This window comes from Trichomycterus rosablanca, chromosome 18 (genome assembly GCF_030014385.1).
Source record: "Trichomycterus rosablanca isolate fTriRos1 chromosome 18, fTriRos1.hap1, whole genome shotgun sequence".
NCBI classification, from domain to species: Eukaryota; Metazoa; Chordata; class Actinopteri; order Siluriformes; family Trichomycteridae; genus Trichomycterus; species Trichomycterus rosablanca.
In genome coordinates, this window is record NC_086005.1 from 12162861 (window position 1) to 12234949 (window position 72089).

Sequence of the window (72089 nt, forward strand, 5' to 3'; positions counted from 1 at the left end):
GTTCATGTCTGATGACTGGGCTGGCCAGTCCTGGAGCACCTTGATCTTCTTCGCCTTGAGGAACTTTGATGTAGAGATGGATGTATGAGATGGAGCACCATCCTGCTGCAAAATTTGACCCCTTTTATGATTGGGAATGTAAGAGGTAGCTAATACTTCTTGATATTTTAGGCTATTGATATTGCCTTCCACCTTGAAAATGTTTCGCACACCCCCATACTGAATGTAACCCCAGACCATGATCTTTCCACCACCAAACTTAACAGTTTTCTGGGTGAATCTTGGATCCATACGGGCTCCAGTAGGTCTCCTGCAGTATTTGCGGCGGCTGTGGTGTAATTCAACTGAAGATTCATCTGAGAAATCCACCTTCTGCCACTTTTCCAGCGTCCATCCGTTTAGCAGGCTGTGGGCCTTGGCAAATGCCACATGGTTTTTTAATTGCCTTTTGTTTAGTGCTGGCTTCTGGGCACTGATTCGACCATGGAGGCCATTTCGAGACAGAATCCTACAAACTGTTCTAGTTGACACAGGGACTTGAGGTGACCAGGCCTGGTGGAGCTCTGCTGCAGTGGAAGAGGGGATGGCTTTGGATTTTCTAACCAACAAACATTCCTCCTTAGCAGTTGTCTTGCGGGGTCTGCCGGACCTGGGCTTGTCAAAAACATCTCCAGTCTCTTCAAATCTTTTTTTAATTCTTTGTACTTGACGCTGAGACACATTAAAGGTGCCAGCCACCTCTGCAGTGGATCTGGTCTTCAGCCTCTTGATAATCAAGGCTTTGGTCGCAGGGTGGATTTTTGGCATGTTGTCAGAGGTGAAGTTGCAGTTCAAGTGAAGGTCTGGGGTGCTGGGGTTTTTTTTATACACACCCACTAATTAACCGATCAATTAGTGAGCACAGGTGAGGCTGTAAACTAGGATTGGGTGCATTATATGACAAGGCGACAAAACTTTTGTCTTGCCAAAATCTGACCTTTCTGTGTTCATTAAATGATCAATATTTCTGCAGTGAAGCAAATTTATTTTCGTAAATTAAACCTCATTTGGGAGGGTTTCACCTTTCATATGAGTCATTTCCAAAACCAATGGATGAATTTAAAGTCAGGTTATAAGCTTTTGTTTCCACAACATGGATAAGCGACAGAACTTCTGTCAGGGACTGTATAAGTATACTGCTAAGGTATTCTGAACCTTTAAAAAAAGAACTTGAGTACTCTGATCTGTTTGTGTGGTTATTTACTCCAGTGTTGTTGTGTTCAGGCTGCTTACTGTTTAATGTCAGTATTTATAGCAGGCATTAAGAAGCCAAATGGGAAAAGAAACTACTTGTAGATCTGGTCTTTCTACCAAGCTCATTTACCAAAAGTTGTAATGTTGCCAGAAGCACAAAAAAACAACAACTTGAGACTGGTGTGTTAATGCTAACCGTAGTGAACAATATGCCATTCAAATTTACTGTTTAGCACTGATGAAACACAGAGCCTGACCAGTGACTCCAAAATGGATCGGTTGGCTGCAGAGAGACCATGCAAGCAAGGTGTAGTCATTATTTGATCAAAGAAAATGTTTTGAATTCGACACTCAGTAAAACACTGCCAGGTTTGGTTTGACAGTGTGGCACAATCTCAGCTATGCAGTTTCTTGCTCAGACACATCTACTGACTGATACTTCCTGTTATTTTTATGCAGTCAGTTCTCTGTCACTTGTTTCCCCTCACTGAACATAACTTTAAAATAGATTGACCTAAATTTTCTGAATGAGTTATGAAATGTGTCAAGCTGACAGTAAGTGTGCATGTGCCTCATTTACAGGCCTTATCAGTTCATTCGGATCACAGCCCATCCATTTTCCAATGCCAAGTAATTGCCTATAATGTGCTAAGATGTAGCCAACAGGTGTAGGTAGAAACTGGGCATACAAGTAAATACAAATGCTCAGATATCCATGTGTATACACTATTGGCCAAGATGGACACAGAAGCTTCTTACCCAGTAAGTCAGGGGAAAAGAAGAGAGGGTTGCCGGCTGCAGGCTGCTGTGACGGTTGCTCAGATCCAGATCTTTAAACTTTTTCCTGATCATTGCCAGTGCGTTTTCTACCTGCACCTCAGACCCTAAAAGCAACAACCCAGCATTTAAGGCGAGATACTGCCACTCAGTGGATAACAAATGCAATGACTAGCTTTCTCTACAGGCTACTATAATTGGGAGGCAAAAAAAGATAAATTATTGGAATAGAAATTTGATTCAGAATTTAGGCACATCCTTATCTGGCTGTATGAATGTGTGTGATAAAAGGAAGCCAGACAGAAAAAATTACCTTCCTTATATATAATTTTATATCAAAATGCTTGAAAACTTCTACACTTTATCCCAGACTGTACTTTGAGGTTAAAATTTAACAATTTAACAACCCCAAATCAGAAAAAGTTGGGACAACACGGAAAATGCAAAAAAACACCTGGAATGCTGATTTATCTGACCATGATACACGTTTCCACTGTGTGATGGTCCATCCTAGATGCCTCCCAGCCCAGAGAAGTCGACGCCACTTCTGGACATGGTAGTAAAGTTTTAAGTGGCATTTGTGCATGTAACTCTGTATTGTAGTGCTTGACAAAGGTTTGCCAAAGTAATCCCTCACCCATGTGGTTATATCAGCTATTGTTGAGTGGAGGTTCTTGATGCAGTGCAGTCTGAGGGATCAAAGATCACGGGTGTTCAGCTTAAACTTGCGCCCTTGGCCTTTACGCACTGAAATTCCTCCCAATTCCTTGAATCGTTTAATGATATTATGCACTGTTTTTAAACATTTCAATAATTTCCTCACGCATTTGTTGACAAACTGGAGATCCTCTGACCATCTTTGCTCATCAAAGACTCAGCCTTTCCTGGATGCTACTTTTTCACCAAACCATGATTACAATCACCTGTTGACATCACCTGGTTGGAATCACATCATTATTTAGTTTCTTCATCTCATTACTAGCCCCAAATTGACCCCATGCCAACTTTTTTTTGGAATGTGTTGTAGGCCTGAAATGCAGGAATGGAGGTATATTAACAAATGAAATGAAGTTGACCAGACAAAACATGAAATATCTCAGGTTCGTCCTGTCTGCAATCAAATAAAAGTCAAAGTAAATGTAATGAACACTGCATTTTTATTTTATATGCATTTTCCATACTGTCCCAACTTTTTCTGATTTGGGGTTGTAGATACCTGTAATTATAATTGGGCACAACACAAGCACATCTGTACTTGCAAAGGCAGTGCTTTGGTTGCCGTGATATGGTAAGATGTAATTTGATCAAGTAATCTGTATGTGCAAATGAAACTGACTCATTACTGAACTTAAAAAGAGAACATGATTTTGTTTCTGTTCTATTAAATACACATATTTTACAGCAATGTATTTAAACCACAACACAACCCCACTTCCTGCATACTGGGCTTAATGTTCTTTCTAACAGAAATCAAAATATCTTAATATGTAAGCAGCAAAATTATAAAATAAAAAATAAAATAAAGCTCTGAAAAAAAAATCTCACATCTTCCAATAATTTCACAAAATGTGTGAAAGTCCATCTTTTAAAACCGATAAATTAAACAATATGTAAACACAAATACAAACTCACCCTCTATATGGCAGATCTGAAAGTCATGGGTGTAAGGCAGAGTAGACACATAGATCTTCGCACCAGAATTTTGCTTCAGGAAGCCAATATGTTTTCCTTGCTTTCCAATTAATCTCCCAACAAGGTGCTGCCAAAACAAGGTTTCCACACCATTAATACAACAGTAACTGAAATGTACACCATACTGAATGTCAGCTCAATTAAAGAGTCTGGCAATGCTACATCTACACTTACAAATTCAAAGACTTCTGTTTCATTTAAAACATCTGTTTTATGTTTATCCTAACACTTCAGCAGGCACTACACAATGCATAAACAAATCACCCTAACCGAAGCTCGTTTGCGGCTAAAATTGTAGGTAAAATGCACAAAGACCACTCATTAATCAAATGTTCAAGGTCTTCTGTTCTGCTCCAGGGTTCTTTCAGTGTCTGCATGGGTTTCCTTCCACCCCAGTTTGTGGATTTGCTAGTGGTGCCATAATGAACTGGTGCTCTGTTGAGGCTGTATTACTGCATTACTCATTAGGATGACGTGGATTCTAAAAAACACTGCTATAAGGCACTGCCAGTTAAGTACATAAGCTGAGCTTAAAAATTTCAGACCTATATCTAAACTCCTGTTTTTATCAAAAAAATTTGAGAAAGTGGTAGCTTACCAGCTCTCTGCTGTTCTGGAGAAATATAATATTTATGATAAGTATCAGTCAGGATTTCGAAAGGGGCACTCAACGGAGACCGCTCTTTTGAGGGTTTCCAATGATTTGTTAATGTCCTCTGATGTAGGTGAATGTTCTGTTTTGGTTTTGCTTGACCTCAGCTCTGCGTTTGATACTGTAGATCATCAAATTTTAATTTTAATATTGCTTATCACTTATTTGCTGATCTATAGTTTCAAATGCTGACCTAGAGATGATTATACATGCTTTTATGTCATCTCGGATTGATTATTGCAATGCCCTGTTTTCTGCTCTTAGTGTGTCTGCTTGTGATCGGTTGCAGGCAGTAAAGAATGCTGCTGCTAGATTACTTACTAGCTCAAATAGACGATGTCACATAACCCCTCTGTTAAGATCTCTACACTGGCTTCCTGTGTAGTAAAGGATCCAGTTTAAATTTTTGACTTTTACTTATAGAGCATTGCATGATCAGGCTCCGATGTACAGTATATATTAGAGCTACTCCACCCATATATATCGGGGCGCTCTCTTAGGTCTAACAAGCTGAACTTGCTGGGAATCGCACGTTTGAGGTCAACGCTCCAAAATTATGGAACGCACTACCCTACTTTTTAAGATCCGCAGATTCTGTGGATTCTTTTAAAAAACAACTAAAGACTTATCTTTTCAAACAGGCATTTGAATGATGTACCTGGCACTGGGTTTGTTTTATTAGGTGTTTTTATTATATTTTATGTTGTGTGATATTATGTAGATGTGTGCATATTTTAAGTTATGTAATGTTTTTGGATAGCACTTTGTGATTCTTATCTGTGAAAAGTGCTATATAAATAAATGTTACTTACTTACGTATGTATATCATGGCATTTGGTAGATTTCTGGCTTACCGCTGGCACCTCTATGTCCCAAAGAGTGAGTGACGAATTCTCAGCCTGAGTGGCATGACTGCTGATAACTCTGCTCTCACTATTAGCATGACGTATGCCATTAGCACCTGTTTGAGATAACAAGGTGAGAAGATGTTCACCTTCGACATCTCACCCACAGACAGCAAAAGCTATTCGTAGTGTTATTTACAGGCTTGTGAAATACACTGATTTAAACCAAATAAACACGTTTCTCTAACATTTGCTTATAGAAAACCACAAAAAGGTGTTGCGTCCATGTGAAACTGACCCAAAAAGGCACTTTATTTATTATTTTTATACAAACCTAAATGAAATTTTACAAAGGTGAGCAAATACTAACCTTCTGAGGAGTCTGACTTTTGTGTCAAGGGTTCTCCATTTTCCCAATGCTTTAACTCATGAGTATCAGAAACTGCAGAAGTGTAAAAAGCTACCTCGGTTTCTGTGCCATCCTCAGAATGGCTCATGCTATAGCCAGAGTCCTCTCCTGTTTGACATATTGAAGGACTTTCGTCTACTGTTTTGGTAAGTATGCTAAGTGATAAACTTTTATTCTTCCTGATATCTTTCTGAAATTCAATTTGGCTATGCAGAGTTTCTTTTGGCTCCTCTTGATCTTTTACTTTTAAAATAACACCAGTTACTGTAGTCTCTTCTGTGGCATTACAGATCACATCAGTTGCTGCTGGTTTTTGTGCAGAAGGTTCTATCTCGTTGGTTTTTATTTCTGAACGACCTTTAAAAGTTGTGGTATTGTCTTCCGTCTCCATTTCTGGCTTCTCAACCACTGATGAAGACTCTTCAGCTTGTGAAACTTCCCCCTCTGGTTCTGGGCGAAGTCGTACAATTGGAGTGGAGGTGGTAATGTTGCCTTGTGAGTGTTCATGCACGACAGACAGCTCGCCCACAGAACTAACATTAGAGCAGCCGAGGTCTAGATTTTGGTCACTGTACGGACTAGAACTTGAAGAGCTATCATGTTCTTGCTTTTCTTGAAATTCCAAAGTGAAATCCATCTTAATATCTTTTTCCATTAGCAAATTATTGGCAGCAACTTCCTGATCTGCAAAGATCTCCTTCAGATTGTGCATTTTGACACCTGAGGCTTTCAACCGCTCCTCCTTCACTCTGTTACCTCTTCTCCTCTTCCTAAGGGTGTACCAGCACCAGCCAAGCAAAGCCAGTGCAGATACAGGCACCAGGGGCCTGAGAGGCGACGGCAGCATTTTTTTTACCCACTGGCACCAATTTCACCTGTCAGAGCCAGAATAAACAAAGAGAAAACAATCATGTAAATTTGATTAAGTAATGCACCAACATGCACAAACTGAAGGGTACGACAAATGGTAACTCAAATGGATGTAAACTTGCAAAAAAAGTGAGGCAAAAGCAATGCCACATTAACATAATAGTTAGTAGCACTAGTCAGAGAATTATAATGAAAAAAAATGATGTCTGCTGATGTTTAGAGGACCTGGCACCAAGGGTTTTTCAACTCGAAAGTCAAATAAGCTGTGTGGAAACCTAGAAACAAAGATTATGAATGAGAGTAGCCATAACATTAAAACCACCTCCTTGTTTCTACACTCACTGTCCATTTTATCAGCTCCACCTAAAATAAAGAAGCACTTTGTAGTTCTACAATTACTTACTGTAGTCCATCTGTTTCTCTGCATGCTTTGCTAGCCCCCTTTTATGCTGTTCTTCAATGGTCAGTACTCTCCAAGGACCACTACAGAGCAGGTATTATTTGGGTGGTGAGTCATACTCAGCACTGCAGTGACACTGACATGGTGGTGGTGTGTTGTGCTGGTATGAGTGGATAAGACACAGCAGCGCTGCTGGAGTTTTTAAACACCTCACTGTCACTGCTGGACTGAGAATAGTCCACCAACCAAATATATCCAGCTAACAGCGCCCCATGGGCAGCGTCCTGTGACCACTGATGAAGGTCTAGAAGATGACCAACTCAAATAGCAGCAATAAATGAGCAATCATCTCTGACTTTACATCTACAAGGTGGACCATCTAGGTAGAAGTGTCTAATAGAGTGGACAGTGATTGGACACGGTATTTAAAAACTCCAGCAGCGCTGCTGTATTTGATCCACTCATACCAGCACAACACACACTAGCACACCACCACCATGTCATTGTCACTGCAGTGCTGAGAATCATCCACCACCTAAATAATACCTGCTCTGTGGTGGTCCTGACCATTGAGGCTAAAAAGGTATGTAGAAAAATAGATGGACTACAGTCAGTAATTGTAGAACTACAAAGATTTTCTATATGGTAAGTGGAGCTGATAAAATGGACATTCTCTATATATCCATCTAATCTTTCTATAAGAAGGCCTGGCTTGCAATGGACATTACAGTTAATCTCAAAGCTTTGTACATAGTGGCACGGTCATGCTGGAACATTTTGTCTGTGACCAAATCAATACCTGTGGCTAAAACACTTGGACTGAGTAATCTGGATCTGTGTCCACAGATGTTTGGCCATAAAACTTACACACTAGATGATTGTCTTCTATTAAAATGCAATTGTAAGAAAATGCTTGAAATAAATATCACATTTAGCAGTTTTTTTGGACAAAAAAACTATAACATGAAAAATGAAGACCACCACAAACAAGCATGTCTATTGATATTGACTACTGATAGTAGAAAACTTGATAGTTGATAGTTTGACCACCCTGATATAAAAAAAATATAGTCAATCAAACATTAAAATCAAAGACAGTTACAAAATGTAAAGGCATTACATGCAAACTATAAATAATATAAGAAAACTACATTTACACACTCTAGTGTTTACTCTAAACAATATCTGCACTTTAAAAGCCCAAACTTGAAAAGAACAAACTTAATTTTGCATAAAAACAGGACTTTTTTTCGAATAATTTACCTTTTTTATTGAAAATCAAACGTAAGGGAGGAGAGCTTGAAAAGCCGGCACTCAGGAATGGCGTTTAAAGTTTAAAGTCGCACCACGTGTTGCCAACATAGGTCATTAACGAGGACTGAGGCCGAATCCCAAATCAATCCTTCCTCCCTTACATAGATAACTACCTAGCGAGTAAACTAACATCTATGACACTGTGTATAGTGCACTATGTATTGAAATTGGAGCCGTTTGACATTTAGCCTTAAATCTTAAAGAAACATGTAGTAATAATATAACAAAACTGCAGATACAGATACTAATTAGTTATTTACTTTATTTATGTATTTCTTTCCACTTCGTCCCAGTGGTGTAACTAGGAGCTCATGGGCCCCAGTGCAAAAAAAATTGGGCCCCCTCAACAAATGTCACACACACACACACACACACACACACACACACAGACACACACACACACACACACACACACACACACACACACAGACACACACACACACACACACACACACACACACACACATACACACACATATATATATATATATATATATACAGTGTATCACAAAAGTGAGTACACCCCTCACATTTCTGCAGATATTTAAGTATATCTTTTCATGGGACAACACTGACAAAATGACACTTTGACACAATGAAAAGTAGTTTGTGTGCAGCTTGTATAACAGTGTAAATTTATTCTTCCCTCAAAATAACTCAATATACAGCCATTAATGTCTAAACCACCGGCAACAAAAGTGAGTACACCCCTTAGTGTAAGTTCCTGAAGTGTCAATATTTTGAGTGGCCACCATTATTTCCCAGAACTGCCTTAACTCTCCTGGGCATGGAGTTTACCAGAGCTTCACAGGTTGCCACTGGAATGCTTTTCTACTCCTACATGACGACATCACGGAGCTGGCGGATATTCGAGACTTTGCGCTCCTGTACCTTCCGCTTGAGGATGCCCCAAAGATGTTCTATTGGGTTTAGGTCTGGAGACATGCTTGGCCAGTCCATCACCTTTACCCTCAGCCTCTTCAATAAAGCAGTGGTCGTCTTAGAGGTGTGTTTGGGGTCATTATCATGCTGGAACACTGCCCTGCGACCCAGTATCCGGAGGGAGGGGATCATGCTCTGCTTCAGTATTTCACAGTACATATTAGAGTTCATGTGTCCCTCAATGAAATGTAACTCCCCAACACCTGCTGCACTCATGCAGCCCCAGACCATGGCATTCCCACCACCATGCTTGACTGTAGGCATGACACACTTATCTTTGTACTCCTCACCTGATTGCCGCCACACACGCTTAAGACCATCTGAACCAAACAAATTAATCTTGGTCTCATCAGACCATAGGACATGGTTCCAGTAATCCATGTCCTTTGTTGACATGTCTTCAGCAAACTGTTTGCGGGCTTTCTTGTGTAGAGACTTCAGAAGAGGCTTCCTTCTGGGATGACAGCCATGCAGACCAATTTGATGTAGTGTGCGGCGTATGGTCTGAGCACTGACAGGCTGACCCCCCACCTTTTCAATCTCTGCAGCAATGCTGACAGCACTCCTGCGCCTATCTTTCAAAGACAGCAGTTGGATGTGACGCTGAGCACGTGCACTCAGCTTCTTTGGACGACCAACACGAGGTCTGTTCTGAGTGGACCCTGCTCTTTTAAAACGCTGGATGATCTTGGCCACTGTGCTGCAGCTCAGTTTCAGGGTGTTGGCAATCTTCCTGTAGCCTTGGCCATCTTCATGTAGTGCAACAATTCGTCTTTTAAGATCCTCAGAGAGTTCTTTGCCATGAGGTGCCATGTTGAAACTTTCAGTGACCAGTATAAGAGAGTGTGAGAGCTGTACTACTAAATTGAACACACCTGCTCCCTATGCACACCTGAGACCTAGTAACACTAACAAATCACATGACATTTTTGAGGGAAAATGACAAGCAGTGCTCAATTTGGACATTTAGGGGTGTAGTCTCTTAGGGGTGTACTCACTTTTGTTGCCGGTGGTTTAGACATTAATGGCTGTATATTGAGTTATTTTGAGGGAAGAATAAATTTACACTGTTATATAAGCTGCACACAGACTACTTTTCATTGTGTCAAAGTGTCATTTTGTCAGTGTTGTCCCATGAAAAGATATACTTAAATATCTGCAGAAATGTGAGGGGTGTACTCACTTTTGTGATACACTGTATATATATACAGGGGTTGGACAAAATAACTGAAACACCTGGTTTTAGACCACAATAATTTATTAGTATGGTGTAGGGCCTCCTTTTGCGGCCAATACAGCGTCAATTCGTCTTGGAAATGACATATACAAGTCCTGCACAGTGGTCAGAGGGATTTTAAGCCATTCTTCTTGCAGGATAGTGGCCAGGTCACTAAGTGATGCTGGTGGAGGAAAACGTTTCCTGACTCGCTTCTCCAAAACACCCCAAAGTGGCTCAATAATATTTAGATCTGGTGACTGTGCAGGCCATGGGAGATGTTCAACTTCACTTTCATGTTCATCAAACCAATCTTTCACCACTCTTGCTGTGTGTATTGGTGCATTGTCATCCTGATACACGGCACCGCCATTGGATGCACATGGTCCTCCAGAATGGTTCGGTAGTCCTTGGCAGTGACGCGCCCATCTAGCACAAGTATTGGGCCAAGGGAATGCCATGATATGGCAGCCCAAACCATCACTGATCCACCCCCATGCTTCACTCTGGGCATGCAACAGTCTGGGTGGTACGCTTCTTTGGGGCTTCTCCACACCGTAACTCTCCCGGATGTGGGGAAAACAGTAAAGGTGGACTCATCAGAGAACAATACATGTTTCACATTGTCCACAGCCCAAGATTTGCGCTCCTTGCACCATTGAAACCGACGTTTGGCATTGGCACGAGTGACCAAAGGTTTGGCTATAGCAGCCCGGCCGTGTATATTGACCCTGTGGAGCTCCCGACGGACAGTTCTGGTGGAAACAGGAGAATTGAGGTGCACATTTAATTCTGCCGTGATTTGGGCAGCCGTGGTTTTATATTTTTTGGATACAATCCGGGTTAGCACCCGAACATCCCTTTCAGACAGCTTCCTCTTGCGTCCACAGTTAATCCTGTTGGATGTGGTTTGTCCTTCTTGGTGGTATGCTGACATTACCCTGGATACCGTGGCTCTTGATACATCACAAAGACTTGCTGTCTTGGTCACAGATGCGCCAGCAAGACGTGCACCAACAATTTGTCCTCTTTTGAACTCTGGTATGTCACCCATAATGTTGTGTGCATTGCAATATTTTGAGCAAAACTGTGCTCTTACCCTGATAATTGAACCTTCACACTCTGCTCTTACTGGTGCAATGTGCAATTAATGAAGATTGGCCACCAGACTGGTCCAATTTAGCCATGAAACCTACCACACTAAAATGACAGGTGTTTCAGTTATTTTGTCCAACCCCTGTATATATATATATATATATATATATATATATATATACACATATTACCAGATGGGTATACAGTGAGTTGGTGGTTGAGTTCATGTCGTGGAAACATATGTGAACTATGATTTTCAGGTTTCTTTACAGATGTTTGGTAGAGTTTAAGTCTGGGCTTTGGTTGAACCACTCAAGGACATTCAAAGACTTGCTTTATCTCAATGCTTTGGTTCAGTGTCATGTTGAAAGGTGAAAGGTCACCCCAGTCTGACTTTGCATGTGCTCTAAAAAGTGTTCTTTAAAGATGTTCCTGTATTTGGATCCTGTAAATAAGAGATCAGTTATTTATTTATTTTTTTTAATTAATCACATGTGCCACAATTTTCATTTTCGACCCTACATTGTACAATTTGTATGACCACTCTTTACTTATACAAAAGCGCTTCGTCTTGTTGAGGCTTAGTCGAGGCCGTAAAACTACCTTGCCAGCATGAGGAAATGAGGAACTGTTTTTAGAGCTAAAAATATGAGCATAATTTCCCCTGCAATGCAAGCTGAACATCCTGTAAGCCGGTCACAGCACCGTGAAGCATGCAATACACTAATTATTTACTTACCAACATAACGTTTCATTATTGCATTAATGCCACAATCATATTTACAACATAAAACAATACTTCAACAATACTTACTTTTGAACGTGGTTTGCTTTTTATTATTATTAAATTATATATTTACATATATATAGGGCATACATTTACTTTTAATGTGCACAAAATTTTTCTTTATGTTTATGCTTATGACAAAATTATTAAACACCAATTAAAGCATTGGTACAGTGGTAGCCTAGTGTGTAGAGCTTTGGGCGGTCAATCCAAATGTTTGGAGTTTGAATCTCACCTCTAACATGCAGCCCTTGAGTAAGGCCCTTAACCCTCTAGGCCCCAGCTCTGACCCTGACCCTGCACTTTGTTCCCAGCTTTCAGGAATATGCAAAAAAAAAAAAAAAAAATGTAATTGTACTGTACACCTGCATATGTATAAATGACAAATAAAGGCATTCATTCATTAAATAGAAAAAGCTACGATGCCACAGCAAACACTTTAAATATTTCTGTCAGGTTGCATGATCCACAAATTAATGGGACCATTAATTGTCAGGTCGTTTATTATAGTAATCACATGAAACATGAATAGAGCAGTATATCAGGACACTTGATAGGAATGGCTGCCAAACATTCAAAATGTATTTATTAGATGAGAAATTACCTTTATCAGTCAGGAAACTATATCTGGTTGTTTCATCATGACAGTGACATAAAGCATACATACTTTCTTTCCATAAGTTTGGTTTTCTTTTCATTTTGGTGTTTACGGTTTTAAATCTATACACTTCTGAAACAGTTTTACTGGAACTGGAACTTTAGAAAATTGGCCTGAGCCAGGGAAACCAGAGAAAACAGAGGAGGATGTTATTGTTAGTAACCACATCACAACCATTTAAAAATTCAGATCAAGCACTTGAGACTTAAGACGTCTCAAAAAGCCATCTTGGGGATGTAGAAGAAGATAGAGGATAGAAAATATACTTTATTTGTCACGTATACATAAACAGTTGTACAATACAATGAAATTCTTTCTTCACATATTCCAGCTTGTTTGGAAGCAACAAAGAGCACAGGGTCAGAGCACAGGGTCAGCCATTGTATGGTGTACCTGGAGCCGATAGGGTTAAGGACTTTGCTCAAGGACCCAACAGTGGCTGCATAGCAGAGTCTGGATTTGAACCGCCAATCTGCAGGTTGATAGCCCAAAGCTCTACCCACTAGGCTACCACTGTCCCCCTGTAGGATGCAGACAAATGTGGTGAATTGAGTAAAGTTTTAGACCACCACAACCTTCCAAAACATCAAAGCATCATTCTTTACAACTTATCATACTTCATTACTGTCATACTTCAAAAACTATCCAAAGACCCATGTCCCTTTAAGGCGGCAAGCAGACCTAATCCATGCCAGAAGGAGCCCCATGCAACATAACAGAGCCACCAGACCCCCTTGCTGTATCCATTAAGCATCCAAGTCTGTTCTCTTGGTGTGCACAACACATCTTTGTGACTAAAGTTCCTGCCATCTGTTATTTTTCTATATTAAAAAAGTAAATCAGATCTTAAATCAAAATTAACCAAAACAAAAGCTTCACATACTTAAGTATACATGCCAGTATTTGATTTTATGCATTGTTCTGGTGTTACGTGTCAGACTTGGCCGATGAGTGTATCCAAAAATTATTGTCACCCTCAATATCTTTTTGTGAAAAAGGTCATAAAGAAAATGTCTTAATGAACTTACTGAAGTTCATTAACTCATTGAATAAGTACACTAAAATATGGCTTAGAGAGACAGTGCACTTATTATAAAACAGTTTGTAATCACAAAAAAAACCTTGCATGTTTAAAAGTCATTGTGATAGACACTTTAGTGATAGACAACAGTTTTTAGGCCAGATGTGGTCTGAATAGCAAAGCAAGCTGTAACCACACGCGGTTTATTATAGATTTCACATTAAACCACAGCAGAAGTGAAAAAGAAGCAGGAAATAATGTCAATTGGGGTATGAATTTGAGCAGCTGTAGTCATTATCTTCTCTGCCCCATTATTTTTTATTCAGATTTCATACACTGCTTTAGAGTGGCACATCCCCCTGATCTCTGAAGATAAAAAAGGTCTCTTCAACATCACTCAAGGACTCATAGGTGAGTGACATCTTGTTAACCGAGATAAAGTCAGTATGATTCTAATTATATGGTATGAATCTAATAATTAGGTTTAACTGTGTACTCAGTTTTAAATGAGGCTGAATTAAAGCTTAGTATATTTTTGATTGACTGAAGAACTAAAAAAATGTTTTAAAAAATGAGAATCCTGCTCAGAATAATATGCTGGTATCATTCATATGAGTAGAAAACTTAATTTTTCTTTATGTAGTCATATTAAATTTAGAATACATTATAGGTAGAGTGGGTCCTGTACAGTACCAGTGACTTAAGCTTCACCTCCAGGTACTGTATGTAAAGAGTCACGTAGTCCTGTACTCATACTGTATAGGTTTCATCTGTTTTCCTTTCACCTCCCAAAAACCAGTTCAGGTTGTAACAAGTGTTTCTGTGGTGACCATGGACCAACTACAATGCTAATGAGTCAATTTAGTCATTTATTCTGATTATTTGCTTTATCCTGTTCTGGTTTGTGAAGGGTCCACCACCACCCTGAAACACTAGGCATAGTGAAGGGCTGCCTTCCGGACAAGGCACCAGATACTATATACAGTATAATTACAATTACATACCTACCTAAGGGGAAATTCAGAATAGCCAAACAATCCTTTTTCATATTTTAACGGCTATACACAACTTATTTTGATTATCAGTTTCTTTTTAATGCGTATTTGCTTTGAGTTTACTGTCCTGTATTGTTCTCCATTCTGGTTGGTCCATCCATTCACATGTTTTAATTGTTATTCTTTGTTATTGAAAAGCACCTATTAATACCAAGATTAGGTTCCCTTTTTTCTATTTAATCTGAGTAGATGAGGGGTAGAAACAGCACAGACCAGCATACTGTGACTTGACTACATTTTTGTCCTCTAACACAAACTGCATTTAAAAAAAAGGATCTAAGAAAACTTCTTAATTCTGAATCTTTCCAGATCATCCAAACTCCAGGCTCATTGAGTTCAGATCAGGAATCGAAGCTGGTATTGTGATTCTGTGAGTAAGTGATTCTGTATGTCAAACATTTTTTTTCTGTTGATGTGAGCATAAAGTGCAAAAAAAAGAATGATAAAGTAAAAATGCTGTTCAGCACCTTTAAGCCCTATGTGAAATAGTACATGCTTACATTCTAGAAAGCTATTCTTTAATTGACAGTTGGGTTCAATTTCTAATTTTTTTCTTTTTACTAGTTATAATTTTTGTTTAAAATTATTTTAGTGTATGTATAGCTTGTTCAAATACAGTGTATCACAAAAGTGAGTACACCCCTCACATTTCTGCAAATATTTCATTATATCTTTTCATGGGACAACACTATAGAAATAAAACTTGGATATAACTTAGAGTAGTCAGTGTACAACTTGTATAGAAGTGTAGATTTACTGTCTTCTGAAAATAACTCAACACACAGCCATTAATGTGTAAATGGCTGGCAACATAAGTGAGTACACCCCACAGTGAACATGTCCAAATTGTGCCCAAAGTGTCAATATTTTGTGTGACCACCATTATTATCCAGCACTGCCTTAACCCTCCTGGGCATGGAATTCACCAGAGCTGCACAGGTTGCTACTGGAATCCTCTTCCACTCCTCCATGATGACATCACGGAGCTGGTGGTTGTTAGACACTTTGAACTCCTCCACCTTCCACTTGAGGATGCGCCACAGGTGCTCAATTGGGTTTAGTCCATCACCTTTACCTTCAGCTTCCTCAGCAAGGCAGTTGTCATCTTGGAGGTTGTGTTTGGGGTCGTTATCCTGTTGGAAAACTGCCATGAGGCCCAGTTTTCGAAGGGAGGGGATCATGCTCTGTTTCAGAATGTCACAGTACATGTTGAAATTCATGTTTCCCTCAATGAACTGCAGCTCCCCAGTGCCAGCAACACTCATGCAGCCCAAGACCATGATGCTACCACCACCATGCTTGACTGTAGGCAAGATACAGTTGTCTTGGTACTTCTCACCAGGGTGCCGCCACACATGCTGGACACCATCTGAGCCAAACAAGTTTATCTTGGTCTCGTCAGACCACAGGGCATTCCAGTAATCCATGTTCTTGGACTGCTTGTCTTCAGCAAACTGTTTGCGGGCTTTCTTGTGCGTCAGCTTCCTTCTGGGATGACGACCATGCAGACCGAGTTGATGCAGTGTACGGTGTATGGTCTGAGCACTGATAGGCTGACCTCCCACGTCTTCAACCTCTGCAGCAATGCTGGCAGCACTCATGTGTCTATTTTTTAAAGCCAACCTCTGGATATGACGCCGAACACGTGGACTCAACTTCTTTGGTCGACCCTGGCGAAGCCTGTTCCGAGTGGAACCTGTCCTGGAAAACCGCTGTATGACCTTGGCCACCATGCTGTAGCTCAGTTTCAGGGTGTTAGCAATCTTCTTATAGCCCAGGCCATCTTTGTGGAGAGCAACAATTCTATTTCTCACATCCTCAGAGAGTTCTTTGCCATGAGGTGCCATGTTGAATATCCAGTGGCCAGTATGAGAGAATTGTACCCAAAACACCAAATTTAACAGCCCTGCTCCCCATTTACACCTGGGACCTTGACACATGACACCAGGGAGGGACAACGACACATTTGGGCACAATTTGGACATGTTCACTGTGGGGTGTACTCACTTATGTTGCCAGCTATTTAGACATTAATGGCTGTGTGTTGAGTTATTTTCAGAAGACAGTAAATCTACACTGCTATACAAGCTGTACACTGACTACTCTAAGTTATATCCAAGTTTCATGTCTATAGTGTTGTCCCATGAAAAGATATAATGAAATATTTGCAGAAATGTGAGGGGTGTACTCACTTTTGTGATACACTGTATAACTTATTTAAATTATCCTACAGGCCGCTCAGGGAGGATGGAGGTCCCTACTGAGTGTGGTTCCTCTCAATGTTTCTTCCTGTAATGCCTTTAAGGGAGTTTTTTTCTTGCCACTGTCACTCTCGGCTTGCACAACAGGGTTTTTTTTTTTTTGTATGACGGCTCCGGATGCTGTAACTACAAATAAATTTGACATAACTTGAATTTCACTAGCCACACCCAGACATGATTACTACCAGAACTGTTGAATCAAAACGTCACTTAAATAGAATTTGTCTATCAAGCAGGCTAGAAAGTCTCAAAAAGCAACACATGATGCCAAGTAAAAAAAATGTAAATACACATGCAAAACTAAGTCATAGAAATCGCCAAATCTGGAAAGGCACAAACCACTGCTGATGTAAAAGACCCCCCAAGACTTTTGAGAAAATATTCAGTGGATTGATTAGTCAAAAGTGGAACTTTTTGGAAGACATGGGTCACATCACATAGGCCATAAAGCTGGCACTGCATTCCACAATAAGCTAGAGAATTGACTCACACTGTCAGGTGTAGGGTGTGAATATATGATCCATATCACAGACATCCCAAGTTGCAAAAACTAATTTCTGGGTATCCCTGGACCCAGACCTCGACCCCGAGCACCCCCCCCAAAAAAAAAAAAAAAAAAACACACACCAAAGCATATGGTGATAACAGACCTTTCAGGAGCTGCTAACTGAGCTACTAAGCTAACTGTCCGCGTCACAAACACATTAATGTGTACTACATAGTGCACTAGATAGTGTGAAAGAGAATAGATTTTTGTTCCCTACATAGTGCACTAGATTGTATATTAGAAAAGAATTTATGTTCCTTACTTAGTGCACTAGATAGTATACTAGATAATAGACTTTTGCTTCTTACATAATGCTTTAGGTAGCGTATTAGTTAACAGATTTAGGTTCCCTACATAGTATGCTAAATTGTATATCAGATAACGGATTTATGTTCCCTACATAGTGCACTAGATAGTATTTTAGATATCAATTTATGTTCCCTACATAGTGCACTAGATAGTGAATTAGACAATTGGTTTATGTTCCCTACACAGTGCACTAGATTGTATGTCAGATGACAGATTTATGTTCACTACATAGTGCACTAGAAAGTATAACTAGATGTTGATTTGTGTTCCTTACACAGTGTACTAGATAGTGTATTACATAATTAATTATGTTCCCTACATAGTGCACTAAATTGTATATCAGATAACGAATTTATGTTCCCTACATAGTGCACTAGACAGTATATTAGACAATTGATTTATGTTCCCTACATAGTGCACTAAATTGTATATCAGATAATGGATTTATGTTCCCTACATAGTGCAGTAGACAGTATATTAGACAATTGATTTATGTTCCCTACACAGTGCGCTAGATTGTATATCAGATAACGGATTTAATACGCGATCAAGGAATAAAGTCTGTAGTCGCCTGCGTGCGCGTGTGTGTCGCTCTTGTCAGAAGCAGACAAATTTTAATTGAGAACCTCCTGGCACTTAGAATCAACAATACCATGTATTTGTATGTGTACTTACATGGTTCCCACGGTCAAAACAGCCTAACAACCCCCAAACCAATTTGACTGTTGACATTGACTCAATTCTCCTTCTTTTGGCACTTTCTTTTGACATAATGCACAATCTCAATTTCAGTTTGCTCATTACAGTTTCTAGGGGTGCCAAAAATTGTGTTGCCAATTATTATTGCAGGTTTTGTCTGAAATATTATCTAGTTTACTGCTTAAACGTTTCATGGCTGCTGCTGCTAGACAAATGGAGCACAATAGGAATGTAAATGGTGACATCTGGCGGTAATGCTATGGAAATGCATGTTCCAAATCTGTCTAATTCTGAGCCAAAACATGACATTTCATGATAATGTTCTCAGTTGTAGAATAATAAAAACTAAATGTTTAGCTTATTTCATAGACATTAGTATCAAATGACCATAAGTAGCCACTTGATATTCAGATCTCAAAAGTTGAATGTTAAATGTCTTTACATTTTCAGCATTTAGCAGACGCTTTTATCCAAAGCGACTTACACAATGAGCAATTGAGGGTTAAGGGCCTTGCTCAGGGACCCAACAGTGGCAACTTGGTGGTGGCGGGGCTTGAACCGGCAACCTTCTGTTTACTAGTCCAGTACCTTAACCACTGAGCTATCACTGGCACTGGTCTTGTCATATTAGTGATATCCGTAGCTCTACATTTTACATGACTGAATTATCCCCAGGTGGGGCATTCCGGGTCCTTTCTGTGTGGAGTTTGCATGTTCTCCCCGTGTCCGCGTGGGTTTCCTCCGGGAGCTCCGGCTTCCTCCCACAGTCCAAAAACATGCAAGTGGGGTGAATTGGAGATACAAAATTGTCCATGACTGTGTATAACCTTGTAAACTAATGAACCTGGTGTAATGAGTAACTATCCTGTCATGGATGTAACCAAAGTGTAAAACATGACGTTAAAATCCTAATAAACAAACAAACATGACTGAATTACTGTGACAAACACACATGGTGGTTTAGAAAGTTCTGTAGTGTCTTTTAACTTGGCCTTTATATTTAAGTAATTATGTTTCACTACAGGTAATGTCTTATGTGTGCACTTATAAATAGGACTAGTCTGACTGCACAAACATGCTAGCACACCACTGCAGTGTTCACACTCTCAAGTTCAAATCTTAGAAAAGCCACTGACATTGCCAGGCATCCACATGAACACTACTAGGCATGTTTCAGGGAGGAGAGGTTGAACAGGGTCTCTTCCCGCTGTGATATTGCACCAGAAGCTTGACGATGGCTATAAAAAGTGACAGATCAAGAGACATACACTGAAACCACCTCCTTGTTTCTACACTCACTGTCCATTTGATTAGCTCCACTTACCATATAGAAGCACTTTGTAGTTCTACAATTACTGACTGTAGTCCATCTGTTTCTCTACATACTTTTTTAGACTGTTTCACTTTTCATCAATGGTCAGAACCCCCACAGGACCACCACAGAGCAGGCATTATTTAGGTGGTGGATCATTCTCAGCACTGCAGTGACACTGACATGGTGGTGGTGTGTTAGTGTGTGTTGTGCTGGTATGAGTGGATCAGACACAGCAGTGCTGCTGGAGTTTTTATATAGTGTCCACTCACTGTCCACTCTATTAGACACTCCTACCTAGTTGGTTTACCTTGTAGATGTAAAGTCAGAGACGATCGCTCATCTATTGCTGCTGTTGGAGTTGGTCATCTTCTAGACCATCATCAGTGGTCACAGGACGCTGCCCACGGGGAGCTGTTGGCTGGATATTTTAGGTTGGTGAACTATTCTCAGTCCAGCAGTGACAGTGATGTGCTTAAAAACTCCATCAGCGCTGCTGTGTCTTAACCACTCATACTAGCACAACACACACTAACACACCACCACCATGTCAGGGTCACTGCAGTGCTGAGAATGATCCACCACCTAAATAATACCTGCTCTGTGGTGGTCTTGGGAGAGTCCTGACCATTGAAGAACAGCATGAAAGGGAGCTAACAAAGTATGCAGAGAAACAGATGGACTACAGTCAGTAATTGTAGAACTTCAAAGTGCTCCTATATGGTAAGTGGAGCTGATAAAATGGACAGTAAGTGTACAAACAAGGAGGTGGTTATGGCTGATCTGTGTAAGACCATATGTTATATCACAATTTATTTAAAATGCTTAAAAAAATAAAAAATTGCCCGAGAACTAATACAAAAAAAAAAAAAAAAAACACACACAACAACAACAACAATAATACCAATACATTCAGTAAAAGAAAAAGAACAGTTGCAGAAATCATAGAAATTCCAAAACTGCCATGAAATACATGTCCCTTAAATGTTTTTTCTTTTTTACTTTTGGCATCATTTGAAAAAAAAAAAAAATAGAAGAATGAGATTGTCTTATTTCTTGAAACTTTTCTGAAAATTCTTTCAATTGTTTTACAGATTTCTGATTGTTGCCATCATCATGTTCTGCTTACTGTGCTTCATGTTGCTTCCGAGTGTGGCGGCTAGTTTAACACAAGTGTCAACTCAACCTAGTGTGACCAATTCAGCTATTACAACATCTAAACCAAATGTATCAACTATTTATTCTACAATTAAATCCACAACTAGCCGCCCCACCACCATCACCACCACAGCCACCACCACAGCCACCACAGCCACTACCAAATCTTCAGGAACTTCAAATAAAGATTCTACAATTCAATTAATAACCAGTGAAATCATGTATTTGATGGTGATTGGAATCCTCCTCTTTTTCGTCCTACTCCTGGCGATCATCTCTCTGACTTTAGCCTGTAGGAGTCGTAGTGGTGGTGGCAACATCGGCAATAATGTCCTGCTCACTTCTCAGCCGTCTAATTTTACCAAAAGAAACAGTGTGGATGGTGAGCTGTCTGAAACTGTTTTAATGATCGCCTGCAATTCCGACAATGCTAAATCTGAGCCTGAGCCGGAGAATCCAGAGAAAGAGGATCCAGTGGAAGATGCTGCTAATGTTACCAACCACGTCCCAAATGAAGAAAATAAAAATCCAGCACCTGAGACTGTGCTGGTCCAAGGAATTAATATGTCTGAGGAGACAGAGGATTCAGTTAAAGCTGAGTAGAGATTGGCCATCGCTCTGAAATTAAAAGCCAACTTCAGTGTTTTAGTGTTTATAGTTAAAGTTAATTGTCTTTGCTTTAGATTAGCTGCAACTATTGTGCCATTTAGGTAACCAATATATCATGTGTGTGAGAATTTTGTAATAATTTCCTTTAATAAATAAAACAATGTAACGAATAACGTTTATTGTTTCTCCATGTTCTTGTTTTATTACATATAACATTTCACATTGTATAAATATATTTAATTAAACTATGTCTCAGTCTTTATTAGAATACAACCAGAAAATACTGCAAATTTGTATGCCATTAAAAAAAAAAAACAACAACAACAACTTCTATTAGGTACAGTGTATTTAGTGTAGGGGAGCTACATTTGAGCAATAGCAGGAACATGGCTCTCTTAAACCTAAATGAAATAGAACCCTAATTAATTTTATGCTAACACCCATATTTGCAATACTATTTCATGTCAAAATGACTACTGTAAAAAGGTCTGTTACACCAAGTTTGTGTATGATATACTAAAGCAATAAGCCACGAGAGACCGTGCGTCACTGTGATTTTATCCGCTTTGCATCGTGCCAAAACAACCTTCCCTGTGATAAAATCATAGCAATAATGCACAGTCTCGAGTGGCTTATTGCTTTTATAAAACAGTGGTCAACATAAAATATAATAAAATACAATGCTCAATTTATAAATGTTTTAATTTACAAAAACACTTACAAAAAGAATTCTTCCACGACCCCAAGTAGTTCGTTAACAGTGTTGCTAGGCAACATGAGGGCGAACATAACATTCACTTTTTCTTTTCAGTGGCGTATTAATATGGAATGATGTGAGGTGGTCATAGGTGTGCGTTTATCTGGGATTTTACAACGGCTTCGAACGCGGCTCAGCTAATCAGATTTTAGGACCGGAACTATCCGTTTTATAATTGAGCATTACATACACATGTTGTATTCAATAATTCATTGCAAGCTTGAATAAGACCAACTTTTAGTCACATCATTCCATTTAAAATGCCAAAGATCACAGAATTTCACAGAGATAAAATCATAATTTTGCATCAGCAAGGCCACTCAAAGAAAAATCAGCAAATAACTGGATACTGAAGATGTGGTTTTCAAACATTATAAATAATTTGAAGAATCAGAAGAACAAAAAAATTACTCAAGGTCAAGAAAACTTTCAAAATCTGATGAGATGTTTCTCAGAGTTTCTTATTTGAGAGACCAGAAGTCCAAAAGGACGTGGCTCAGCATCTGGTAGGTTCATCGGAAGCCAAGTTGACCTTTCTACAGACTGAAGAAGCTTCATCAGGTAGGGTCTTTTTGAAAAGTAAGAGCCAAGAAAACACTTTAATGGAAGGTGAACAGGGTGAAAAGGCTAAGAAATGCTAAAGCTCACAAAGATTATGAAGTAACAAATCCAAGTTTAAACTTTTTGTGTCCTGAGATGAAAGAATGAGTGCTTGTGGCCTTCAGTGAAACATGTTAGAGGGCTGTCTAGGTTAGGGGCTGCATTTCCGCCAGTGGTGTTGTTGAGATTGTCTGAATCGATGGGATCATAAACACTTAAAAGTACAGACAGGTTGCCGCTCAGGTGGCGCATCGGTAAAACATGCTAGAACACCAGAGCTGGGATTTCAAATACATCAGAGACGATTGCTCATCTATTGCTGCTGTTTGAGTTAGTCATCTTCTAGACCTTCATCAGTGGTCACAGGACGCTGCCCATGGGGCGCTATTGGCTGGATATTTTTGGTTGGTGGACTATTCTCAGTCCAGCAGTGACAGTGAGGTATTTGAAAACTCGTCAGTATCACTGCAGTGCTGTGAATGATCCACCACCCAAATAATACCTACTCTGTAGTGGTCTTGTGGTGGTCCTGACCATTGAAGAACAGCATGAAAGGAGGCTAACAAAGCATGCAGAGAAACAGATGGACTACAGTCAGTAATTGTAGAAGTATAAATAGCTTTTATATGGTAAGTGGAGCTGATAAAATGGACAGTGTGTGTAAAAACAAGGTGTATATACACTAAATATTGTATATAATATCTTTGTGCAACGTAGACATTTATTATGTGTAAATTTGTGGATTGTATGCACTTGAAGTATAATTAAATATTTCTCTTGAGTGTAAACATTGTTCTAGTTTTGTCATTGAATTGAATCTACACACACAAGGGAATTAGTAGGCAGAGGAAGTGGCACTGCCAGGCTGCCTGAAAAAGCTTTAAAAGAATGCTGCTTTTCTAAGAGAGTACCAGGCAGAAGACAAAGTACCACTGAAAGCTCATTTCAAACTTCCGCACAGGCTTTTTCCTTTCTGTTCTACACATACAAACACACACTTCCTCTGGTACACATCTACCTGCCTGCCAGCTCGAGAAGTGTGACAAGACTGTAAATAACCAGGAACTGAAACAGATCTGCACGACTGGGTTTCAAACTGTGGTAACTTTTTTTAAATGCATTTTGTCCCTTTTGGGGTTGTGCTTTCTCTCTACTGATGCTGAACCCGCCCCGATTGAGGAGAGCAAGACTGTCACACACCCCCTCTGAGACGTGTGCAGTAACCGACTGCATCTTTTCACCTGCACCTGCACAAGGCGAGTTAATTTGCTGCTCAGCTTTGTGCACAGAGAGCCACACCCTGATCAGCATTATTCCTCAACTCTGTGCAGATGCCATCAACCAGCCAGCAGAGGTCTTAAATTGCTCAGTTATGAGGAGTCCCTATCCGGCTCATCCTACCCTATGAACAACAGCCAATCATTGTTCATGCAACCGCTAAGCCCAGCCGAATGGCAAAGCTGAGATCTGATACGATGTATTCGAAATTCCAGCTCTGGTGTGCTAGCGTGTTTTACCGCTGCGCCACCTGAGCAGCCAAAACTGTGGTAACTTTTTGTAATATACCAGATAACTGTTTTATCCTGGTCAGTGTTGCTGGAGGTCCGAATTAAATGGAAAACAGTGAGCGCAAGGCAGGAATACTCTGGACAGGTGTGGCATCTGTGTCTGGGAGTTTGCATAAAAGAGGTGTTCACACTCTTCTTGGAAGACATGATCTTTATGCATGCCAGTCCAAAAAGAAATGTGTGATCTTTGTTGGCATCTGTGCTTGCCAGTCTAGGTAATAAAAGAAGTGAATATTGCACCCAGGGTTTCCAGTTAGGCACCATAACCCTGATCAGTAAAAATGTCTATTAAACATTTATTAATTCATGTTCAGGTCCAATTCACTGGGCGAAAGGTAGGAAACACCCTGGACAGGCCACCAGCCCATCATAGGTGGACACTCACACATATAGTTGAATTTAGTATTTCCAATTAGCCCGACTGCATATCTTCGGACTGTGGGAGGAAACCGGTGCACTCCTGACAGAAAGACCCGGGAAAGACCCACCTGGGAATCGAGCCAAGGCCTTCTTACTGTGTAGCAACAGAGCTACCCATCAAGCCACTGTGCCATCGGTCTATTAAACATGAATTTTACTTTTCTGTCTTATAAGAAGTTTTGGAAAAGATAAGGTGGTTAATTGGTACCAGTTTATATTCAGGCGAGTAAAGGACGAAGGACCAAAGAACAAACAAACCCTAATAAAGGTAGAGAAAATAGCAGGGGGGTGTAATAAGGGAAGATACAGTGGTGAGGGGGGTCAAAAAATAAAAACACTGGCATCAGCAATTCATCTGCGTCTCCAGCAGCACAAGAGCAGGGTTCACTCTGCACCTCTCTCTCCTCCAGAAACATCCACCCTGTGCTCCTCTACCCCTCTCTAAAACTCACACTCACACCTCTTCTGTACTGACAGTGCAAGTTCAGTCTTCCGGTGCTGCATTGGATTTTCTCAGGTCTGCGCATCCTTTCACTGCAGCACTGTTTTGGGAATTAAAATACATTTTTAGAGACAAGCTGGGAACAAAATTATTACTGCAATTTTACTTCTCGTACTAGAGAGGGAGGAACGAGAGGGAGTCTGAAACGTGCAAGGAGGAGCAGAGGAATGACAGGATAGTGATGAAGAGGAAAAGGTAAGTGCTTGACTATGCAGTGCAGAAACACACAGTTAATCGAGTGTTCTAGTAGAGTAGAAAGTCAATTCAGCAATACATTTTAACACGTTGTGGTACTCCCACATTCAGCTTACTACTGCTGTTCTGCAGGAATCTGCTCTGTTTGATCGATAATGTACCCTCAGAAGCAAAATCTGACCAATTACCATCAAGGAAACCTTAAGTTCAGAACATATTCAGATACTTTCTTATATAAAAGAGTCCCACTCACTGCAGAACTATAAAGACATGGGATGCTGCAGCATGGCCTCACCAACCAGCACCAAGCATTATGAGCCAAGTCTGTGTGTTTGAGACTTTGGCAGACATCCTAGCTTTATTAAGTACAGGTATTGGCTTGTATCCCAAACACAAAAGCCTACATGTCCTCAAGTGCTCTCTTAAATATTGTAATATTATATGAGTTGTAATCACAGTTGCAATCATAAGTTTGTAGCCTGTTGTAGCCTAGTGGTTAAGGTACTGGACTAGTAATCAGAAGGTTGCCACTGTTGGGCTCTTGAGCAAGGCCCTTAACCATCAATTGCTTAGACTGGATACTGTTTCAGTACTGTAAGTTGCTTTGGATAAAAGCGTCTGCTAAATGACAAAAATGTAAATTTATATCCACACATGATTTCTGCAGCTGTTTTGTTAGATCTAAAAATTAGATCTGCTTAATCTACACATAGCAACTTAGATCCACATAAATGATTGTGTGTGACCATTGTTGGCGACTTTTCTGTGCCCATATAAATAGGGACAGCTTGACTGCACCCATTAAACTGAGCCAAAAGCATTAAGAAAGTTCTGGGAAAGTTTCTGACATTCAGATGTCAGAAAGCAAATCACAAACAAAGAACGTCAGCTTTCAAAGCGCCCTCAGGTCTTAGTATTATGTGCAGACAATTACTTATTAATACAATGGACATGAAACAGTAGTCTTTTTTACTTTATTTTATTTATCTCCCAACTTTAGCGTATCCAATTGCATTATGCTTTCTCTCTACTGGTGTTAACCTACACTCTGACTGAGGAGAGCCGTGACTAACACACGGCCCCTCCGACACGTGTGCAGTAGCAGACTGCATCTTTTCACCTGCACAAGGCGAGTTCATATGTGGATCAGCTTTGTGTACGGAAAACCACACCCTGATTCACAGTATCCCTCGTCTCTGTGCAGGCACCATTAATCAGCCAGCAGAGGTCATAAGTGCATCAGTAAAAAGAAATCCCCTCCGGCACCCCCCTGTATAAACAACAAGCCAATCGTTGTCCATGTAGGCGCCCAGCCAAGCTGAGATTCAAAAAGACAAGTTTAAGATGTCAGCTCTGGTGTGCTTTTATCATTACGCTACCTGAGCACCCAACAGTAGACTTTTTTTGAAAGCAAATTAGTCTGGATTGTCAGATTTAATAAAAGAAAGATAAAAATAATAATAATATAAATAGAAGCTGCATTTACTGAGCATGGTTATTGTGTACTTCTCCATGATGGCTACACCAATCATATCTTCTTGTTAATTGTTGCCCACAGGTTTCTGCTGATGATGCGTGAAGGTTTTCTACTGTCCTGCCTTCTGCTGCTGTTGCTTGACAGGTGTTTTGATGCAGCATGTCCCTCGGTTTGCTCCTGCAGTGAGAGCTTTAGAGAGGTTGATTGCTCCTGGAGAGGCCTGAGACACCTTCCTAGTGGCATCCAGTTTAACATACACTTCCTTAACCTGTCTCACAACCGTCTAACTGACCTGGACCATGCCCTGGCTCCCTTCACCCACCTCCGCAATTTGGACATCTCTCACAACCGGCTTTCCCGTATGCCTGCCTTACTGCCACGCTCACTGTGGGAGATTCAGGCCTCTGGAAACCGCATACGCCTCCTGGAAAAGAATGCCACTGCCTACCATTGGAACTTACGCCATTTGGACCTGTCGGCCAACAGGCTGGAGCGTGTTGTGTTCATCAACAACACACTTACTGAACTGCAGGCACTCAACCTCAGCTGCAACAAATTCTGGACTGTGCCCACCAACATGCCAAGAAACTTGGAGATGATAGATCTGTCCCATAACTCGCTAGTACAGATCCTGCCTGGCTCACTGGACCGCCTGCCTAAGCTGACGCGCATTTACCTACATGCCAACCGCTTCTCGACTGTTTGCAAGGGTGCTTTTGAACAGCTACATGAATTGAAGCTGATAACACTGGGAGACAACCCTTGGGCCTGTGATGAACCTGCAAACATTGAGGATCTTCTGGACTGGACCAGGTACACTTCAGCTCGAGTTCTAGGTTGTCCATGCCACACCTGGCCAACCTGTGGACAGGCACAGCTGGCAAGAACAACTGGCTGGCACTTTTCCTCCTACACTCTCTCCCCATATAGAACAACTAGTTGGGAAGTCAGTCACCAATCTGGTGTCACTACTCACTATCGGCCAGAAGAAGGAAGTAACAAAAAGGACGTTTTGTCCAGTTCAACAAGCCTGTCTGGTGCATCAACAGAAATGCCTTTTACTGAGGATTTCCTCACTTCCAGTACAGTATTAACCACAACCACACGCAGGACAACCACTCTTCGTACCAGAAGCGTCAAGAGAAACAATCAGAGGCTGGGTAAAAATTCAAGCGAAAAGTATTACGCCTGTGCGTCCACAGTCTTACTGAATTTACTTTTGCTTGTAATCACTGACCAAGTCTTGTGAGACGCTTCGGTATGGTGTTTGTGAAACACACCTGATCTTAGTTACCAGGCTCTGCATTTAGAATAACCCTTATGCTTTGTAACATGACATGATATTAATCTGCTGACAAATGAACTGTTTTATATTTATATTAAAATAAATGAATGAAGTTCTATTTTCTGGATATGTGAGCTGTTTCATACGACGGCGTATTAGGGCCACTTTAAAGAAAAAGATTTTTTCGAGTTTTGATTTTGAGAATAAAGTCGTATAAGTTTGGATTTCGAGAATAAAGTCAAAATTATTTTGAGTATAAAGTCGTATAAGTTTAGATTTCGAGATTAAAGTCAAAATTATTTCGAGATTAAATTCTAAATGATTTCAGGCCGCTCAGGTGGCACAGCGGTAAAGTACGCTAGCGCACCAGAGTTGGGGATTCAAATACATCGTATCGAATCTCAGCTCTGCCTTCCGACTGGGCTGGGTAGCTGCATGAACAACAATTGGCTGTTGTTCATAGAGTAAAAAAGGTTGGATCTTAGGTCCACATAACTGTTGCAACTGCGGCCCCTGCTGGCTGACTGATGGCGCCTGCAGAGGGCTGAGAGTGTGGCCCTCAGTACACAGTGCCCATCAGTGTATGAACTCGACTCGTGCAGGTGAAAAATGCAGTCTGTACTGACTGTATGTGCTGGAGGGGGCGTACGTCAGTTGAGAGGCGTCCTCAGTCAGCAGTGAAGGGTCGAATCAGTATAGAGGACGCAATCAGGGTAATTGGACACCACTACATTAGGGGAGAAAATTGGGGGAAAAATTGGAAAGAATAGTAAAAAAAAAAAAAAAAAAAAAAAAAAAAAAAAAAAAAGCCGAACTGATTTTGAGATTAAAGTCGAAATATTTGCTATAGCAACCTCCTTGTGTTAAGTGAGGAAAGTTCATGATTTGGTCAAGTTGTACTTTTGTATCAGTTTCACAAATAAAGAAATCCCAGATCTTCAGCACCAGTTTGTTATTAGTGTAAAGTTGCTAAAACAGCTATGAAATAAACTGTATTTATTTAGAAGAACGTGCGCCACTGGTGCACTCAGCGTCTGCATCGTCGCCAGTACCTCAACCGACCCTTATGGACTCGTACGATAAACTAAAGCCGTATGGCAGTGCTATAAATGGTTGCACTGACGGGTTTAGTTGTCATGTTATGTGGATGGAAGCATACAATATAAACAACGACCCTAAAAAGTAATCGCAAATTACTAGATAATCACAGTAACGAGCATTGATAGCTGCCCTCGGTGCTTGCGTGCCAATCCAGGTACTGAGACCGGTGCTTCTCTAAACTGACAAGCCCATGAAGGCAGCACACTCTTTGGCCATAATATTTCGACTTTATTCTCATAATCATTTCGACTTTATTCTCATAATCATTTCAACTTTAATCTCTAAATAATTTCGACTTTATTCTCATAATCATTTCGACTTTAATCTCTAAATAATTTCGACTTTATTCTCATAATCATTTCGACTTCAATCTCGAAATAATTTCGACATTATTCTCATAATCATTTCAACTTTAATCTCTAAATTATTTCGACTTTATTCTCATAATCATTTCAACTTTAATCTCTAAATAATTTCGACATTATTCTCATAATCATTTCAACTTTAATCTCTAAATTATTTCGACTTTATTCTCATAATCATTTCAACTTTAATCTCTAAATTATTTCGACTTTATTCTCATAATCATTTCAACTTTAATCTCTAAATAATTTCGACTTTATTCTCATAATCATTTCGACTTTAATCTCTAAATAATTTCGACTTTATTCTCATAATAATTTTGATATTAATTTAAAAAATAATTTTGACTTTATTCTCATAATCATTTCGACTTTAATCTCGAAATAATTTCGACTTTATTCTAATAATCATTTTGACTTTAATCTTGAAATAATTTCGACTTTATTCTCATAATCATTTCGACATTAATCTCAAAATATTTTCGACTTTATTCTCATAATCATTTCTCCTTTAATCTTGAAATAATTTTGACTTTATTCTCCAAATCCTTTCAACTTTAATCTTGAAAAAATTTTGACTTTATTCTCATAAACATTTTGACTTTAATCTTAAAATAATTTTGACTATATTCTGATAATCATTTTGACTTTAATCTTGAAATAATTTCGACTTTATTCTCATAATCATTTCAACATTAATCTCAAAATAATTTTGACTTTATTCTCATAATCATTTCGACTTTAATCTTGAAATAATTTCGACTTTATTCTCATAATCATTTCAACTTTATTCTCATAATAATTTTGACTTTATTCTCATAATAATTTTGACTTTATTCTCAAAATCAAAACATAATATTTTTTTTACAGTGGCCCTAATACGCCGTCGCAGTTTCATTGTGCACAGACGTCTGTGTCATTTTACACCTGTTTCAGGCAACAAACCCTGCACATGTGTACATGTGATATAATAAGCTCATGGTTTTTAATTGTTTGTTTCCTTTGGGGCATTTTTCCCTTTTTCTCAGAATCTAGTCTTTTCTGATTTCTGTTTTACGATTTTTCTGCCACTTGCACCACCCCTAAGCTGGCGGACCCTCAGATGTCATCAAATGGCCAAGACACTGTGTCATTTTACACCTGTTTTCTAACAAACCCTGTACAATGTGATATAATGAGCTCATGGTTTTTGATTGTGTGTTTTTTGGGGGGCATTTTCCCCTTCTTCTCACAACATAGTCTTTTCTGATTTCTGATGCTATTTATCTGCCATTTGCACCACCCTCAAGCTGGCCGAAGACAGCAACAGACCCACCACCTCAGAAACTTAAAGCAGATCCACTTCTTGTGGATTCTCACAGAAAGCTGTACCCCTTATAGGCAGTCATGCTATGCTCTGTTTGAATTCCCCACCACTTACACTGACCAGGCATAACATTATGACCACTGACAGGTGAAGTGAATAACACTGATTATCTCTTTATCACTGCACCCGTTAGTGGGTGGGATATATTAGGCAGCAAGTGAACATTTTATCCTTAAAGTTGATGTGTTAGAAGCAGAAAAAATAGGCAAGCATGAGGATTTGAGCAAATTTGACAAGGGCCAAATTGTGATGGCTTTAAGACTGGGTCAGAGCATCTCCAATACTGCAGCTCTGCAGCCTGTGGGGTGTTCCCGGTCTGCAGTGGTCAGTATCTATTAACAGTGGTCCAATGCTCATTGATGCACGTGGGGAGCAAAGGCTGGCCTGTGTGGTGCAATCCAACAGACGAGCTACTGTAGCTCAAATTGCTGAAGAAGCTAATGCTGGTTCTGGTAGAAAGGTGTCAGACTCCAAGCTGTTCAGGGCTGTTTCGGCAGCAAAAGGGGGACCAACACAATATTAGGAAGGTGGTCATAATGTTATGCCTGATCGCCTATTAGAACACTGCATCGCCAGGCCATCAGATGATAATTTGTTACTCACAAACTAACAAATCATTTCCATAAAACATCCAGAATCATCTTCTTGTTTAGTGCAAACAGACTGTCTGAATATTTTTTCCTCTAACAACTGTAGAAAGAAATTTGCATACAGTTTCCATACTTTGGTTCATATTTACATGTAGGTAGTTAAAGGATATTGGGTGTACATGTGAAGTGGAAATATGCACTGGAAAGGCCATTTGAAAGCGGGCAGTCACTTTTACTGACCTGTTTATGGCAGTGGACTGCAGTAATAGAAATTTTATTTGTGTCTGGGTTCGCAAATACACACAAAGAGATTGTGAATAGCTACAGAGAAAAAAAGTCTAGTTATCTGCTTATAACTATGACGTAGTTTCCTTGCAAAGCTGCTGTCGGAGTTTGGTGATGCAGAATAAATGCTTTTTGTACATTTCCAATGATAAAGATCTGTGTGGTTTTTTTAAGCATTATCTTTTTATATCCCTTCAAGATTAATTATAAATGCTAACCAAATATACCAATATGTCTGTAGTGTCTAAACCTTTTTTTTTTCAACCTTTTGTTTTGCTGGTATGAGTGGATCAGACACAGCAATGCTGATGGAGTTTTTAAACACCTTACTGTCCCTGCTGGACTGAGAATAGTCCACCAACCAAAAATATCCAGCCAGCAGAGCCCCGTGGGCTGCGTCCTGTGACCACTGATGAAGGTCTAGAAGATAACCAACTCAAACGGCAGCAATAGATGAGCGATCGTCTCTGACTTTACATCTACAAGGTGGACCAACTAGGTAGGAGTGTCTAATAGAGTGGACAGTGAGTGGACACAAAATTTTAGAACTCCAGCAGTACTGCTGTGTCTGATCCACTCATACCAGCACAACACACACTAACACACCACCACCATGTCATTGTAACTGAAGTGCTGAGAATCATCCACCACCTATATACTACCTGCTCTGTGGTGGTCCTGTGGGGGTCCTGACCATTGAAGAACAGGGTGAAAGCAGGCTAAAAAGGTATGTAGAAAAACAGATTGACTAGAGTTAGTAATTGTAGAACTGCAAAGTGCTCCTATATGGTAAGTGGAGCTGATAAAATGAACAGTGAGGGTAGAAACAAGGAGGTGGTTCTAATGTTATGGCTGATCAGTGTACAGCTGAAGTTAAAAGTTGTCATAAACTTATAAGGGACATGTCCACTATATGGCCAAATGTATTTGGACACTTGATCATGGACTGCTTGGATATCACACTACAAGACAACAGGCATAAACACAAGAGTTACAACCTTCTCCTATCTACCACTAATAACACTCTTAACAGCCTTCATTCTTTTGAAAGGCTTTCTACTGTATTAGGGAGTTTATGTTTGTGTTAATATTGCCCATTCTGTTAAAACAGGCCTGACACATTATTGACATTCTAATTAATCTCAAAGGTGTTAAATAAGGTTGAGGTCAGGGCGCTGTGCAGTGGAGTTTCTCCACACTTAACTTGTGTCTTTATGGACCTTTGTGCACCTTAGAAACCCTGGTGAAAAGTAAAGGATTTTCCACATTATTGTTAGCAATTGGTGTGGCTAAAACATATTAAATATTTATTAGTTAAATGCTATAATTTTTTGCCAAGCCTCGGGAGCAGAACAAATGTGCAAGTGTGAAACCCCCTCAAGAGAAAAAAAAGTGGGTCAGTTGAAATCTGTCCCTTGAGCCGGATTTGGACTTAATGTATCAACCCCAATACATTAAATGCAAATATTTTTGAGTTCACTCAGAAGGTGTGAATCTCTAAAAGCACCAGCAGATGGAAGGGGAAATCTTTACAGTATAAAGTGCTGCTAATGATAGACAGGTGTGTTTAACTCTACCACCTCTAGATGGTACTGTAACGGCTTGATTACCTTTGCTCAGTGCATCTTGCAGCAAAAACAGTAGATCGTCCCGTTTCCATGGCAAGCGGACTACAAATCCCAAAAACACTAGCGCTAATCAGCGCTAACGCAGCACCTGCGGGTTTTGCTATTTAAGGAAAGCCAGAGCGTTACTCTGTGCTGAGTCAATCCCTCAGCTGGTAAGGTAGTTGGCCGGTGTGCGTTCGCTCGCTACTGCTTTATTTATAAAGAGTACGCTTTGCATTGTTTCTATCAGAGATATCGCTCTGTTTATTCGTTCACTACTTCCGTGTTTTGGAAGCCATTGTGTTTACGCGAGTGAATCTGCTCGCGAATCGGTTCCGCTGTTGAATCTGACTCACGAGTCGATTCCTCTATTTGACTCTGTTCTCTTTACGGTTTTCTCTGTTTGTTTTTGTGTTCTTTTAGGATCCAGGAAGAAGCATTCGGGACATTCGGGCATTGGTTGATTGGTGGACCGAGTAGCTGGTCAGCTGGCCGCGGTCGCGGGTCCCACCTAGTGCTCTTCCTCTTAGTGCTTAGGAATAAAATAAATAAAATATTCATTTATTGCTACTTATCTCCAGTCGTGTTTTTTCTGTGCTCTGCATCTTGGGTTCCGTCTTTCTCAGTGGGTTGTCAACTGTATCAACCCACACCGTTACAGGTACATTTCTTCATTATATATTTTGGGATGGCTTTTCACAAGATTTTGGAGTGTACCAGAAGGAATTTATGCCTATTCAGTCAAAAGAACACTTGTAAGTTTAGACATCCATGTTAAACAGAAAGGCTTTGCTTATAATCAACATTCCAAATCTTTCCAGTGGTCCTCAACAGAGTTAGGGTCAGGTCTCTGTGTAGTTTATTCGCACCAAACTTGTACATACATACTTGGAATATATAATTTACTTTGTTACTAACATAACTGACTTTATACTGACTTTATTTTTGATAGGAATGGGTGTGTTTGAAATATCTGAATTCAGTCATTACAAAGGGTGTCCCAATACTTTTGTCCAGACAGTGTACATAATCTATACTTTTTTCCCCCACTTTTTTCCCTCTAATTTTCTCTCCTAATATAGTTGTGTCCAATTACCCTGAAAGCATCCTCTATACTGATTTGACCCTTCACCACTGACTCCACTGGGTCCAATCAGCAGTGGACTAGCAAAATTTAACGCTGTGCCACCAAGCACCTTCACCACATGAATGCCCAGTATCTGCGCACTGTTTTAGAGCAATATGATGAATACTTTAAATGCTATTGAAGTTATTAATAAAAATCTGTTTTACTATGTAATAAAATATGACAGTGTCAGTATAAGAGTTGTAGTATGTAATGTGGGTTACACTTGATAAAATACAACTTGTTTTGGAGCAATGTGATGCATATTTTAAAAGCTAGTGAATTTATTAAAATGCTGAATACTTTAAATGCTACTGCAGTTATGAATAAAAATCTTTTTATTATGAAATAATAAAAAAATTTATTATGCATATAATATTATGCACATTTTATGTATATTTAAAAAATGTTATTAGGCATATTTTAAAAGCTATTGAAGTGATCAATATGCTGTAAGGGTCCCGCCGGTGCAGTCGACCGCCAGCAGGGGGCCTGGGCGGCGCAGGGTAAGAGCTGGAGGATCTGGGGTTCAGAACTCAGAAACCCCGGCGGCAATCAGCGCCAACCAGGCTCAGCTATGCGGCACTGCATATAGACCCTAGCTGCGTCCGGAATCGCATTCTTACAGAGTACGTACTAGACTGGAGGAAGTATGCACTACTCGGCCGGTAAAAAAGTACGTACTATCAGTACAGAAGTATGCAGTATACACACAACACCGCTACGTACTACATGCGCCATCTTGCCAACGTCAAGTGATGGCGTAAGGACGTGATGACGTAATATCACCATAGTTACAGACTCATTACAAACCCCACTCGCAAACATTTTGGATAGTTATCGTGTTTTTGTTATTTATTCGTCTTTAAGATGTTTTATTTTATTTATCTTTCTTACACTTGTGAACAGAGGACTCCGTTTTCCGCTATCTTTCTTGTTTCTTATTCCGCTTTGAACACCTACGCAGCTCCAGTTGCATTATGGGATACATTAGCGGACCGCAAGTGTGCATCGCTTGCATACTCAAACATGGCTGCCCAATAAGTAGGTCATCCGGGTACTTCTCGTGTACCTCTTTATTTATACTACACTCAAAAAACAAAGAATTGGCATTCGTTCTTGTTAAGCAAACAAATCAAATTGATATTAATTGATTTGACCCATTTTTAAAATGTACTTAAAAAATCTGTGTTAATACAACGTAATTATCCTAATTGTTAAATTGACCTAAATCAATCAACTGAAATAAAAGAGAATAAATTGAGTTTATCCAACTCTCGCGAGGTTTTAAATTCATTAACCAAAAAAATTACTTTTGATTAACTTAAAAAAGTTACCTGTAACCTGCAAATTACTTTTTACTTTTCATTTAAGGCTTTTTGTAAAAGTAAACGTGTCTTTCTCGAATATCTTTTGGAAAGTAGAACCTTTGTTAAACTAAGTCGACGAACTTTATTCCCCCGATTGTGCTGTGTTTGAGTAGCATGTACACCAGTCTGATGGAGCTTTTTCATCTTTCATCCGTTAACCCAACTCTAGTCTAATGTTGGTAAGTGTTGTACTTTACTTAACAATTTTGTTTAAAATAAATGATCTTAATGTTGACACTAAATAAATAATGAAACAGCGCTGCTTTATTTGCCATATTTAGGCTACATGCTAGCATGCTAGCCTTCATACGAAGCAAAGAGTGTGCTGGCTTGCTTTATTGTAATCCTTAAATGAACGCTATTATTGTTGATATTAATATTTTTGTTTCTTGTTTCTTTGTTTTGTTTTAGAGAGCTGCCAGCCAAATGTTAAGAAATCAGCTTGCCGTGTGAAACAGTACAGGTTCATGGTTACTGTAAAGAGCTGTTTGTGCTTTCATACAGTCTGTACAGTTTTTAATGTTTCCTTGACATGTTGTATTTTAAGTAAATACTTCTGAAGTGAAATAAAAAAGAGAAGAATTTTATGATTGTCTGTTTTTCTATAAATAAACATTTCTAATTGATATTTAAAATGTATTTAACAAACTATTTTAAACTATTTTTTTAAATTGAGCTCAAGATAAGTAGAATTATTGGGAAAAGCAGTTGGTATAACAAAAATAAGAAAGTTTAATCAACTTGTGTAATAACTTAATGTTTTAAAATCATAAGTTAAATCAACAAAATTAACTTAATTGTTACATCAATTTTAGTACAATTAGTAGAACCAACATAAGTAAAATAAGTTAAATCAACATCGTTTGGAACAACTTAAATTAAATAAGTTGCATCAACTTAAGGAAAATAAGTTGGATCAACACTAGAAAATCTTGTCCAGATTACCTTAATGAGTTGAGTCAAACTTAACAGATCAAATTAAGTTTAGACTACTTAAATAAATTGTGTTGGATAAACAAAATTGCTTTATGTCCAAAAAAATAAATACAATTGTGTGGAAATACTTTCCATAATTCAATTAAGTTCAGCCAAAGAATTTTTTTTTTGTGTATGTATTCGGACATACTAACCGCTCTCGCGTACTCATTTCGCGTACTATTGAGTATGGAAGTATGCGATTCCTGACGCAGCTCCTGTGTCTGACAGCAGCCAGCGTCGCACCGTTGTTTCAGTGCGATCAGTGAAGGTGGGTATAAGTAAGAGAGAAACTGAAAAAAGAGTAAAAGAAAGTGAAAGAAAATAAAGTGAAAGAAAACAAAGAGAAAAGAAAGCAAAGAGAAAAGAAAGGAAAGGAAAAGAATAGAAAAGTGTAGCACAGTTAGGAAATCGAAGGAAAAAAAAAAAAAAAACGGAAAAAGAGAAGAAAGGAAAAATAAAGCGAGATCACTGAGCTGAATCAATAAGATGCTCAGTTTCCGTTTGTTAAAATTTTCAGTTACACAAGCACTTAATTTTTTTCGAAAGAGAATACAATTATCTCCCCACGGGAGCGTGGAGAGGAATCTGGATTAAGATTATTTATATTTCAGAAGTTTCCTTTGTTTGAGCACGCCACAGTTGGCGTCTCCTTTGTTTGCCATTTGCCGCCTTTATTGTTCTACCGCTTTTGTAGCGGTTTTCTATTCACTTATTCATGGATAACGCACTGGGTTTGTGGTGCAAGCGGCTGCGGTTTGAATCCAGCTCAAACCAAAGTCATGTGCGTTCATTATTCTATTTGTATAACGCGATTATCAGCGTAAGTATACAGGTTTGTATACTTATTCGATTCTGTTTATAACAAATAAATAAATAAATAATATATATATATATATACAGTGTATCACAAAAGTGAGTACACCCCTCACATTTCTGCAAATATTTTATTATATCTTTTCATGGAACAACACTATAGACATGAAACTTGGATCTAACTTAGAGTAGTCAGTGTACAACTTGCATAGCAGTGTAGATTTACTGTCTTCTGAAAATAACTCAACACACAGCCATTAATGTCTAAATGGCTGGCAACATAAGTGAGTACACCCCACAGTGAACATGTCCAAATTGTGCCCAAAGTGTCAATATTTTGTGTGACCACCATTATTATCCAGCACTGCCTTAACCCTCCTGGGCATGGAATTCACCAGAGCTGCACAGGTTGCTACTGGAATCCTTTTCCACTCCTCCATGATGACATCACGGAGCTGGTGGATGTTAGACACCTTGAACTCCTCCACCTTCCACTTGAGGATGCGCCACAGGTGCTCAATTGGGTTTAGTCCATCACCTTTACCTTCAGCTGCCTCAGCAAGGCAGTTGTCATCTTGGAGGTTGTGTTTCGGGTCGTTATCCTGTTGGAAAAGTGCCATGAGGCCCAGTTTTCGAAGAGAGGGGATCATGCTCTGTTTCAGAATGTCACAGTACATGTTGGAATTCATGTTTCCCTCAATGAACTGCAGCTCCCCAGTGCCAGCAACACTCATGCAGCCCAAGACCATGATGCTACCACCACCATGCTTGACTGTAGGCAAGATACAGTTGTCTTGGTACTTCTCACCAGGGCGCCGCCACACATGCTGGACACCATCTGAGCCAAACAAGTTTATCTTGGTCTCGTCAGACCACAGGGCATTCCAGTAATCCATGTTCTTGGACTGCTTGTCTTCAGCAAACTGTTTGCGGGCTTTCTTGTGCGTCAGCTTCCTTCTGGGATGACGACCATGCAGACCGAGTCGATGCAGTGTGCGGCGTATGGTCTGAGCACTGACAGGCTGACCTCCCACGTCTTCAACCTCTGCAGCAATGCTGGCAGCACTCATGTGTCTATTTTTTAAAGCCAACCTCTGGATATGACGCCGAACACGTGGACTCAACCCTGGCGAAGCCTGTTCCGAGTGGAACCTGTCCTGGAAAACCGCTGTATGACCTTGGCCACCATGCTGTAGCTCAGTTTCAGGGTGTTAGCAATCTTCTTATAGCCCAGGCCATCTTTGTGGAGAGCAACAATTCTATTTCTCACATCCTCAGAGAGTTCTTTGCCATGAGGTGCCATGTTGAATATCCAGTGGCCAGTATGAGAGAATTGTACCCAAAACACCAAATTTAACAGCCCTGCTCCCCATTTACACCTGGGACCTTGACACATGACACCAGGGAGGGACAACGACACATTTGGGCACAATTTGGACATGTTCACTGTGGGGTGTACTCACTTATGTTGCCAGCTATTTAGACATTAATGGCTGTGTGTTGAGTTATTTTCAGAAGACAGTAAATCTCCACTGCTATACAAGCTGTACACTGACTACTCTAAGTTATATCCAAGTTTCATGTCTATAGTGTTGTCCCATGAAAAGATATAATGAAATATTTGCAGAAATGTGAGGGGTGTACTCACTTTTGTGATACACTGTATATATATACAGTATATACTGTATATATATATATAATACAAAAAATATAAATTACACTGCGCTTGGATCCAGCAATTCCTACCCCACCCCCCGTAACATATGCTGAATACTTTAAATGCTATAATGCTATAAATGTTTTAGAGCAATTTGATGAATAGTTTAAAAGCTATTGAAGTTATTGATATGCTGAATACTTTCAATGCTATTGAAGCTATAAATAAAAATCAGTTTTTAGCCGCTCAGGTGGCGCAGCGGTAAAGGAGACGCGCTGCAACCAGGGCTGGATTCTGGAGTACGTAGTGTCGAATCCAGCCTTGCTTTACCGGTTCGAAGCTGAGTGGCTATATGAGCAACGATTGGCCGGTTGCTCATATGGGGGGTGGGACAAAGAACCGGATGTGGGTCTCTCTCTGTCAGAATGCAATTACGTTCTCTGTCGGCTGATTGGAGGCGCTTACACAGAGATGAAAGAGGGTGCCCTTAGGGTGTGTCTCTCCGCATGCAACGCTGGGTGGCGCCAAACTCGTCAATGTGTGGGTGGCAAAGATGCATCTGGCTGCTGCTCGTGTTTCGGAGGGGATACACTGTAAGCCCGGATAAGTTCAATCTACTTAAAAAATTTCAGGAAACCGGTTGCCCTAAAAAAGTTAAGTAATGTATAATGAAAACTTGAGTTAGCATAACTTAAAACATTAAGTTATTACACCTGAAAGGCAAGTTGATTAAACTTTCTTTTTTTTGTTATACCAACTGCTTTTCCCAATAATTCTACTTATTATCTTGAGCTCAATGGAAAAAACTATTGATTTCTTCTTAGTTTTCATGTTAATTACATTTTAAATATGAATTACAAATGTTTATAGAGAAACAGACACAATTATACAATTATTTTTCTTTATTTCACTTCAGAAGTATTTACTTAAAATACAACATGTCAAGAAAACATCTTAACAACTGTACAAACTGTATATAAAGTTCTGATGAAACACAAACAGCTCTTTACAGTAACCATGAACCTGTAAAACAACACAAAGAAACAAGAAACAGAAGTATTAAAATCAACATTAATAGCATTAATTTAAGGATTACAATAAAGCAAGCCAGCACACTCTTTGCTTCGTATGAAGGCTATCATGCTAACATGCTAGCATGTAGCCTAAATACGGCAAATAAAGCAGCGCTGTTTGATTATTTATTTAGTGTCAACATTAAGATCATTTATTTTAAACAAAATTGTTAAGTACAACACTTACCAAAATTAGACGGAAGATGAAAAAGCCCCATCAGACTGGTGTACATGCTACTCAAAAATAGCATAATGAGGAAGAAAATTTTTGTCCACTTAGTTTAACAAAGGTTCCACTTCACAAAAGACATTTGAGGAAGACAAGTTTACTTTTGCAAAAAGCCTTAAATGAAAAGTAAAAAGTAATTTGCAACAACAGGTTACAAAAGTTAAAACAAATGGCTGCCTGATTCACCAACAGCGAGCTGAAAAAAGGCGGACTTACACGTAAATGGTTTTTCTGTTTTATTACCTTAACTTAACTTTTTAAAGTTAATCTGATAGAAAAGTATTTTTTTTTGTTTAGTAAACTTAAATCTTTTAGCACATTTAAATGTGTACTCAAATTAGTACAATGTACTCTGCATTTTAGAGTAGAGCAAAAAAACTTAAATAATTTATGTATGTTGTACTAAAAATGTTTGATTAAATATAAATTCCGGGCTAACAGTGTATGGGTTAGCTTCAATCACCTCCGTCAGGGCAGGGTTCGGCATAGACAGAGAGGAAGCACGATGCTGATTGAACAATTGGATGCGCTAAAGAGGGGAGAAAAAGGGGTCAAAAAAAAAACAAAAAAAAAAAAACAGTTTTTTAATATGTAATAATAAAATATTTTATTATGCATATTTTATTGTGTATATTTTATGCATATTTACAAAATTTTTTATTGTGCATATTTTAGAAGCTATTGCAATTATTAATATGCTGAATACTTTAAATGCTATTGAAGTTATGAATAAAAATATGTTTTTTTATTATGTAATGAAAGGGTAAAAATGCCAGTGTAAGAGTTGTAGTGTGTAATGTGGGTTGCACTTGATAAAATACAACTTGTTTTAGATGCATATTTTAAAAGCTATTAAATTTATTAAAATGCTGAACACTTTAAATGCTATTAAATTTATGAATAAAAATCAGTTTTTTAATATGTAATAATAAAATATTTGATTATGCATATTTAAAAAAATATTATTGTGCATATTTTAAAAGCAATTGCAATTATGCTGAATGCTTTAAATGCTATTGAAGTTATGCATAAAAATATGTTTTATTATTATGTAATACAAGGTAAAAGTGTCAGTGTAAGAGTTGTAGTGTGTAATGTGGGTTACACTTGACAAAATACAGCTGTTTTGTTTTGGAGCAATTTGATTCATATTTTAAAAGCTATTGAAGTTATTGATATGCTGAATACTTTAAATGGTATTGAAGTTATGGATAAAAATCTGTTTTTTTATCATGTAAAACAGGGTAGTGTCAAGTTAGAAGTTGTAGTGTGTAATGTGGGTTACACTTGATAAAATACAGCTTGTTTTGGAGCAATTTGATGCACATCTTACAAACAATTGAAGTTATTGATATGCTGCATACTTCAAATGCTATTGAAGTTATGGATAAAAAAAATATTTTTTTATCATGTAAAACGGTAAAAGTGTCAGTTTAGGAGTTGTAGTGTGTAATGTGGGTTACACTTGATAAAATACAGCTTGTTCTGGAACAATGGATGCATATTTTAAAAGCTATTGAAGTTAATGATATGCTGAATACTTTAAATGCTAATGAAGTTATGGATAAAAAAATCTGTTTTTTTATCATGTTAAACAGGGTAGTGTCAATTTAGGAGTTGTAGTGTGTAATGTGGGTTACACTTCACTGTAAAAAAATTCAAGTCTCTCAAACTTAAAAATTCTTAGTGACCCGTTGCATCAAATTTTTTAGTTGGTCTAATTTAAGTTATCTGAAATGCATATTTTAAGTTCTGCTGACTAAACTAAAAAAAAAAAAAGTTGTGTCAATGAAATTCATCAAATACATCAAATACAACAAGATGTATTTGATGAATTTCATTGACAACTTATTTTTTTTAGTTTCTCCTAAATTCTATGGTTGTCAGCAGAACTTAAAATATGCATTTCAGATACAGTAACTTAAATTAGGCTAACTAAAATTTTCTTTTACAGTGAAGTGTAACCCACATTACACTGTAAAAAATTTCAAGTCTCTTCAACTTAAAAATTATTAGTGACCCGTTGCATCAAATTTTTTTAGCTGGCCTAATTAAAGTTATCTAAAATGCATAATTTAAGTTCTGCTGACAACCATAGAATTTAGGACCAACTAAAAAAATAAGTTGTATCAATGAAATTCATCAAATACATCTTGTTGGTCCAACAATATATTTTAAGTTCTGCTGACAATTCTACAATTTCAGACAAACTAAAAAAATAGGTTGTGTCAATGAAATTCATCAAATATACCTTGTTGGTCCAACAATATATTTTCAATTCTGTCAACTACATTTGTTTAGTCCAGTTAATTAGTATCAAAGTACATGTAAAATATACTGAATTAGTGAACACTGCATAGCAAATGTAAATTCTTAACAAATACATTTTATTTGCATGTATCATATAAACAATAAATTTTTTTAAACATTCAGCATTCACAAGCATCAAACAAATTACAAGTTATAAATGTTATAGTGTGTAATTGTAACAATTTATATAAAAAAATGTAAGTAGAGCCTAAATGTAGTTTTTAAGGTGCAAGGACAACTACAAATTACAAGTCAATTTAGCACCTAAATGTAATTGCAAATTTTCGATGGTTTGGTGTCTTGAAGGCATTAGTGTAGTGGGGCAGGTTGTCCATTACTACATCTTCTTCAATTACAACTGCAACATTGACTGGACAGTGATCTTGATAAAACAGCACTCTCCTTCACCACTTCAAGAATCCACGTTTTCATGTTCTTTGTGGTCCTGTAATGCTTCTATATACTCTGGAACACATAAGAAATTGCATATTAACACAAGCACTGACATGCTAATAAAATGACTGCGGTCAAGCCAGCCTCCACTTCGAAATGCTCAGTCAAATCAGCCCCCTACGTTGTTTTGAAGGATGTGCATATACTAAACATTACGGTAATAGCGTCTGGTAAAAATTATTTAAAAAAGTCACCTGAACATGACTACATCAGTTATAAATATAGAAATATATCAGTTACAATATGTATAAATGTATCAGTTAAAATATATAAATATATCAGTTAAAATACAGAAATATATCAGTTAAAAATATATTAATGTATCAGATGAAAAAATATATACATATATAAGTTAAAAATGAAAAAAATAAATAAACCCATTTCGTCCTGCAAACTGTATTAGGGATATAATTTCAAGCTTTGAAAAAAAGAGTTGGAAATAACCTGACAGCAATTCTGATGTGTCATTTCTAAATAAAGGCCTTTTTATTGTCAAAATTCCATTATTTTAACTCTAGACTGTTATTAAAAAGAATTCTCTGGTTTCCACAAAACAATTCCACTTCATAATGATAGTACACAATCGGTAAATGTCACTCAGTTAATATCAAGCAATTCTGATGTGTCATTTTTAAAAGAAACTAGAGAATTCTTTTTAATAACAGTCTAGAGTAAAAATAATGGAAATTTGACAATATAAAAACCTTAATTTAAAAATAATACATCAGAATTGCTTGATATTAGCTGAGTGAAATCTACAGATGGTGTACTATCATTATGAAGTGGAATTGTTTTGTGGAAACTAGAGAATTCTTTTTAATAACAGTCTAGAGTTAAAATAATGGAAATTTGACAATATAAAGGCCATTATTTAAAAATGATACTTCAGAATTGCTTGATATTAACTGAGTGAAATCTACAGCTGGTGTACTATCATTATGAAGTGGAAATGTTTTGTGGAAACTAGAGGATTCTTTTTAATAACAGTCTAGATTTCAAATAATGGAAACTTGACAATATAAAGGCCTTTATTTAAAAATGACATATCAGAATTGCTTGATATTAACTGAGTGACATCTACAGACGGTGTACTATCATTTTGAAATTAAATTGTTTTGTGGAAACTAGAGGATTCTTTTTATTAATAGTCTAGAGTTAAAATAATGGAAATTTGACAATATAAAGGCCTTTATTTAAAAATGACATATCAGATTTGCTTGATATTAACTGAGTGAAATCTACAGACGGTGTACTATCATTTTGAAATTAAATTGGGTCATAGGTGTGAGTTTATCGGGGATTTTACAACGGCTTCGAACGCGGCTCAGCCAATCAGATTTTAGGACCGGAACTATCCGTTTTATAAAATTCTTTTTAATTACAGTCTAGATTTGAAATAATAGAAATTTGAAATTATAAAGGCCTTTATTTAAAAATGACACATCAGAATTGCTTGAAATTAACTGAGTGACATCTACAGATGGTGTACTATCATTATGAAGTGGAATTGTTTTGTGGAAACTAGAGAATTCTTTTTAATTACAGTCTAGAGTTAAAATAATATAAATTTGACAATATAAAAACATTTATTTAAAAATGATACATCAGAATTGCTTGATATTAACTGAGTGAATGATACATTAGAATTGTTTAATATTAACTGAGTGACATGTACAGATGGTATTCCATCATTATGAAGTGGAATTGTTCTGTGGAAACTAAAGAATTCTTTTTAATAACAATCTAGAGTTACATAATTGGAAATTTGACAATATAAAGGCCTTTATTTAAAAATGACACACCAGAATTGCTTGATATTAACTGAGTGACATCTACAGATGGTGTACTATCATTATGAAGTGAAATTGTTTTGTGGAAACTAGAGAATTCTTTTTAATAACAGTCTAGATTTAAAATAATGGAAACTTGACAATATAAAAGCCTTTATTTAAAAATGAAAAATCAGAATTGCTTGATATTAACTGAGTGACATCTACAGATGGTGTACTATCATTCTGAAATGAAATTGTTATGTTGCATCTAGAGAATTTTTTTTTTATAACAGTCTAGTGTTAAAATAACAGAAATTTGACAATATAAAGGCCTTTATTTAAAAATGACAAATCAGAATTGCTTGAAATTAACTGAGTGACATCTACAGATGGTGTACTATCATTATGAAGTGGAATTGTTTTGTGGAAACTAGAGAATTCTTTTTAATAATAGTCTAGAGTTAAAATAATATAAATTTGACAATATAAAAACATTTATTTAAAAATGATACATCAGAATTGCTTGATATTAACTGAGTGAATGATACATTAGAATTGTTTATTATTAACTGAGTGACATGTACAGACGGTGTTCTATCATTATGAAGTGGAATTGTTCTGTGGAAACTAAAGAATTATTTTTAATAACAATCTAGTTACATAATTGGAAATTTGACAATATAAAGGCCTTTATTTAAAAATGACACATCAGAATTGCTTGATATTAACTGAGTGACATCTACAGATGGTGTACTATCATTATGAAGTGAAATTGTTTTTTGGAAACTAGAGAATTCTTTTTAATAACAGTCTAGATTTAAAATAATAGAAACTTGACGTTATAAAAGCCTTTATTTAAAAATGAAAAATCAGAATTGCTTGATATTAACTGAGTGACATCTACAGATGGTGTACTATCATTCTGAAATGAAATTGTTATGTTGAATCTAGAGAATTTTTTTTAATAACTACAATGCTATTGAGATTTTTTCTTTGCTGAAAAATCAGTTTTTTCTTAGGTATTAAAAGGTAAAAGTTAAAAATAAAAAGTGTAGTGTGTAATGTGGGTAGCACTTGATAAAATAAATCTTGTTTTAGAGAAATTTGATAAATATTTTAAAAGCTTTTGAAGTTTTTAATAGCTAAATACTTTCAATGCTATTGAAGCTTTTGCTATGCTGAATATTAAATGGTTTAAAATTCATGGATAAAATCAGTTTTTATTAGGTATTGAATGGTAAAAGTTGAAAAATAAAAAATTGTAGTGTGTAATGTGGGTTACACTTGATAAAATAAAACGTGTTTTAGAGAAAATTGATGAATATTTTAAAAGCTATTAAAGTTTTTAATATGCTAAATACTTGCAATGCTATTGAGGTTTTTTCTTTGCTGAGTATTAAATGGTATTAATGTCATGGATAAAATCAGTTTTTTCTTAGGTATTAAAAGGTAAAAGTTAAACAAAAAATAGTGCGTAATGTGGGTAGCACTTGATAAAATAAATTTTGTTTTAGAGAAATTTGATAAATATTTTAACAGTTATTGAAGTTTTTAAATAGCTAAATACTTGCAATGCTATTCAGGTTTTTGCTATGCTGTATATTTCAATGGTATTAATATCATGGATAAAATCAGTTTTTTTTCTTAGGTATTAAAAGATAAATGTTTAAAAATAAAAAGTGTAGTGTGTAATGTGGGTAGCACTTAATAAAATAAATCTTGTTTTAGAGAAATTTGATAAATATTTTTAAAAGCTTTTAAAGTTTTTAAATAGCTAAATACTTTCAATGCTATTGAAGCTTTTGCTATGCTGAATATTAAATGGTTTAAAATTCATGGATAAAATCAGTTTTTTATTAGGTATTGAATGGTAAAAGTTTAAAAATAAGACATTGTAGTGTGTAATGTGGGTTACACTTGATAAAATAAAACGTGTTTTAGAGAAAATTGATGAATATTTTAAAAGCTATTAAAGTTAATTAAAAGTTAATTTAATATGCTAAATACTTGCAATGCTATTGAGGTTTTTTCTTTGCTGAGTATTAAATGGTATTAATGTCATGGATAAAATCAGTTTTTTCTTAGGTATTAAAAGGTAAAAGTTAAAAATAAAAATTGTAGTGTGTAATGTGGGTAGCACTTGATAAAATGAATTTTGTTTTAGAGAAATTTGATTTGAATTTTTAAAAGCTATTGAAGTTTAAAATATGCTTAGTTTTTTTCAATTTTCATCATGTGTATGCTATTTAAAATATGGAACAAAAATCAGATTTTTTATTATTATTAAAAGGTAAAAGTGTGAGTATAACAGTTGTAGTTTGTAATGTTACACTTGATAAAATACAATTCGTTTCGAAGCAATTTGATGAATATTTTAAAAGTTATTGAAGTTTAAAATATGCTCATTTTTTCAATGTGCATTATGTGTATGCTATTTGGTATATGGAACAAAAATCAGTTTTTTATTATTTATTAAAAGGTCTCGGAAAAGGTTTCAAAGCAATTTGTTAATTATTTTAAAAGTTATTGAAGTTTAAAATATGCTGACATTTTTTTTTAAATCTGTTTTTTATTATGTAATACAAGGCAAAAGTGTCAGTGTAAGAGTTGTAGTGTGAAATGTGGGTTACACGTGATAAAATACAGCTTTTTTGGAGCAATTTGATGAACATTTTTAAAGCTATTTAAGTTATTGGTATGCTGAATACTTTAAATGCTATTAAAGTTGTGAATAAAAATCTCTTTTTTTATTATGTAATGCAAGATAAAAGTGTCATTTTAAAGTTGTAGTGTGTAATGTGGGTTACACTTGATAAACTTGTTTCGGAGCAATTTGATTAATATTTTTAAAGTTATTGAAGTTACTAATATGCTAAATACTTTAAATGCCATTGAAGTTACTAAAATGCTGAATAATTTAAATGCTATTGAAGTTATGAATAAAAATCTGTTTTTTTATTATTTATTAAAAAGTAAAAGTGTCAATGTAAGAGTTGTAATGTGGGTTACACTTGATAAAATACAACTTGTTTTGGAGCAATTTTTTAAAAGCTATTGAAGTTACTAATTGCTGAATACATTAAATGCTATTGAAGTTATGAATAAAAATCTGTATTTTATTATTTAATAAAGAGTAAAAATGTCAGTGTAAGTGTTGTGTGTAATGTGGGTTACACTTGATAAAATACAACTTGTTTTGGAGCAATTTGATTCATATTTTTAAAGCTATTGAAGTTACTAATATGCTGAATACTTTAAATGCCATTGAAGTTACTAATATGCTGAATACTTTAAATGCTATTGAAGTTATGAAGGAAAATCTGTTTTTATTATGTAATACAGGGTAAAAGCATCAGCGTAAGAGTTGTAGTGTGTAATGTGGGTTACACTTGATGAAATACAACCTCGTTTTGGAGCAATTTGATGAATATTTTAAAAGCTATTGAAGTGATTAATATGATGGATACTTTAAATGCTATTGAAGTTATTAATAAAAAACTGTTCTTTATTATGTAATAAAGGGTAAAAGTGTCAGTATAAGAGTTGTAGTGTGTAATGTGGGTTACACTTGATGAAATACAACCTCGTTTTGGAGCAATTTGATGAATATTTTAAAAGCTATTGAAGTGATTAATATGATGGATACTTTAAATGCTATTGAAGTTATTAATAAAAAACTGTTCTTTATTATGTAATAAAGGGTAAAAGTGTCAGTATAAGAGTTGTAGTGTGTAATGTGGGTTACACTTGATGAAATACAACCTCGTTTTGGAGCAATTTGATGAATATTTTAAAAGCTATTGAAGTGATTAATATGATGGATACTTTAAATGCTATTGAAGTTATTAATAAAAATCTGTTCTTTATTATGTAATAAAGGGTAAAAGTGTCAGTATAAGAGTTGTAGTGTGTAATGTGGGTTACACTTGATAAAATACAACTTGTTTTGGAGCAATGTGATAAATACTTTAAAAGCTTTTAAAATTAATTCATAAAAATCTGTTTTTTATTATGTAATTGTAATGATGTAAGGTAGCCCTGACACATTACCAACATGGACTGTAGTGTAAACCCTCACCTGTAATATTCTAGCACTGCTCACACTCACCAGTGGGGTCCTAAAAGAGTACTATGGGAAAACTCTTCAGCTTTACTTACCTGGGTGAGTCCATCCTCTGTAGAAGGGGAGCGGTGAAGAGCCTGTAAAAGAAAATAAGTGTTAGATAAGCGTACGCCGTAAATATTGGAAATGTTGTTAACAGAATGGTTTTGAGTATTGTTTGTAACTCATAACATTTCGCCATAAGGGGTAAGGTAAGGGGTATGGTATGATCTAGGGGAGGAGCTACCTGTTTAAATATAGCTCTGAAATAGGGGTTTTTCCTTGGAAAGGGCTAAATGCTTTGCTAGGCCTGTGATAATGTATATTTCAGATAATGAGACTTAAGTGACTTTGCAGTCATAAGTCTGTTTCCGCTGGTGGTAGAGGTCGTGTTTACTATGTTTTTTTTTTTTTAAAAGAACGCTTGTAAATATTTTGATTGTTGTGGCCAAAAATAAAGAGGACAGGGAAAAAGGACAACTTCTGTGCTCCTGCTATTTTTTTCAGTGCTTTTGACCATTCGCCCGACATTACCCATAAAGAGTGTCCTTTCCTACTTGTTTTGTGGTAGTCCGGGAACACGCTTTATCACAAATGGTGGCAGTGGAACTTTTTTTTTTTAAACCCACAGGGCACATACATGACAACCAAGCAGAGAGCCCAGGGGACCACTACAAGGATGTAATGGCTCCCAAGAAACCCCCAGTCACACAAGCTCAACCGGATAGCTGCGACGAAGAGGAATGTGAACCGTCCTCAGAACAAGGACCTGACCGAAGTGCAACAGAGATCGCTAACCTGCGGCAAATGCTCCAGGACTTCATCGATATTCAGCAGCGGAAGGATGGAGAGCAGCAGAAAGAAGCAAAGAGGCAGGATAAAAGGTGGCGCTCGCTACAGCATTAGTTCGGGCTTCTAGAGGAGGTGGTATGGAAAATTCAAAGGGGAATGCAGCAGAAGCCGGAAGAGCAGCAATCCACAACAATAACAGCTGCGCAGACGAGGATATACAAACCCGAGTTCACGTACGAAACGGAGGGAGCTCACGTAAGAACGGCGCCGATGGCATGGCCAAGGCTCGCGCAACTTAAAGACTCGGACGATATCGAACATTATTTCGTAATGTTCGAGCGGCTAGCACTAGCGGCTAGGTGGCCGAGAGCGGAGTGGCTTTCCATCTAGTCCCGCTGCTCGAGGGAAAATCAAGAGCAGCGTATGTCGCTATGAGCACAGATGACATAAATGACTTTGATGCCGTGAAAGAGGCTATTCTTAAGAAATTTGAGATTAACCCAGAGACTTACAGGCAGCGTTTTCGCAAGGACAGTGTTTTGAAGGGCAAAACGCCAAAGGAACTTTTCACAAGACTTACTGGACTGTACGAGAGGTGGATGCGGCCGACGGAATGCACCCAAAAGAAGAAATAGGACAAACCATCGTGCTGGAGCAGTTCCTGAGCATGATCAACCCTGAACTGAAGAGCTGGATAATGGAACGCAGCTCTGCTTCACCTCGACAGACGGTCGAAATGGCGGAAGCCTTTATTTCAGCTCGACGGGCGGACAGAGACTTTCACTTCGGAAAACCAGACTCCAGCAAACAAGCCAGTAAGTTTGAAAAGCGTGATTATGGTGGTGGTTTGGGTCAGCATAGGTTATCTAATACACAATGGCGTAATAGCAAAAAAACTCCGGCCGAAGAATCCAAAATCAAATGTTTTAGCTGAAACCAATTAGGGCATAAAAGCAATGAATGCCAAAACCCACCTACTAGCTCTAGGCAACTGTGTTACGTCCCTAGGGAAGAAAACCCGCTCACTACACAAGAGAATAGCGATTAAACTACAGTGCTGGTTAAAATAAAAGGCAAACAGTACAAGTTAATAGACACTGCAGCAAGTCAAACTTTATTTACCCAAGCATGCCTAGAAAACCTCCAGTACAATCCTACAGAGAAATTAAGGGTTAAATGCATTCATAGCGATGAACAGGTTTATCCAACAACTGAAATTACCATCTCAATTAAGGGACAAACTTACCTGATAAAAGTAGGAATAATTCGGAATGCTCCGTATGCGGTAATACTAGGTAGAGATATTCCTATTCTGGTTGACCTGCTAAACAAAAAACAAACAAGCAAGGCTGAGGTTATAGTTGTAACTAGGCCGCACGCTAAACGTACAACTAAGGAGGCCGTCGAACTGCTAAATGAACTACCCTATGCTGTAGAGCCCAAACAGAAAAAGTCCAAAACGGAGAAAAGAAAAGGCAAAGTTTTATGAACCAAAGTGAGTGAGAATCTGCAACGTCCAACTATTGATAGTATCAGCTTACCCACTAACTTTGAACAGCTCCAGAGTCAGGATGAGACACTAAAACCACTTTTCGCTAAAAGCAAACTGTACAGTGACAACAGTGAGGAAGGTTGCCACTTAGCTGTTAAAGAAAACAAATTGTATAGAGTCTCTGACTAGGGAGAGCAGCTGATACTCCCACTAGGTCTTATGGAAGAAGTGCTCAAAATGGGTCATTCAGCTCCCTGGGCAGGTCATTTTGGCCAAGCCAAAACCTTAAGCCACATAGCGCACAGATTCTACTGGCCAGGTCAGTATGGAGATGCGATTGAATTTTGCAAAAATTGCCTAGAATGTCAGCTTACATCAGCGCAAAAAAAGTCAGAGTACCTATGGTGAAGATGTCTATAATCGATGTCCCTTTTTCACACATAGATATGGATGTGGTAGGGCCACTACCAAGAACCAAAAATAGCAACCGACATATCTTGGTCATCGTAGACTATGCTTCAACATATCCAGAGGCATTTGAACTCAAAAAAGTTAAAACTCGCCAGATCGTCAATGCTCTAATCCAGCTCATTTCCAGGGTACGCATCCCAAAAGAAATTTTGACAGATTAGGGCACAAACACCTTAAAACAGATAAAAGACGTGTACAGCTTATTAGGCATTAAAGGTATCCATACCACCCCATGGCACCCTCAAATGGATGGCCTTGTAGAGCGCTTTAACAAGACACTGAAACAGACTCTGAAGAAATTTATAAACAGCAATGGCTACCCTATGTTCTGTTCGGGTATTGTGAGGTACCACAAGCTTCCACCGGCTTTTCCCAATTCTATCTTCTCTATGGACAACAGGTTAGAGGCCCTCTGGACGTCTTAAACAAAGCCTGGAAGGGAGAAAACAGAGAGCAGAAGCTAAGCATTTTAACCTTTGTTTTAAAGATGAAAGAGAAGCTGAACCAGCTGACTGAGACTGTCCGTGCAAACATGAAGAAAGCACAAGAACAACAAAAGCACTGGTACAACAAGGGGGTGAGGAAAACAGTGCTGCAGCCAGGACAGAAGGCACCGATCCTTCCTACCAACCAGTGACACTGGACTTTTGGCCAAATGGCAGGGTCCATATGTTGTACACAGATGGATCGGAGAAACCACATATGAACTGCACACACCAGACCGGAGGAAGAAGTTCATGCGCTTCCACATAAACATGCTGAGGCCGTGGAGTGAACCGGATACCACAAGCTCAGAATAACTGTGGATAAGGGCAGTGGATGATGAGGAAGAGGTGATGGAGCAGTACTTCCCCACAGAAAGTGAAGGTGCAGTTCTCCCACTGGTATCTCACCTGAGTACGTGGCAGCGGAAAGAGCTACTTCAGGCAATTTCAGCAAAGGCTCTTCTCGGAAGAACCAGGGCAGACAGCAGTGACCCAGCACAACATCAGACTCACCAAGGACGAGCCGATTCGACAAACCACCTGTAGGGTGCCAGCGCGACTTGTTCCTGACCTGAAAAAGGAGGTGAAGGAGATGCTGAGGATGGGTGTCATCGAACCATCGGACAGTGAATGGTGCAGCCCTGTCATCCTAGTTCCAAAGAAGGATGGAGGGCTATGTTTCTGCATAGATTTCTCAAACCTAAATGTCAGCATTTGATCCCTACCCTATGCTATGGGCAGATGAGCTTATAGAGAGGTTGGAAAAGGCCAAGTTTTTGTTTACACTGGACCTGTACAAAGGGTACTGGCAGGTGCCACTCAGCCAGTCCGTCAGGAAGTTGACAGCGTTCAGAACACCATCCGGACTGTACCATTTCCGTACAATGCCTTTTGGATTACATGAAGCTGCAGCAACCTTTCAGAGGTTGATGGACCAGGTCCTCAACGGCACTGAAAACTTCACGGCAGCCTATATTGACGATGTTGCTATTTTTAGTGCATTTTGGGAGGAACACCTGAAACATCTAAACGTCGGAGGAAGGAGGTCTCACACCTGGGTTACATCCTGGGTGGGGGACAAATACGGCCTCAAGTTGATAAGGTGGAGACTGTGAGAGTGACACCACGGCCTACAACAAAGGGTCTTGTGGGATGGACCATGCTTTTAATGAACTTAAAAATGCACTGTGTGTGAAGATTTTGACAAACCCTGGGTTGTTCAGATGGATGCGTCAGGATTGGGGTTGGGAGCAGTCTTATTACAGGGGGAGGGCGAGGATCGGAGGCCCATCCTGTACATAAGCAGGAAACTGTTTCCAAGAGAGGTCAGGTATTCCACCATTGAGAAAGAGGCCCTTGCCATCAAATGGGCTCTGGACTTGTTGAGGTATTACTTAACCGGGAAAAAATTTATCTTAGAGTCTGATCACAGAGCTTTGCAGTGGATCAGACGGATGAAAAATTCCAACGCTAGGATCATACATTGGTACCTGTCACTGCAGCCCTTTCGTTTTGACATTCAGTATAGAAAAGGCTCAGAATGTACCCAGAATGTAACTGCTGATTTTATGTCTCGACCACTGGGATGGTGTCGAGCTTATGGACTCCTGACACATTACCAGCATGGACTGTACTGTAAATACTGACCTGTAATAATCTAGCACTGCTAACACTCACCAGTGGGGTCCTAAAAGAGTACTAGTGGGAAACTCCTTAGCTTTGCTTACCTGGGTGAGTCCATCCTCTGTAGAAGGGGAGGGGTGAAGAACCTGTAAAAGAAAATAAATGTTAGATAAGCGTACGCTGTAAATATTGGAAATGTTGTTAATGAAATGGTTTTGAGTATTGTTTATAACTCATAACATTTTGCCATATTCGTTGCTCAGTGAAATCTATATTCATTTTGATATATTTTGTCTTTACCGGTAAGGGGTATGGTATGATCTAGGGGAGGAGCTACCTGTTTAAATATAGCTCTGAAATAGGGGTAAGGGGTTCTTCCCTGAGGGAGGCTAAACGCTTTGCTACTCCTGTGATAATGGATGTTTAAGATAATGAGACTTAAGTGACTTTGCAGTCATAAGTTTGTTTCCTCTGGTGGTAGAGGTCGTGTTTACTATGGTTTTTTTTGTTTGTTTGTTTTTAGAGCGTGCTTGTAAACATTTTGATTGTTGTGGCCAAAAATAAAGGTGACGGGGGAAAAGGACAACTTCTGTGCTCCTGCTATTTTTTTTTCTCAGTGCTTTCGACCATTTGCCCGACATTACCCATAAAGAGTGTCCTTTCCTACTTGTTTCCTACTTTGCTCTAAAACAAGTCACCCTTTTAGTGTTGCACACCATGCACACATGCCTGTTTTTATGTAAAAGCACTGCTGTGTCTTATCCACTCATACCAGCACAACACACACTAACACACACTAACACACCACCAACATGTCAGTGTCACTGCAGTGCTGAGAATGATCCACCACCCAAATTATTTAACTTGTATAACTGTGTCTTTATGGAACTTTGTGTACCTTCTAAACCATAATAAAAAGAAAAGGACTTTCCACATTATTGTTAGCAATTGGTGTGGCTAAAACATATTAAATATTTATTAGTTGAATCCTATAATTTTATGCCAAGCCTCGGGAGCAGAACAAATGTGCAAGTGTGAAACCCCCTCAAGGTAAGAAAATGTGGGTCAGTTGAAAGTACTTTGGACTTCATTTATCAACCCCAATACATTAAAGGCAAATATTTTCGAGTTTACTCAGAAGGTGTGAAGCTCTAAAAGCACCAGCAGATGGAGGAGGAAATCTTTACAGTGTAAAGTGCTGCTAATAATAGACAATAGACTCTACCACCTCTAGATGGTACATTTCTTCATTATATATTTTGGGATGGCTTTTCACAAGATTTTGGAGTGTACCAGAAGGAATTTATGTCTATTCAGTCAAAAGAACACTTGTAAGTTCAGACATCCATGTTAAACAGAAAGGCTTTGCTTATAATCAACATTCAAAATCTTTCCAGTGGTTCTCAACAGAGTTAGGGTCAGGGCTTTGTGTAGTTTCTTTGCACCAAACTTGTCAAACCACGACTTTATTGACCTTGCTTTATGCACTTTGTATTTGGAATCATATAATTTACTGACTTTATACTGACTTTATTTCTGACAGGAATGGCTGTGTTTGAAATATCTGAATTCAGTCATTACGAAGGGTGTCCCAATAATTTTGTCCATATATTGTACATAATCTATACCTTTACACAGCAATTTATTTTTTATTTTTATGATTTACCACCACTTTATCCTGGTCAGGATTGTGGTGGGTCTGGCTGTACGGACTCACTAGGTGCAATGCTGTAACACACCCTGGACAGATTGCCAATCTATCATGGGGCCTTGGCAAACCCCCGCCATTAATGTCTTCATGCAGATGATGCCCAGCTGGCTGATAGCACTGCTGGGGATTTAAACCCTGGATCCAATTACTGGTGGACTAGCACAATTTACCGCTGTGCCACCAGAGAACCCCTCACCACCCAATCTCTCATACCTTATTACCTGATATTTACTGATAGGAAGCCTGTTTTTAAGGTACTTATTTGAGAAGAAAAAAGCTGTTGTCATCACATGTACAAATACAGTGCAATGAAATTCTTTTCTTTGGATATCTCAGCTTGTATTTTTAAAAGCTGGGTTTATTAAACCAATAGTTTATGGACTTTGCTCAAGAGCCAAAATGTGGCTGCCTGGCAGAGCACAGATTTGTACTCTTAACCTTAAGATTGACAGCTTAGAGCCCTTATCAACACACTACCACTCCCCCATTAACAAAAAGTTTCAAATTAACATTCTCTGACAACCAGCAAGTAAACCTAATACTAAACATTCATAGTTAAAACTTTAAAAAAGTCCATAATTTTGGATATGTTTGCCAAAAAGGAGCTCTGTTTGCCTACTGATGCAAAACACCTGTAATCAAATTGAACGCTGTTTTGTTTCAGGACACGCGCAAAACAAAGCCCTGTGTGCGTCATGTTTATGATGTCAATTCTGGTATAAAATGTCACACACTGGTGTAGGTACTCAACACAGGATCATCACATCATCTTCTCTGTGTGCAACAGGTCAGTACTCTATACCTACAATATTGTAAAGCTACAGATCTGTGCAATTATAGCTCAGCTCCTTATTTTAGTTCAATTTCTGCAAAATGAGTTCCTAAATGTTCCTAGAATGCACTCTGATTTAAAGATCTTTAGAGGAGGAGGAAAATGTATGAAATTATTGTTCTTTTAAATACGCTTTTTTCCTTATAAATAAGTTTTTTTTTTAGCTAAATATTCATTTATTTCAAGCAGATTATTAAAAATGCACTTTGATTAGAGATGGAGGAGGAGGAAAATGTATTAAAATGTATTAAACTGACACATTAATGTTCTTATAAATACACTTTTTTTTCTTAGAATTGTTTTTTAGCTAAATATTCATTCATTTAAAATCCAGCTGTATATTGTATCTATATTTAAAGATGTTTATGTTAATTGACTTAACAAGATACAATATTTTATGTTCATTATAATTTCCATCAAATCAAAATCTGACCATATCTGATTTTTATGCCAGCTTTTCCTCCTGATGCAACCCGCCTTATTTTATCCCATTATTTTGAGAACAGGCAACAATAATAAACTACAACTCGGCAAGCTAGTGTTTTAAATAACGATTCTATGATTTAGCAAATGTATCCAACAGCTCATAGGCACAGTACATTTTGTAACAAATTAGCTAGCTCTGTAAAGAACTGAGTTAATGATGAATTTTTGATTTCTTGAAACAGAATTTGATTTGGTGGTTCTTGTTTTTCTAAATGAACACTGACAAAAAAAATTGTTATGATCCAAAACATTGTATTCTGACCTCACTAGAGCTAACGTATTTTTTCTTGCAGGTCTGAAGAAAGAGCAAAAATGCAGCTCAACGTGGGTAAAACTCTCCTGCTTTTGACTGTATTCTGCAGCCTTGTGGACATTCAATCAGCTGCCACCAACACCACCACCAACACCACCAACACCACCACCACCGCCACCACCGCCACCACCACAGTTGCCGCTGGGGCTGGTGGGACTGGTGGGACTGGTGGGTCTAGTGGATCACTTGCAGGTGGTTCTACAGCAGGAGGCTCAGGATATGCTGCCGCCTCTGCTCAATGCGCTTCAGGCAATGTTGTGTCCACCATCTTCACTTCTGGACGTGAAGGCTTCCTGATCCTTCTCAGCGTGTCTATGGCTCTCTTCATAACAAAGATGCTACATTAGTGACTGCTGTACTAGTGACTGCCGACCAGCTCATAAACAAACCCAGCTTTCATTAATGCTCACTCAGCAAGTTACTAAGGCTTATCAATGATCTGACACAGACAGTATGTCTGGTACATGTGATTTCTAATTAATTCTGTACACATAAAGATAATAACTAATACTACAACTGATCAAATTAAGCATGATGTTGTATGTATGATCTTTACTCATAAGTAAACAAGCTTAACATTATTTGTTGTTAAATTATAGTAAACTGTACACTTAAGCTTTTTTTTTTTTTTTTTTTTACTAATTTCTCAAAACTTCACACCATGAAGTTAGGTTGAGTTTGATGAGTAAACATGTGTAACACTACTGGCTTTTGGTTTTAACTAAACATGTATTAAATATAAATAAAAACACTATCAGTAAAACTTTGTGTACTATATGTTTTTTTACTAAGTAAAAAATGTCATATTTACGTGTTCTGTGGAGGACGTGCTTATGTACTGAATATGTAACCATGGGTGTTTAAACATTTTAATAATGATGATTATTGACTACCTTTGGGATCATTGGAATGTTGATTGGGAGCAGTTGTTTTGTTGTATAACCCATTTACAATTAAGCTACATACCATAGATAACCCAGCATTCATTTTGGGATTTTCTGGTAGAGAGCAAAACTTATGGTTTTATTAATTATGGCAGTTTGAATGTCTTCCAAAAAGTTCCACTTTTAAAACATTAGCCCTCAGATAATCCTAGAGGCTTGGGTGTTATCAAGGAGATTTTGGCAAATAAGCAACAAGCCTCATATCTCTTTTGGGCAGTCGTGGTTTTAACCTTGCTCTTTTACATTAATGCCATCTTTGCTCAGTTTTTTTTAAATAATGAAATCATAAATGCATACATTTGTTAGTTTTTTGTTTGTTTACTTCTTGAATAAGTCAACACCTAGGCTTGATCAGTATCAGCCTGGTGTAATCTAAACATTATGATTATAAGACCTTTCCAGCAATATAAATTAGGTTTTAGGGTGAAAGTCTCCAAAAGCAGCACACTGTTGTGATTCAAAGAAAAATTCATTTTTATTAAATTAATTTCATTTTCATCAACTGCTTTATCCTGTTCATGGTCGTGGTAGGTCCAGGTTCACAAAAAAACCCTGGCGCAAAGCACGAAAACCCTGGACAGGTCATAAATCTATCTCAGGTCTTCGGTCCCCCCCAAATATGCATGCATGATTCCAATAAATATATAAAAATAAGGCCTATGCCAAAAAATTACAGGTAAAGTCATCAAAAAAGTACAAGCTCACACAGCAGCACAGTGTGGCCAGATAGGCTTGTCAAAGTTTCCAGAATGCAAATAGATTTGACTTATAAAGCACCTTTTACAGACTTAAGGTTGCTGTACAACATCACGTACAACCAAGTGGGATCTTGAGATAGTGTATGCAGGGGCGTAGCACCAAATTCTGGGCCCTATGCACAAGCAGTGCCCATGGGCCCCCTCACCCCAGTCTCTCTCCCCCCCGCAACCCCCTGTAAGCAAGAGGTTCACAAAGCTGAGCAGTTAACAATGCTATCTAACAAGGGCTTACCACCAGTCTAGTTATCTAACCACACATTAATCTTAAACAGCCTAATCACACAAGACTTCACATTCTGTTTTATTTGCAGAATGATTTAAAGCTGTAACTGAACAGAACAGCTTTTTATCAAGTAGCCTATTTATTACATAAAATAAAAATGCCATTTCAGATTTCCACGTTAATAAAAGTCTTTATTTATAAAAAAAAAAAGATAAACAAAACTCGACTCACTAATCATTTTGCATTAAAAAAGGGCAAAAAGAAAACAGACTTCAACAAAGTGCTTAACACTGAAATTTATACCCCAGTTAGTGCCCACTGACAAGTCTTCTTGGTGGCAAAATCATTGATGCGGTCCTTAAAGTCCAGTTTTCTTGCCAACTGACTTTCAATGGCTATTAGCCTAATTATGTTATGGCCCAATAATAAATATTACATTACTTTTCGAATTAGTATACTATTGCAATGGCGTGGTAGGCTATGCAAACAAAAATATATTTAGAGTTTACCTCAGATTACAGGTAAGGCATCATGTTAGTTCTAATTTTGTGTTATGCAGTTTTTAGCACTGACAATCGCGGTGGTATTGAAGCATTTTATAACCACAGGAGTTCATTTAATGTAGGCTATTTGCTTTTACATTTGGCTCACCTATCTTGGGAAAGAAGTTCATTAGCAGTTGCTTTCCTGACTCTCTTTTCTTTTCTGAAAACCAGATTTAGATTTAAGTTAAATGCGCCTAGCCCGGTGAAGGTGGACTAAACCATTTCGTGCAAGGGGTGGGGATGCCTGTCCTAAGACACTATATGTAGGCTAGGACACACAATTCAATCCATCAATCAACCGATTTATTTACCCAAAACATTACATTTACATTAGTTAGCAACATTTATTGTGATCTTTAAATGATATTAATATTTAAAGGAAAATAAAATTCCAGAATCGTCAAGGGCCCTCCCCCGACTTGGGGCCCTGGTAACTCAGTCTCACTTTTCACCCCACTACAACACCCCTGAGTGTATGGTTAAGAAAACACTGAGTAAACGGATGGGTCTTAGGTTAATATTTACAACCCCAAATCAGAAAAAGTTGGGACAGTATGGAAAATACAAATAAAATAAAAATGCAGTGTTCCTTACATTTACTTTGACTTTTATTTATTTGCAACAGTTTAAACACAAGATATTTCATGTTTTGTCTGCTTAACTTCATTTCATTTGTTAAAATACCTCCATTCCTACATTTCAGGCGTGAAACACATTCCAAAAAAAGTTGGGATGGGGCAATTTACAGCTAGTAATAAGGTGAAAAAACTAAATAATGATGTGATTCCAAACAGGTGATTGTAATCATGGTTTGGTACAAAAGCAGCATCCAGGAAAGGCTGAGTCTTTGATGAGCAAAGATGATCAGACGATCTCCAGTTCATCAACAAATGTGTAAGAAAATTATTGAAATGTTTAAAAACAATGTACTTCAAAAAAAAGATTGGAAGGGATTTGCATATTCCTCCCTCTACAGTGCATAATATCATTAAACCATTCAAGGACTCGGGAGGAATTTCAGTGTGTAAAGGCCAAGGGCATAAGCTTAAGCTGAGCGCCCGTGATCTTCGATCCCTCAGACGGCACTGCATCAAGAACCACCACTCAACATTAGCTGATATAACCACATGGGTGAGGGATTACTTTGGCAAACCTGTGTCAATCACTACAGTACAGAGTTACATGCACAAATGCCACAAAACTTTTCTGTGCCAAAAAGAAGTCTTATGTTAACCATGTCCAGAAGTGGCGTTGACTTCTCTGGGCTCTGAGGCATCTAGGATGGACCATCACACAGTGGAAACATGTATTGTGGTCAGATGAATCAGCATAACATCCTCTTTTTGAAAAAATAGATGCCGTGTGCTCCGGACCAAAGACGAAAAGGACCATCCAGACTATTATCAGCAAGTCCAAAAGCCAGGGCCTGTAATGATATGGGGTTGTGTCAGTACCCTTGGCAAAGGTCATTTACACTTCTGTGATGGCAGCATTAATGCAGAAAAGTACATTGAAATTCATCTTAGAGCAACATGTGCTGCCTTCAAGACGTCATCTTTTCCAGGAACATCCATGCATTTTTCAACAAGACAATGCAAAACCACATGCTGCACACATTACAAAGGCATGGCTGCAGAAGAAGAGCATAACATCCTTTTTTTGAAAAAATAGATGCCGTGTGCAGATGGGGTACTGGACTGGTCTGCCTGCAGTCCTGACCTGTCCCCAATAGAAAATATGGAGAATTTTAAAACATAAAATGTGACAACGATGACCCCGTACTGTCGCACATCTTAAGACAGGAAGAATGGGACAAAATAAAAGCTGAAACACTAAATCACTTGGTATCGTCAGTGCCAAAATGTCTTAAGTGTGGTGAAAAGGAATGGCAGCATTACAAAGTGGTAAATGCTTTACTGTCCCAACTTTTTTTGGAATGTGTTGCAGGCCTGAAATGCAGAAATGGATGTTTATTAATAAATAAAATGAAGCTGACCAGACAAAACATGAAATATATCAGGTTAATCCTGTCTGCAATCAAATAAAAGTGAAAAGTAAATGTAAGAAACTGTGTTTTTTATTATTTGCATTTTCCATGCTGTCCCAGCTTTTTCTGATTTGGGGTTGTATGTTAAGACTAAAATTATTCACTTTGGTAGGGGCAGCTCTAGATATAAAGACTTCTATCTATGTCTGTCACAGTTTAACTTTACAAAATTACATCCCATCCACATTTAAATTTCAATTTTCAAGGCAGTTTACTAGTGTAGCAGGAGGTACATTTTTATTGGTATGTGTATTGAGATACATTTGAGAATCATTTGCATAAAAATGACACTTTAGACCACACTGGTGAATGACATGACCAAAGGGGAGCATGTATATTATAAATAAAAGAGGACCCAGAACTGAACCCTGTGGCACCCCATGAGAAACTTGCTAAGAGAAATGAAGTGCTGCCTTTCAGTGAGGTATGATTTGAACCATAATACGGCAATCCCATTGATGCTTAGCTAAGACTAAGGTTAGGATAAAAGGACATTATGATTAACTGTGTCAAAAGTTAATCACATATGTTTCAAAAATGACTGCAACTGTTTATTAAAGGGTTTATTGAGGGTATTCTGTAAGAAATGTTGGTTTAAAACAGCAATTCGGATTATTCATTTGACGGTGTAAAAAGTTCTATAATGGTATTTAACTAATTCTACTGTAGTTGTGAATCTAAAGGTAGTAATTTCTTTGTGCCAATACAAACAGAGCTAGTTTGATTGCACTCACTAAAACAATGGTCTTTTGACAAGGTCTGGAAAACCCAAACTGTAACTTACACTCAGAGGAAACTGGTCAAGACAGGCAGAAACAACCCAAAAGCCAGCAAAGCAATTGAAATTCAAAGCTATAAAAATGGATAATATGATGAATATGACTGGTTCAGCATGATGGAACGTTGGGACACTTTAACTAGCCAGCAAAATCAAAAGACCTCAATCCTACTGAAGAATTGTGGAATCATTTAAATCTGTGATTATGGAACTCCAAAGCATGTTCCACAATCAACTGTGGGTTTACCAATATGGCATGTGAACACCCGACAGTTGGTTTGTTGGACATTCCAAAACCATGGGCATTATTATGAAGTTGCCTTATTCTGCCACAGCTATAACAGCCCCTTCTCTAGGAAAAAGCATTTGTGAGGTCAGGCACTGATGTTGGACAAGAGGGATGAGCTCACAATCAGTCTTCAACCAATTCATAATGAAAGTGGTTAGTGGGGTTGATGTTAGGGCTTCTTGCAGGCCACTGAAGTTCCTCTATACCAAACTTGTCAAACCATGTCTTCATAGACCTCTATTTCTACACAAGGGCACATACTAGAATAGGAAAGGGTGTTTGCCAATTTGAAAAAAAGAAATCAGAAGCAGAAGGTAATCTAAGGGATATTTGTTTGTCAGGTCTTGACACAGAGCCTGGCCCAGCGGCCGCATCAGAATAACAAATTCAGGCAGCCAAAAATGGTCCTAATTTTCTGCTTACTGGTTCACTAATTGAATATGCTAAAAAGAACATTTGATTTTATTTACATTTGCGTGAGCAGGCTTTTGAAATTTTGCAGGGCAATTCCAAAAGTTCAACGCTAGAGTGTTTTACAAATCTAAACCACTGATCTGATCCTCTGGTGGGTGTTTTACTTTATTTCCATGTACATTTACAGCTGCCCATGAACTGAACCACATCAGAAAGCATGAGTCTGTGAGCCATGTAAATATGTAAACTACCTTTTGCTGGACTGGCTTTTTGTCTTCTGGTTGTTCCCCAAAAGCCTGCGCTGACAAATTTACATTTGTGATAAATGACAGGCTGTGGGTGACCGAGTTGCTGACATGGCAGCCAGATGTTCCAGTATATCCAAGAAAAATCTACTTTTTTAGAAACACAATTCTGTATATACACTCACCTGTCCAATTAGCCAGTGATAAAATTATACACATATGGTTAAAATGTTTCAATTTATGTTTAAATCAAACAAAAGGAAAAATGATATGAGTAACTCTAATCCTGATATAGTTGTTGAGGCCAGATAGGCTGGTATGAGTCTTTCAAAAACTGCTAATCTCTAGAGTCAGTCACTACACCAAATGGTATAAAAAGCCAAAAATACACACAGTTTTGGTCAGAGAAAAGTCAGAGAAAATGGCTAGACTGGTTCAAAGTAACTGAAACCACACTTTACAACCATGGTTAGCAAAAAAGTGACACATTTAAGTGTCACTTGTTAACTTGTAGTAGATGGAATACAACAGCGAAAGACCAAGACTGGTCTTTTATCCAACCTCATACATAATGCCTGGAGCTCCTGATATTTTTAAGAAATGGAACTATTAAGTGTACCTTTTATGTTCACATGGTGGTACAGGGTGGTTCTTGATCTGATGGTACCAACCTAGTAACAAGCATTTTAGTACTTATATTTTCTAAATGTAAAAATGCTACTTTGACAGGAACCAGATCAGATGATGAGATGCAAACTCAAGGTCAGTTCGGCAAAAGTGGCTATGCAGAAAATAACCCAATTCCTACTGTTAAGTTGTAAGCATATGTAATGTTTATGGCTATTTTTCATAAAGAGGTCCTGGGAATCTTGTGTTGATCAGTCAGATGTGTTGACCAGAATGATTCAGTGGTGGCCACCAGTACAAACAAAAGAGAACAAAAATCAATAGATTTTATTTTAAACCATACTTGTCTGCTTAGACTAATCATTCATTTTAGGCAATCTTTGAGAATTGTGTCTGAAGCAAGACTTACAATGGCATTATATCTCATGTTCAGTTGCAATGTCATCGCCTGCCTGTGTAGTCATGTAGCCTAAAAGCAAACTGTAATTTTCTGCTGTTACATACAGTAGGTGTTGTATGTAAACTTCAAAACGACTCAAAATCCATTAAATCCCATCACTAATTAATAAACATTATGCCCAAAAGTATGTAAACACCTCTTCTAAATAATGAATCAAGGTGTTACAGCCACACAAAGACCAACGAGTGTATCAAATTTTTTTAAACACCAGTTTGGGAATGCCCTTCCTGTTCTCACACGATATGGTCCATAAAGAGTGGCCTGCACTAAACACTGATTTTAATCAGACTAAAATCCTTAGAAAGGACTTGGAACAAGCCAGGCCTTCTTGTCCAACATTAGTGCCTGACCTCACACATGCTGCTTTAACCAAATGGGCACAGACACACTCCAAAATCTTGTGATAAGCATTTTCAGAAGAGTGGATCATAGCTTGAAAGAAGCTGGAACTTCCTGTCTTAGTAAAAAGACGTTTTAGCATTTACTAAACACACAACACACTCTGTTCCAGAGATCCAAATACATTCAGTACGTGCGAGAAACGTTTTGAATATTTGGATCTTGCTGGTTGATGTCCTGGCTGCCTCTTTATTGCTTCTCATTTAAAGATCCTGTGTATTTCTTTTTGGGAATAAGACATGGTTTGTAATACTCCATAAACTCTTCAAAGATAACAAAGACATTTTGTTTTTTTTTATCAAATCAAAAACGCAGGGTAAAATAAAGGAAGTAAGAAAATCAAAACTGAGCAACACAGTGGCACAACAGGTAGTGTGGGGGCAGGAAAGTACCTGGGGATTGTGGACCTAGGTTTAAACCTTACCCATGCTCATTGTCTGTGAGGAGTTTTGGCATACTCTTAGTGTGTCTATGTTAGTTTCATCTGAGTGCGCCAGTTTCCTCCCATGTCTTAAAAATACCGGTATTTTAACTGGCTGATATACAATGCCCCGTAAGTGAAAAAGTAAATGAGTAAGTAAATGGGTGGTTGTTTAACTTTCCAGAAACGTTAAGTGAAAATGGGTTCTATTGGGTTGAACTGGGTTGAGACGAAAGTAAACATTTATCACAATGAACATATACAACCCCAAATCAGAAAATGTTGGGAAAGTATGAAAAATTCAAATACAATAAAAATGCAGTGTTCCTTACATTTACTTTGACTTTTATTTGATTGCAGACAGTTTGAACACAAGATATTTCATGTTTTATCTGCTCAACTTCATTTCATTTGTTAATATACCTCCATTCCTGCATTTCAGGCCTGCAACACAATCCAAAAAAAGTTGGGACAGGGGCAATTTAGGGCTAGTAATGAGGTGAAAAAACTAAATAATGATGTCATTCCAAACAGGTGATGTCAACAGGTGATTGTAATCATTTGGTACAAAAGCAGCATCCAGGAGAGGCTAAGTCTTTGATGAGCAAAGACGATCAGAGGATCTCCAGTGTGTCAACAAATGCGTGAGAAAATGATTGAAATGTTTAAAAACAATGTACCTCAAAGAAAGATTTGAAGGGATTTGCATATTTCTCCCTCTACAGTGCATAATATCATTAAACCATTCAAGGAATCAGGAGGAATTTCAGTGCATAAAGGCCAAGGGAGCAAGCTTAAGCTGAACAACTGTGATCTTCGATCCCTCAGACGGCACTGCATCAAGAACCGCCTCTCAACAATAGCTGATATAACCACATGGGTGAGGGATTACTTTGGCAAATCTTTGTCAAGCTCTACAATACAGTTACATGCACAAATGCCACTTAAAACGTTACTGTGACACTGACATGATGGTGGTGTGTTAGTGTGTGTTGTGCTGGTAAGAGTGGATCAGACACAGCAGTGCTGCTGGAGTTTTTAAATACCGTGTCCACTCACTGTCCACTCTATTAGACACCCCTACCTAGTTGGTCCACCTTGTAGACATAAAGTCAGAGACGATCACTCATCTGTCATCTGCTGTTTGAGTTGGTCATCTTCTAGACCTTAATCAGTCACAGGACGCTGCCCACAGGGTGCTGTTGGCTGGATATATTTTTGGTTGGTGGACTATTCTCAGTGGGCGTCCTGACCATTAAAGAACAGGGTGAAAGGGGGCTAACAAAGCATGTAGAGAAACAGATGGACTACAGTCAGTAATTGTAGAACTACAAAGTGCTTCTATATGGTAAGTGGAGCTGATAAATTGGACAGTGAGTGTAGAAACAAGGAGGAGGTTTTAATGTTATGGCTGATAGGTGTATATTTCAAAGCATTATTTTTACATAAATAGGTTTGTTATTGTGTGATGATTTTCTAAGAAGAAGTTTAACGTTTAATGGCAGACCATATAGGAGCTGGAATTACTTCTCAGAGGAGGGTCCCCAGGAGCTTCCACAGATTTGAAGCACCATAAAGAGATGGGAAATTCGGCAGGCTGACAAAAGCTAAACACAATTAAAAACTGACAAAAAGAAAGTGACAAAGAAATAAACAAGTACAACTAGGGAAAGGAAGAAATAAAAAGAAAAGAACAAACAGGACACAAGACAGCATTAAACAAATTCCAAAAGCCAAAGTCTTAGGTCAGTCAGGAGCAAACAATTTGCATTGCAATCATGCTAAATACCCTTGAAGGAAAACGTCATTATTTTACTGTACAGGCTGTTCCCTTTGAAGTGAGTTTGCATGGAGTCACAAAGCTATTTTAGTTTCAAAGGCTAGGGGGCATGATCATGGCAACTCCATATTATTGCCCAATGTTTTGGCATGGAATGTTCAACAAGCACATGGTCAGGTGTCCACAAAGTTTTGGCCACACAGTTTTGTCTCTGTGTCTGTAAAAAGTCCAGGAGATCAGCAGTTTCTAATAAACTCAAACCCACCTGTCTGCCATGAACAATCTTGTCACAGAGCCACAGTCTTACAGAGTAAATCAGTCAGACATGATGTGAGAGCATTTTGCATAGGTTGTGTTATGCAGTACGTCACCAACTTAAGATATGGGAGAAAGCTCACGCAGACACTCCACCTAGGAAATCGAACCTATGATCTTTTTGCTGTAAGGTGACAGTACCACCCATCAAGTCGCCCTGAGTTTGTAATGCCTAGTTCACACTACACGATTTTTGCCCTGATTTTCGCTCGCCGACTGGTCGGCACTAGATGTGGTCGCTCGGAAGCAACTCAGCGTTCGCTCAGGGATCAAAACTCAGCTCTCAATCGCTATGTGTGAAATGTTCAACAACTTGACCCAAGCGGCTCGCAGAGTGCTCGGCGACTCGAGAAAAATATCTAGCATGTTAAATATCTGAACCAGTGGCCGACTCAAAATCATGTAGTGTGTTGCGAGGTGCTGCGAGCAGGTTGCGAGTGGCAGCGAGTGGCAGCGAGTGCTGTGTCAAGATACAGGGTGAGGGGAAACCCGGGAGAGGAGTATAAAAAACGTGGAACAGGGGCATAATATTGTTTCTACCAGAATACATCGGCACACACACAAGCTTTACAGTAGTTGTGGTCTTATCGACCACGCCAAACCATAATACCCACGCTGCATTACAAAACATTTTAACTGGCTGATCCAACTCACATTTTAACTGTAGGAGCTACGGTAACCTACGGTAACCTCCAACTCACTACAGAACAGACGATACCTGCTGGTCGCATAGCCCAATCCACTCGGATTCAGTTCTTTTTCCTACTTGCTTTTATGCTGCACATCAGAGCACAAACAACTTTGACATTGTTCGCTAATTGTTGACGTGCATTTTTGGACATGGTATCATTAAACCCCTCGTCACTTCTTGCGTGTGTTTTCGTGACAAAACGTAGTTTGGGAGACCGGACAGACTCGCCTGCGATTCCCGTTGGTGATAAATCTTGTAGTGTGTAATCCCCTATCACCGATCAGTCATGTGGTGTGAAATACACAATGACTTAAAAGACTCCCGATTGCAAGAGATCCAGTTGTGTAGTGTAAACTATACACACTGCAAAAATTATTTTTTGATTTAGTAAATAGAGTGAAGATTTTTAAAGTACTTTCTACAAGAATATACTAGTACAGTCTTGCTACTTAAGAAATTCACACATAATTCAGTGTTACTTGGTGTTTCTATGTAACTATTTATCATCAAATACGTTCGTAAATTTTATTCTAAATACCAAAGTAAAATTTACTATGTTTTTTTATTTCTTGGATTAAAGCGAAGCAAAACTGAAAACTACTAGTAAATATTAATATATGTTCTACGCATGCACATTGTGATTGCCTTTAAATGTATATGGACTTAAAATGTTGGTTCTAAAATAGTTCTTCTGTCCCATGATTATGAAAGCCCATTTTTGCCACTTAAAGATAAATCTGTATGAGGCTCTAGTCCCGGGTCTTTCAAATACAAATTCTCATTATTAGGCGACCTTTAAGCAAACCTTGCAAAAGTAAAATTGAATCATAATATGTAACATTCTGAGGTCTACATAAACTTCATAATTACTAACTTATAATGTTATTTTTTAATCTTTGTAAAAGATCTTAGGTGAAAGATGAGTTCAGGAGGATAACTACAGTCCACCTGGAGCGAGTGTTTCTAATAAACTTGCATCTATTTTTATTTATTTTTTGCTGCAAGGCTTCAGAAAAAAGTTCAAAAGATTGATATTTATTTTGTCCTTACACTGTGACACTTTTATAGTTTGTTTTCCTTTTACAATTTTTACTTTTGTGTAGCAAGTGAGACTTTACAAACACACGGTTTGAAAGACACTTTGTCCACTGTTTAAGTGAAAATGCATTTCCATTACCTGAGCAAAACAATTAAAAAAGTTTGACAAAAATGTTGTCTGTCAATGTTATAATGGCTTTTGTATATGGTAATCATCGATGTTAATCGATTCATCAGAAAATGAATTCCATAATGTAAAAATTTATGTATGGCATTTTAAAAGCCATGGTTTAATATAGTGCTGCATTGTTTGAGTAAAATCTACTAAGATACAGCTATTAAAATATACTTGAAGCAGGGTGTTGCAAAGTAACCTTTACTGAATAATTTCTAGTGAAATCCAGATAGAATTGTGAGTAACTTCTACTTGAATATATGGTCTGTTAAATTTACTAGCAGTTTTTACGTGGAAAAACTTTCCTAAGTTTATTTAAGTAAATCTTACTCCACATTTTTTGCAGTGCATCTGACAACTTGGAAAGTCGTGTATTGTGACCTTGGCATGAGACATCTCTACCAAAACCATGAGGCCAAGGCTCTGTGTAGGCCAAAATAGTTTCTCCAAACCAGACTAACCACTGTCGTTATTGCTTGGTGCATAGATGTATAGTAATGCTGAATTAGGAAAGGGTCTTTACCAAACTTTGTCAGAGTTAGAAGCTTATAATTTATTTTATATAATTGTTGTATACACCTGTAAACAATAAGTGTGGCTAAAACGACTGTAAATAAAAATTAGCATGGGTGTTCATATAATTTTGGCCACATTGTTTAATTGTTTAAGTGCTCTCCTAGTAATAAATAAAAAAAGTGTCCTGACCTTAGTGTTTCCAAGTGTTTGCAGCAGGACAATCACGTTTCTGCAGCGCTCAGCGACCTGGACTTTACGTACTGCAACAAAAATATGCTGCTACTGCCCTCTTCTGGTGGATCATTAACATGAACATACTTCTTTCACTCCGCACCACAGGAGGAAAACCCAAACTGCCTGTCACCATAAAATTTTACTCTAGTTAACAATTCAGTGTCTTTAATAACGGTAACTAAGAATTTAATATTTTATATTTCATATTTTTAAATATATTAAATTAAAGTCACGCTGTCTAGGTAAGACCACCAGTCAACCAACTAGGAAATCATTTCTCACAGCCTTTTAACAGTTTTAGTAATTTATTGGCTATTTAAAATGGAAATATAAAATAATTAATAATAAAACTGAGGTAAAATAAAAAGCTAAAATATTTTCTAATTCTGTACTTGGTTAGCTGGTAAGTTTTCATAAACGCGTTTGGTTTCCACAGCTCACGAATGTCTTTGCTAACCCGCTGACTTGAGACTCGGCGAGATTGCAAAACTGGAATAAATGTGAAAGAACCTTTCACCTGCTGCATTTTGCTTCTGTTGCAATCATCATGGCTCACACTGACATAAAGTGTTTCTTCAAATAGGCTGAGTAACAAATCATATATGTTTTATATAAATATTTATATAAATTTATATATATATTCGATGCGCAGTCATTTAGGAAATGAGGTAGAATGAGGTAAAGGTGCGTTGAAAGCTTTTTTTTTCTTTCTTTTTTTTATTCTTTTTTTGATAAACTGACATGAGCATACATGCACCTCATGAGTTTCAGTTTTTCCAGTTTTTCCTTCAATCCGGAAGGATTAAATTTGAAGTTTTTCCTTCAATCCGTGTTCCTCAAATTAAAACCATGTAAACATAAAATGATTGAAACCCTAACTATCACTGTTGTGATACAGCAGTTGTGCACATTTTAGAAAGCTGAACTATGCCAGAGACCACAAAACATTTAAGAAATATGGATGAATTATTATAGGACATGCATTTTCTATATATTTTTACACCAGAAGTTTAATGTGTGCAAAATTAAAAATGATCATCTATCATGAATAAATAAACCCAACTCATTTAAATTTAATTAATGTGCTTACTTATCTTGCTCTCGAGGATGCACTGCTGGGCAATTA

General features: G+C 37.9%; 2 protein-coding genes and 1 long non-coding RNA gene across 4 annotated transcripts in view; 1 reads left to right on the plus strand and 2 right to left on the minus strand.

Annotated features, from left to right (window-relative positions):
* akap1a (A kinase (PRKA) anchor protein 1a) overlaps positions 1 to 8188 on the minus strand; it is a 16235-nt gene extending 8047 nt beyond the window's left edge. Inside the window, exons 1-5 of the mRNA XM_063014330.1 lie at positions 8142 to 8188; positions 5570 to 6483; positions 5209 to 5315; positions 3643 to 3769; positions 1993 to 2117 (exon numbers count right to left, since the gene is read on the minus strand). Of these exons, the coding sequence (XP_062870400.1) occupies positions 1993 to 2117; positions 3643 to 3769; positions 5209 to 5315; positions 5570 to 6455 (1245 nt within the window). The 5' untranslated portion in view covers positions 6456 to 6483; positions 8142 to 8188. The remainder of the gene's footprint in view (positions 1 to 1992; positions 2118 to 3642; positions 3770 to 5208; positions 5316 to 5569; positions 6484 to 8141) is intronic.
* Positions 8189 to 25889: 17701 nt separating this feature from the next.
* Positions 25890 to 28738, plus strand: LOC134332911 (oligodendrocyte-myelin glycoprotein-like). The gene is made up of 2 exons (XM_063014743.1): positions 25890 to 25903; positions 27462 to 28738. The coding sequence occupies exons 1-2, from the start codon at positions 25890 to 25892 to the stop codon at positions 28627 to 28629; spliced, it is 1182 nt and encodes a 393-aa protein (XP_062870813.1). The 3' UTR covers positions 28630 to 28738.
* Positions 28739 to 43659: 14921 nt separating this feature from the next.
* Positions 43660 to 53660, minus strand: LOC134332704 (uncharacterized). Of its 2 annotated transcripts, XR_010015284.1 has the most exons (4): positions 53508 to 53660; positions 51898 to 51975; positions 49916 to 49957; positions 43660 to 43997 (listed from the first exon to the last, which is right to left on the minus strand). It is a non-coding gene; the product is annotated as an uncharacterized LOC134332704 (long non-coding RNA). The 2 variants fall into 2 exon arrangements; XR_010015283.1 differs by lacking the exon at positions 53508 to 53660 and having other exon boundaries at positions 51898 to 52646.
* Positions 53661 to 72089: the final 18429 nt, after the last annotated feature.